The sequence below is a fragment of the Bubalus kerabau genome, chromosome 2 (assembly GCF_029407905.1).
Source record: "Bubalus kerabau isolate K-KA32 ecotype Philippines breed swamp buffalo chromosome 2, PCC_UOA_SB_1v2, whole genome shotgun sequence".
In the NCBI taxonomy this organism is placed as follows: domain Eukaryota; kingdom Metazoa; phylum Chordata; class Mammalia; order Artiodactyla; family Bovidae; genus Bubalus; species Bubalus kerabau.
Window position 1 is genome coordinate 8,140,632 of NC_073625.1, and position 51,337 is coordinate 8,191,968.

General features: G+C 46.7%; 1 protein-coding gene across 1 annotated transcript; it reads right to left on the minus strand.

The window, feature by feature from the left end:
* Nucleotides 1–312: 312 nt before the first annotated feature.
* Nucleotides 313–30,657, minus strand: CHRNB3 (cholinergic receptor nicotinic beta 3 subunit). Its single transcript, XM_055570149.1, has 7 exons — nt 30,495–30,657; nt 28,065–28,248; nt 17,385–17,536; nt 16,166–16,210; nt 4,842–4,951; nt 3,700–4,582; nt 313–654 (listed from the first exon to the last, which is right to left on the minus strand). The coding sequence occupies exons 2-7, from the start codon at nt 28,114–28,116 to the stop codon at nt 520–522; spliced, it is 1,377 nt and encodes a 458-aa protein (XP_055426124.1). The 5' UTR covers nt 28,117–28,248; nt 30,495–30,657; the 3' UTR covers nt 313–519.
* Nucleotides 30,658–51,337: the final 20,680 nt, after the last annotated feature.

Here is a 51,337-nt window from a genome sequence, read left to right on the forward strand (position 1 = left end):
TGAGTCACCAGTCTTCCTGGGGTCTTAGTAATGACAGGTGTGCCGTGCCCGGGGTTGCCCTGGTACCCATGTGATGCCCCAAACAGCTCACCCGCAGGGCAGGCGCATGGCTACAGAAGCAATGGCCACAATGCCAGTGCCAGCTGGCAGCTGGGCAAAACCAGCAAGGACACCAGCCAGTGCTGGAGTCTTCCCTTTCCTGGGGTTCTTGGTGAAACACAGCGACCGTCCTGTGTGTCACAGGCCCGTCATCTCAGGCCCAGACTCACAATTTCTCCTTGAATGTCTGCGGAAGCCAAAGCCGGGGTCTGAGGAGGGTCTGCTTAATTGACACCCAACTCGCTGTCATGGCAACCGAGGTTCAGCCTCGCTGAGGACGACACAAGACACTGTCCACCCTCGGGGCCTCCTGATGAGCACGTGGGTTTGCATGCTGTATACACATGGGGGCTGGATGTCAGCTCTAAGGTGTGATTCTGTCTTTAGGGGCGTGTGTTAGATCGCTCTGGATTCCTGCTCCTAATGGTAACTGTGTAGCCACATCTTCAAAGCAGGGGTGAAAATCAGAACTGAGCCGGTGACAGATGCGATCAGAAAGAGCCACAGGAAGATCCGGTCGAGAACTTGAGCCGCGAACTTCCAGTCTTGCACCACCTGCCGAAGAGAAAAGGACACCTTCCATTCAGAATGCTGCACGGCTGTTCTGAGTTCAGGGACTTCAAAGGAATCCTATTCGGATCACAGCCCTGCAGTTTTCCAAATGCACCTGACACCTCCCCCGAGACATCCACTTCCTGGGACCTCATGGTTGGTGCCCAAGAAAACGGCGTGTAGCTCAAGTTCAGGGGAACGCTTTCATCAACATCGAGGATGTAAAATAGAAACAACAGAATCACTGATGCAGTTGTAAATGGTACTGACTAAAATGGAAAAAGCCTGATTTTTACCCAAATAAAAAGCCAGCATCTCCTACTGCAATGCTTCCTGTTATGACATAGGAAATATAGCACAAATTTATAAATTAAGGATTTGGGGGTCACTTATTTCAGTGGCCTCTTTTCCCCTACTCCACAGCTGGGTAGGGCTATGGGGGACACTCCTGGAGGAGATGACAGGAAGTGGTGAGGGACAGAGGAGACCCAGTCCCTCTGGAGGAAGGGAGGTTGGGAGACTGGTCTGCAGCCTGGGAGGGCCAGGTAAGACCAGGACAAGCTGCAGGCTGGGGAAGTCTCAGAGACCAGGCCAGAGGTCTTTCAAGGGAAAATAAAGGTCCCATTTCTACTACCTGGGGATTTGGTAGACAGTGCTGAGCAGGATGCCTGCTGTTCTAGAAGGAACATAGATGCTGATGTAGAACTTGAAAATATTGTGCACGTAGAGGTTTAGAAATAAAACCTTAGGGAAAACCATGAAGAAGGTGAAAACATTAAGTGTCAAATAACATATGGGAGAAGGCAATGGCTACCCACTCCAGTACTCTTGCCTGGAAAATCCCATGGACAGAGGAGCCTGGTAGGCTGCAGTCCATGGGGTCGCTAAGAGTCGGACACGACTGAGTGACTTCACTTTCACTTTTCACTTTCGTGCATTGGAGAAGGAAATGGCAACCCACTCCAGTGTTCTTGCCTGGAGAATCCAAGGGACGGGGGAGCCTGGTGGGCTGACATCTATGGGGTCGCACAGAGTTGGACACGACTGAAGTGACTTAGCAGCAGCAGCAAATAACATATATTAACGCATATATATGGAATCTAGAAAGATGGTACTGATGAACCTATTTGCAGGGCAGCAATGGAGACATCCCTGGTGGCTCAGCTGGTAAAGAATCTACCTGCAATGCCAGAGACCTGGGTTCAATCCCTGGGTTGGGAAGATCCCCTGGAGATAGGAAAGGCTACCCACTACAGTATTCTGGCCTGGAGAATTTCATGGACTCTATAGTTCATGGGGTCGCAGAGTCAGACACGACTGAGCGACTTTCACTTCACTTTAATGGAGACACAGACATAGAGATCAGACTTGTGGACACAGTAGGGAAGGAGAGGGTGGGATGAGTTGAGAGAGTAGCATTGAGACATATACACTACCATATGTATAATTAGAAAGCCAGTGGAAATTTACTGTATGATGCAGGAGCTCAAATCTGGAGCTCTGTGACAACGTAGAGAGGTGGGATGGGGTGGGAGGTAGGAGGGAGTTTCACATACATATACCTGCAGCTGATTCATGTTGATATATGGCAGAAACCACCACAATATTGTAAAGCAACTATCCTCCAATTAAAAATAAACACATTTAATTTTAAAAAGTGTCAACCTTAAGTGGGGGATTATTAGTGATGTGAATCGTCTTAAATGTTTCATATTTTCCAAATTCCTTATGCCAACAACGTGTTGTTTTTATAATTTTCTAAAAGCTACTTTTGATTTTAAAAATTTTAAAAATATTTTAGTCTTGATGTGACCCATTATTAAAGTCTTTTTGAATTTGTTACGATGTTGCTTTGGTGTTTATTTATATATTTATTTTGGCCACAAGGCACGTGGGATCTTAGCTTTCTGACCAGGGATCAAACCCACATCCCCTGCTTTGGAAAGCTTAACCACTGTATTACCAGGGAAGTCTATAAAAAACCATTTAAATCTTTGTGTTAGAATTTCTAAAAGATGTAAATAAAGAAATAGAAAACCTTAAGAATAGCTGAAATGCTTGTTCCAAAGCAGCATTTCTTTCCCCAGTGCTTTAAAAAAAAATTTTTAAGTGGATTTAAAAAACGACAAATTATAAGAGACAGGAGGTACTAGGCAGTGCACATATAAAATACAGAAGCTGTTTCTTGAAAAACCTATTCTTTCTTAAGTTTGTTTATGGCATTAGGCTGTTGGCACTAATTTTCACTGATTTTAGGGTAAAATAATAGAACTGTATAAACTGGTATAAATATTAACTCTTTTTAAGCAACAGACTACTGTTTGTGCTGAGTATTTACATGTCAAATAATATTTTCCTTCTGCAGGGGAAGGACCATTTAGAGGAGGGAGAGATGGAGAGAAGAAAGGTGAGGATTAACGTTAATTGTCTGCACATCATGAGACCATGTGTGCTGGGCACATAATACATATTTTGTACTTGATGTCTGTAATTCCTCCCTTCGAGGGAGAGTTCAGAAAACAAATTCAGGTTAAGCAGCTTTTCTCAAGCGAGTGGAACATGGGTAGCATCTGCAAGCAGAACTGTTTTGAGTCTTATATCCATATCCTTTCCACATCTTAAAAACTAAATCTGTAAACTAAATACTTGCTGTTATATCATGTTTTGTATTAATATAAAGCTTGACTCTTTCTGTTTTCTGATTTCCAAATATTCTGAATAGAGTTATCCATCATCCCATAAAAAATGAGAGATAAATGACCAGAGACCTGGACAAACAACTTCAATGTAGAATTGAATTATTTAAATAGACTCACATCTAATGAGAAGGAGCTGTGCTTAATCTAGAGTTGCTTCTCTTTTGCTCATTCTGTTTTTGTGAAGGTCTCCCTGAAAATTCATACTGAAGTCCCTATTCTGTGTCAGGGCTTGTGTGAAGTTATATGCATGTCAAGCAGGTAGCTGATAAGGTCACGTTTGAAACAGGGACCCTATTTGTTGCAAATAGACATTAAAAATCTCAGTCGGGGCTCCCAACAGCTCCCTCACCTGGCTGATGAAATGCTCCTTCTTCACGTGGCTGGAAATGTATCTGATGGAATCTGCAGCCTTTTCCAGGAAAGCAACCAGAACTTTTTCTCCATCACTCATCTGCTTTTGTTTCCTTCTTTCGAGGACTTGACCTCTCAGGGCCGGTTTCCTCTCCTCTTTACCCGGGAGAGAGTAGCGATCCACATGGTCCTTCATGCAGAGTAACTTAGGAAGGGTTTGCAGAAAGAGCCGCTTAACCCAGGGGGCCATGGGGTGGTAGGTTGAGGAAGATCTGTGGTGGACGTTGATGACAAACACGGTGACGATGATGGACAGGGTGACGAAGACCATGATGAACAGGAGGTACTCCCCGATGAGCGGGATGACCTTGGAGGAAGACGGGATGATCTCCTCAATCACCAGGAGGAAGACCGTGAGGGAAACCAGGACAGAGGTGGATAAGGAGAGCTTCTCGCCCTCGTCGGAAGGCAAATAGAAGACCAGCACGGTCAGGAAGGACAGCCCCAGACACGGGACGATGAGGAAGAGCGTGTAGAACAGGGGCAGGCGGCGCAGCACGAAGGAGTAGCTGATGAACGGGTACCAGTAGGCGCCGTGCCTCCGGCCCCCGGCCGTGCCCTTGGCGTTCAGGATCTCCCACTCTCCGTTGTCGAAGAAGTCCTTCCGGTCCACGTTCTCGTCTGTGAGGACGAGGTCCACCATGGTCCCGTCGTAAGTCCAGGATCCGAACTTCATGGAGCAGTTCTGCCGGTCGAACGGGAAGAATGTGACGTCCATGGTGCAGGAGCTCTTGTAGCTGGCGGGAGGCGTCCACACCACGGTCCCGTCCGATTTGACCACAGCCTTGGTCATGAGCGAGCCTTCGAACCGGCCGTCGGCGCTGTGGAAAGACGGTTCACTCGCGGTTAGTCTAGGTTAGTCTAGGTTAGTCTAACACAGATTAGCCGTCTCTTCCCCTCCCCCCCCACCACTGTTCTATTTGTATTTTATTCCTTTCCTATCACAGCATCAAACAAGATTCCCGAAAGGAACAATTCTCTCATCAAGGTTGTACCTTTCTCTTAATTATTTTGGCACAATCAGGCTTTTCTATTTCCATGCCTCATCGGACTAGCGGATTTGTCTTCTGCGAGACTTACTTTTCAAAGAGAACTATGTCAGGAAGCCAGAGAGATTCTGACGGAACTTTAATGGAATGAATCCCACCGTATTCATCCGGATTCCAGCGTAACTTGTGGTCTGTCCATTCCTGTGTGGAAATGAATATAAATTAATAAAATTATTTCAGAATAATTTTATTCTGGAAATTCAGTTCGAGTTTGGAATCTTCAAGTTTCTGTTAATTTATGAATCTCTTGTTTTATTTTAAAAGAGAAATACATCTGCTTTAGGCCTATGGCCCTGGTCTGTGACTCAGGGCAGTTGAAGGTATAGCCCGAGCCAGCCTGGTGTTTGATGGTCTAGACTCTCACACCTGTCCAGCCTGGGAATTCCAAAATTGCCATGACTACTTCACAAATGATAGAGGCTCAGCAACAAACTTCACTGATTTGTGACCTATTCGTTTTCAGCCTATTTTTTCTGAAGAAACAAAAGAAAAGCAAAGACAGCTCTAACTCAGTTTATTCTTGAAGAGTTGGTCCATCCAGCGATATTGTTATCTCATGAAAATGGATATAAATGATTCTGAATATCAATCAAGAGTCTTGGACAAAGATCCACACAGTATGCTAATATGAAATATCCAGTATCTGCTGACTACTCTTGAGGACATAAGTTTTATCCAACGGAAAAATATTTTCCAAGAATTTCCTTTTACATTCTAACCTGTTCTTATTCTGTGAAGCACCAAATCTAGTTTTAAATTATATTGCTAAATGTTGTTAGCTTGCATATTTTTCCTCGTAATAGAATTAAATCATTTAGTATGGTTTACAGGGGCTGATGAATCCAGATTAACAAAACCATTAATTGATTGGATTATGAAGGTCGAAAGGATGATGTATGGATGACCCAATTGCAGTAGAAGTGGACTTAAAAAGATTTGGAATCCAGAATGTTATGAAATCTGACCTGAAAGTGAATTATCCCACCATCTGTCATGTGGACAGTTGAGGAATAATGAAGGATAATATTAAATGACATTTCAGAAAGTCAGGAGGGTGTGCCCAGTATGAGGCTCCCTGCAGCCCAGTGATGCCAACTTTGTCATTAAAAAATCAGGAGTCAGCAGATGGATGATTCACTAGATGGTACAATATTGAAATATGCATGATGCCTGGAAAAGGATGGAATGATACACTCCAGATGAGACACTGTCTCTCTTAGACAATATTTGTGAGGCTTGACCCTTGAAAACCAAATTTTAAAAGGTAGGGACTTTAGAAAGCTACACTTAAAGGATTAAAAAAAACTGCATGACTCCTTATGCATATGAAGGCTGGCAGTTTAAGAGCTCAAACTAGTAAAGCATTTACCATGCTTACTCAGTACTCACAGGCTTCCCTCTTCCTTCCTCTTCCTCTGCCCACTTTGAAAAGCAAATACAATTTCCTTCCTATGAATAATTTGTCTCCTGCTAAGGAGACTTGGCAACCCACTCCAGTATTCTTGCCTGGAGAATTCCATAGACGGAGGAGCCTGGCAGGCTGCAGTCCATGGGATCTCAAAGAGTCGAACACGACTGAGCAACTAACACAAGCAGACTTCCATTATCAGCAGCAAGTCTGAATCTCAGAAATGTTGAAGGGAACCCAAAGCAGCATTTTTTATTTGTTTTTCACTTTTACGTTTAAAATATTTACATACAATAAAATTCACTCTTTTGTGTCCGGTTCTATAGTCAAACAGTTGGATAATCATGATCACCAACAAGATACCAGGACAGCTCCCCTGCCCCCAGTTTTCCTTAGGCTGCACTTTATAATCAACGCTCCCACCTCCCTGTCCCTGGCAACCACCGCTCTGTTTTCTGATCCTGTGATGTTGCCTTTCCCAGAATGCCAGAGAATGGAATCACAGTCCATGGCCTTTCCATCCAGACTTCTTTTACCTATTGAAATACATTTTTGGATTCTAGGTAGGTTGTTTATTTTTTATTAGTGAGAAGTATTCCATTGTAGGGATATAACACAATTTTTAAAATCCATTTACCAGGTAAAATATTTGTATTCATTCCAATTCTTAATGACTATAAATAAAGTGACTATAAAAATTTTGTAGGTTTGGGGGTGAAAAACATTTTCTTTTCTCTTGGGTAAATACCTAGGAGTGCATGACAGGGTCATAGGGTAAGTCTGTGTTTAACTTTATATGACACCAGAGTGGCTGGATCATTTTCTGTTCCCATTAGCAATGCATGAGCATTCCAGCTGTCTGGCATCATCTCCAGTTCTGGGTACAGTCACACTGAAATGTTTATAATAGTTGTAAAGTAGTATCTCATTATGGCTTTTGCTATACATTTTCCTAATGATTAAATGACATTGAGCTTTTCTTCATATGCTTATTTGTCATCCATACATTTTCTTAGGTGAAGTGGCTGTTAAGTCCTCTGCTTATTCTTTAATCGGTTGTTTGTTTTCTAATGACTGAGGTTTTAGTTGTTTATATATATGAAAAGTATATTTTAACATATAAAATAGACCTCAAGCAGGGAACAACAGTGGAAACAGTGACAGATTTTATTTTCTTGGGCTCCAAAATCACTGTGGATGGTGATTGCCCCCACAAAATTAAAAGACACTTGCTCCTTGGAAAGAAAGCTATGACAAACCTAGTTCAGTTCAGTCGCTCATTCGTGTCTGACTCTTTGCGACCCCATGAATCGCAGCACGCCAGGCCTCCCTGTCCATCACCATCTCCCGGAGTTCACTGAGACTCATGTCCATCGAGTCAGTGATGCCATCCAGCCATCTCATCCTCTGTCGTCCCCTTCTCCTTCTGCCCCCAATCCCTCCCAGCATCAGGGTCTTTTCCAATGAGTCAACTCTTCGCATGAGGTGGCCAAAGTACTGGAGTTTCAGCTTTAGCATCAGTCCTTCCAAAGAAATCCCAGGGCTGATCTCCTTCAGAATGGACTGGTTGGATCTCCTTGCAGTCCAAGGGACTCTCAAGAGTCTTCTCCAACACCACAGTTCAAAAGCATCAATTCTTCGGTGCTCAGCTTTCTTCACGGTCCAACTCTCACATCCATACATGACTACTGGAAAAACCATAGCCTTGACTAGATGGACCTTTGTTGGCAAAGTAATGTCTCTGCTTTTGAATATGCTATCTAGGTTGGTCATAACTTTCCTTCCAAGGAGTAAGCGTCTTTTAATTTCATGGCTGCAATCACCATCTGCAGTGATTTTGGAGCCCAAAAAAATAAAGTCTGACACTGTTTCCACTATTTCCCCATCTATTTCCATGAAGTGATGGGACCAGATGCCATGATCTTCGTTTTCTGAATGTTGAGCTTTAAGCAAACTTTTTCACTCTCCTCTTTCATTTTCATCAAAACTAGACAGCATATTAAAAAGCAGAGACATCACTTTGCTGGCAAAGGTCTATACAGTCAAAGCTATGGTTTTTCCAGTAATCATGTATGGATGTGAGAGTTGGCCAATAAAGAAGGTTGAGCGCCAAAAATTGATGCTTTCAAATTGTGGTGCTGGAGAAGACTCCTGAAGTCCCTTGGACAGCAAGGAGATCAAACCAGTCAAACCTAAGGGAAATCAACGCTGAATATTCATTGGAACGACTGAAGATGAAGCTGAAGTTTCAATACTTTGGGCACCTGATGTCAAGAGCCGACTCACTGGAAAAGACCCTGAGGCTGGGAAAGATTGAAGGCAAAAGGAGAAGGGGGTGACAGAGGATGAGACGGTTGGATGGTATCACCAACTCAATGGACATGAGTTTGAGCAAACCCGGGGAGGTGGTGAAGGACAGGGAAGCCTGGTGTGCTGCAGTCTATGGGGTCGCAAGGCATCGGACACGACTTCGTGACTGACCAGCAACAGCAAAGGGAGCAAGCAGCAGGCACACAGGGACGAGCCTTGCAGACAGACACGTTTGGGCAGACTGACTAGAACTGGTCTCTTACACTCTGGCTCCTTCTTTAATATCAGTGTTAAGTGAGCACAGCGTTAGTGAGTCCAAACCCACAGTGTCTCCGCTTAGAACCTAAAGATCTCAAAAAAAATCACCTGCTTATGGAATTCAGTCTTCTCTCTTCTACAGGAACTGGTCACCTTTATTGAAGCCCAGCTCTGCAGCCCAGGAAGAAAGTGGGGAGCTCAGATTCCAGGGGCAAACACACAGCAGCTGTGCAGACTGTGCTCAGGGAAATGGGCCAAGCCCCAGGGGAGAGATGGTTCCTGGAAAGATTTGTCTTGCTCATCACACCTCCAGCAGCAGGATGGACAGCTGTGGCCAGAGGGAGTCCAGAGGCTGTGCTTCAGGAGCTTAATATTCGGGGGAAATTAATCCATCCCACAAATATGCAAGGCTTATACCAGCTCTGAGCAGGGCCACCGTGTCCTCCCACCTGGGGCTGCCTCAGACCAGAGCCCATGATAGACCATTCAGTCCTCTTTCTGCCCCCCAGACAGACTCACACTCCTTTCTGTGGGAACTCCTGGTGGGGAGTGTGTGTGTCAACTGTTCAGTTGTGTTGACTCTTTGTGACCCCATGGACTAGAGCCCTGCAAGGCTCCTCTGTCCATGGGATTTTCCAGGCAAGACTGCTGGAGTGGGTTGCTATTCCCTTCTCCAGGGGATCTTCCCAACCCAGGGATCAAACCCAGGTCTTCCACACTGCAGGGAGACTCTTTACCTAACTGAGCCACCAGGGAAGATTCTAGAACCCATGAACTAACAGGCAAACCATCACCCTGTGCTCACTGCCACGAAGGGGGCAGTTTGGGTGAAAAGATGGGGGACACTGAGTGGACAGGGAAGGAGGTTCTGATTGGATGACACTGTAGCTGAGACAGAGGGCAGGAACGGGCAGTGGGTACCATGCAGGAAGGAGCAGGGCTACTGAGGATTCTGTTCCAGGATGAAGAGCAGATGTGAGTGGATGGATGAATGAGGGGCATGTCTGAATCCTTGAGGAGGATATAAAATCAGCTCCAGTGGATTCAGGGTACGTTCTTGAACAGTAAAGAACAGGGGGCAGGTGGGACTCATGGTCAGTGGGACTCTGTTGGGGGTACCCGAGAGAGAGAGAGAGAGAATGCATTGAACATCGAATTAGAGTTCCACCCCTGGACCATCCTTCACTGGCTATGCTCCTTTGTGGGACTGGAGAGACATTCCTTACAACCTCAGTGTCCTTCTGAGGTTAGACCTGGGGAATTAGAGATGCTGTCCCCGCCAACATGCCATCAGAGGGGCTTACCAAATATCCAGCAGGACGTGGTCCACCATGATGCTGGCTGAGGCCCACACCACAGCATCATTGCTCATGCTAAAGTCAGCTGAATCAGGATGAGGATTCAGAGCCCAAATCCTCTGTCCTACTCTCTAAGGGTCTGTGAGGCTTTCTGGTCATTTCCCTTCTCTCTCTGAAACCCTGGGGTTGGAGATTAACCTCCTGTCTCTGCCTTTCTAAAGCAGGAGATTAGAAACAGTATCCAGTGTTCACACAGCATGTCCCAGCCAAGATTCTCAAAGCTCTGTACAAACATCAGCTCCACTTTGCCATAGTCCCGGGCTTGAGAGCTTGTTATTATTATAGGAACAGGGGAGCACAGGGTAGGTCAGGGCCAAATACCAAAGTTAATCTCAGACTGAGAAAAAAAATAGAAAAATACTCCCAGTCTAGCTTTCTTAATTCCAAAAAGTGCAACTTCAAATCCATATCATATATATTCACTTAAAATTTTCTTACATATATTACCTGAAATATCATTCATAAATGTCAAGCTGTAGAACAATCCAGAACCAAATTTCATTTAAACCTAAATCATAAGACTTAAAAAAGAAACTGTCATGACTTTTAAAAATAAATGAAGTCTTCTAATGATTCTTAATAATTAGAAAAATTATTATTATAAACATTAATAATTATTAATCCCAAGACCAAAAGATAGTAAGAAACAAATATTCCCTGCTGGTGCCTTGATCGGCAACCTCTGGGACACCCCTGGGATTTTCAATTACCTCAAAGTCAGGTGTGAAATTCTTAAAACTAAATTAATGTTGGAATTCCCTGGAGAGCCAGTGGGTAGGACTTGACACTTTCACTGCCATGGGCCTGGGTTCGATCCCTGTTTGGGGAACGAAGATCCCTCAAGCCATGTAATATGCCCCCCCCCAAATTAAATTAATGAAATTATTGTTGATTCATTTTAATCTTAAAGATGGCAACATGGCATATTATATGTCTCATATTCCCAATGGGGCATCCCTTGTAGCTCAGTTGGTAAAGAATCTGCCTGCAATGCAGGAGACCCAGGTTCGTCCCTCATAGCTCAGTTGGTAAAGAATCTGCCTGCAATGCAGAAGACCCCTGGGTTGGGAAGATCCCCTGGAGGAGGGCATGGCAACCCACTCCAGTATTCTTGCCTGGAAAATCCCATGGACAGAGGAGCCTGGCAGACTACAGTCCATGGGGTCAAAAGAGTCGGACACGACTTAGCGACTAAACCACCACCATATTCCCATTATATCTGAGTTGTCAAGGCCAAGAAATGGGATTTGTCATTAAAGATGAGAAAGTCTATGAAGAGGGCACCAGGAAATGACATTTATTGAGTTCCCACTACCTGCCAGACCTCAGAGGAGTCACATGCACACACATGATGCCTTTTAACCAGCCAGCGACACTGCAGCTGGGTACTGCCTTATTTCATAAATTAAGAGACAGAGGGTCGGAGAGGAAGTGACCTGCCAAGTTTATACAGCAAGACTCTGGATCCCCGACTCACTTCATTCTTACTCAGGGTCCACATGAATCAGAAGACCATAACGGCAGGGCCTCCTCTGCTCAGGTCAGAGTGAGGCTATGGAAAAGGAAGGAGATAAGATGGTGACAGAGGGTTAAGGTAAATCCCTAGCGTATAGGTGCTGTTGTAGGTTGGGGAAGGTAACTAGGCTCTGGGGAGATGGCCCAGACCTTACAGCAAGGCCAGCCTTTCCTTAGGTTTGTTAAAAAAGAAAACCTTCATGGTTTTCTCCTCCAAAGCCAGCTGCAAGGATCCACCCCATGAGGCCTTCATGTTTCTGAACTTACTGTGATCTAAAACAGGAATTCAGGGACTTCCCTGGTGGTGCAGTGGCTAGGACTCTGCTGTCAATGCAGGGGGCTCAGGTTCAGTCTCTCAACAGGGAGCTAGATCCCACGTGCCACAACTGACACCTGGCATAACCAAATAAATAAATACGTGTTTTAAAATATTAATAATAAAATGCACAGGAACCAGCTGTTGGAGAAACCACATTGGTCCAAGGTGCTGTCCTTGTAAGATTCAGGGAGCTCTGTGTCCCCAGGGTTGCCGTGGCCTGGGACAGCAGCCCACATTCAGTAACACCTGGCCGCTCAGAACCTTCTGGCTCATGGACTTTGCCCCCAGAGTTGAGGCCCAGTGCCCTATATGGCCCTGGCACATGGTAGGTGCTCAGGAAGCGCTAGTTGAGTGAATACACTTGGCATCTGTCTTCAGGGTGATCACTCACAGGGTGACATCCAGGCAAAGGGCCGACCGTCCTGTAGTGAGGAAGGGATGATGGCTTTGTCTTCCATCCCCTTCAGGTGCTTGCGATGCGGTTTTCCTACCCTTGACAAAGATGAAGTGGAATCTGAGTGGCTGGGGCGGTGAAGACCTTGTCACAGAGTTGTAGTGAATCCGTGTTAATAATCTATTTATGAATTGTAGGGTTTTTATTACTCTCTGGAAGTACGAAGACAAGTTTGCAAAATAAAATCAATACCACAAAAATAGCTCTCCATAGAGGACTTTCTCAGGATGTTACTAAATTTGTGCCTGTAAAGGTCTGCAGTTGGGAGGATAGATGAGAAATGTCTAAATATACCAGACAAGATGAAGGAAATAGAAGATAGAGCAGAGGAATTGGGTTAAAAAACAAAACAAAACACCAGTCATCTCACTCAGGTATGCTGCAGGAAACCTGCTTTAGGACCAAGCAGGCAGAATTTTATTCTCTCCATGGACTAAGGAGCATTTTTCAGTGTCTGAGAGGGCAAAGAGAGAAGTTTGGTCATTATTGTCTTTATTTTTACTGAGGTAGACAGAGGTGATTGGAAAGAGTTTCTTATAGCTTTGCTCTGGTGTGAAAGCTTTGGAAAGTCATGTGTTTGGGAAACCTATTCAGGTGGGTGACAATTTCTCCACTTTTATGGATCATGGAACCTCTACTGATCCTGCAAGACCCCACCGAAATGTCTCCTCCCCTTGGAAGACTTCCATGATTTGTCCCCCATTTCATTGTCATAATTATAATGACTCAGTGTCTTATGTATATACGTTACTTATAGTGTCTATCATATTACAGAGATTATTTTTACACAACACCAGATCCTCTCCTTGAAGGCAGGGTTGTGTTTTATGCTCTGTATATCCTGAATCTAGCAGATTGCTTGGCCCTTAGTAGATGCTCAATAAACCCTGTGGAATCAATGGAGTGACTCCCAGCCTCATTTGCTCCTAAATGCCTTTCTAGAACAGCTTCATGAGAACTCCCAGAGGTTAAGGAACCAAAGCCTTAGAAGGCCAGGATTAGGAGCTAGACTTTACAGGGAGAGCCCTGAGAGGACGGCCGGATGTCTCCCAACAGCTCGTCGAGTCTGAGGAAGAAAATGATTTCTTTTTACCAGACTGCCGTTACTAGTGTGTTGCCTAGACAAGTCACTCCAGGCCTCCAATCCTCAGTCTTCTCATCTGCAAAGTGGGAATCATAATAGACCTTGGAAGGTGGCTGTGAAAATTGAATGTATTCATTCCCATGACACGTGTAACAGACTGGGCACTTAACAGATGCTCAATAAACTTTAACATTGTCGTTGAAACTGAGGTCAGTGTAACACACTGTGCTAGTTTTTTTAAATGTCAGTTTTATCTTCTTTTTCCATCTGTTTCCTTTAGTCCTTTCCTTTACTCTTTTACTCTTAAAAAGCTAAAACATAAAAAAGAAAGTATAAAATAACGTCGTGGTGGAGCTCCAATGCCTCCTCTTCCATGCAGCCCTCCTTGCCTGCCACCAGGCCAGAGATTCTCCTATCTTTTTGCTCTCACACTGTTTGTACCATGACATAGCCCTTGTTAGCTAACCCAATCTGTGTGAGTGGGTTCATAGCTTCATCATGTTCTCAGTGCTTTCTCCTACTTTGAATATTCCTCTAATTTAGAGATAGGGCTGGATGTTTTGTGCAGGGCTAGATGTGCAGACAAGGCTCCAGCTGGGGAAAGCTGGTTCTAGCCAGATGAAGCAGACTCTTCTGTCTCTGGTAACAGGCATAATGATACCCACTTTGCTAATTTAGAGAGGTTCAGAAATGTAAATGGATAAGAGCTATGACAACCCATTGCAAATTAATGCAATGAAACCATGTTACCCTGTTACTTCTATGCCATGGGAACCCAAGTTCCCAGCAGGCTTTCCTAAATGTCAGCTAGGCACTCTCTCCCTCCTCCTGTAGATTTCTCTCGCTCCGTTCTGGGATTTTTAGGTGTCGGTTCTGTCTTGACCTGGAGGTGCTCACCAGACCGCGATTCCAGGGGCCTCGCTTTGCTGGAGGTCATTTCCAAAGTACAGCTGAAGCCTGAGGAAGACAGTTTCTTCCCTTCATGCCTAATCTTGTTCTCTTCACCTGAAATGACTTCTTGTTTCCAAAATCTCAGGAAAGTGAAAAGTCCCTATTCCTCAAAAGCCAAGGCTCCTCCACCACTCTGTTATATGTGAGGCTGTAACCTCAAGGGGCAGCTGGAGGAGGTGTGTGTGGAGGAGTGAGAGTCTGTTTTATTTTTGCCAACGTTAAGCTTATTTACACTTCAACAAAGAATTTTTCTTCTCTTCTGTGAAAGTGCAAATACAGGACTTCTTACTGACTTTTATGAACTCAAAATACCCTCAAACTCTACAGCCTCTAAAGTGCAAAAGTAGAATAAGTCCCAAGGAATGTATATTGAAAAATACATTTATTCATTTTATTTTGAAAAAGTATTATTATTTTTACATTAAAAAAAATTTGGCTATCCCAGGCGGCATGTGGGTTGTTAGTTCCTGGCCAAGGATTGAACCCATGACCCCTGCCTCAGAAGTTTGGAATCTTAACCACTGGACAGCCAGGGAAGTCCCTATTTATTTAAATTGTATTTTTATACTGACATTCCCAGCTTATTACTTTCTCCTAAACATTTTTATTTACAAGTAAAATAATATGCAGATCCATTTCATAATATGCTAACATATCTACCAAGTAAAGAATCAGAGAACTAGAAACTAGCAAAATTTATACTAATTACCCAAATCTGATCAAAACCTTTGAGTGGGTGAAATCTGATGACCCCAGATGAGGTCCAGAAAATCTCCTTAGAGTTTTTTATCAATTGTTCCTTATAGACCACTTAGCAGAAAGACCTGCACGAGTGTGCACTAAACTGGAACAGATAACTAACTCATTTCAAAATAAACAAGTGAAGAATGTTATGTACATATGTTAAAATTAAGTGAGATAGCTAACATATCCAGATTTTAAATCTCTGGGAGATTAGGTAATATCTGGACATCTGGTAAAAAAAGAAAAAAAAAAGTAATTGTTAACAAAATCAAAAAAGTAAGTAATTAAATCAACCTTTTCATTTCCTGTCAAAGAAGTACCAATATTTTCTCCTTACACGACATAGGTATTATCTGAAGGGTAACTGTTTCCTGGCAACTCTAGAAAGAGCAGGAGACAGGCTGTGGTCAGGCTGAGAGCTGAACATCATCCCTGTGCTTTTGTGGATTCAGCGTCTTGACCTGGGCTTCACCTCATTCTGAGGTTGATATTGGGGGGCTTTCTAGAAAACAGCATTAGGGGAGGGGCAATATCCTAGGGAGGACGGGGGGTGGGGGAGGAAGGGGAATTAACATCACTGATTTTCTTATCCGGTTGTCTTAGCTTCTGTGGGGTAAGTTGCACTCTGAAACTCGGCCCACCTTTCTCCAAGGAGCCCAGGGACTGGTGACCAGGACTCACAGTCAGGGTCACCTGCCCACCCGCTGGCTCAGAGACCCCCTCCAGGAGCAAGAAGACAGAGCAAGAAGACAGTGCCTACGAGCTTCCAGACTGACCTCCGACTTGTGTGGAAGAAAAGAAAAAAAGAAAAAACCCTTCCCCAAACACTCCCAAATGTCTCCCTGAAGAACTCAATGCACTCTTTAAAATAATTATTTTTCCATGGGAACCTTTCTCAGTGGAAAAGAACGGTGACAATTAGACAGCAGGTAGAGTCCTTGGACTGACAGTTACCTGTTTGAGCCACACGTTTGTCGTCATCAGCTGATTCTTTTCATCCTAAGAAAAGGAAAATTATATTCAAATTAAGTGAAACTGTGTATTGGATTTTTTTTTTTGGTCAGAGAGACTTCTTCAAGTCTTACCTTTGAGGAGTTCAAAGTGAAAAGGATTCTCAACTTAAGAACACTTAAATGGCATTGAGTGAGTGTTAGTCACTCATTTGTGTCCGACTCTTTGCAACCCCCTGGACTGTAGCCTGCCAGGCTCCTCTGCCCGTGCTATATCCCAGCCAATGAATGGAGTGGGTTGCCATTCCCTTCTCCAGGGAATCTTACCACCCAGGCATTGAACCCAGGTCTCCTGCATTACAAGGCAGGTTCTTTACCATCTGAGCCACCAGGGAAGCCCAATGGCATTGGGACCCTACAATATTAGGCATATTTTGTTTAAAATGAAAATAATAATGAGAGCAAGTAGCAGTTGCTTGTGGTGGTATTTGCATAAATTGCATAACCAAAGGCACAGTAAGGGGGTGAAGTTGAATGAAATGCTAGCTAAATGGGAGGTGGGCCTTGTATGCTTTTCTAGAAGGAATCTTGGGCTTTGAATCAGTTGCGGGGTGGTGATGATGAGTGGATATGCCCAATGGGGGAACATTGTTCTGGGACTTTGGGGATTGCAGTAGCATGGTTTTGCAGAATTTGGGTTATCAAAGTTCACAGATTTCCCCAGGAACCTCATGGCAGAAATGTGAACTCAATAGGAAAATTAAGGTACGGGGTGTGTCAGGGAAAGGTCTGGGGTCCCCAGGAGATCCAGGAGGGAATGGGGTCACCCAGGGACTCTCTCCAGGGCTGTCACCGTGGCTCTCTCTGCTCCGACCCCTGCCCGCCCTGGCTTGGCTCAGGGGACACTGAGTCAGCCCCGGGCTCAGCCCCATCTGCTCTTCACCTTGGCAGCTCCAGTAAACCCATCAGAGAGATGCCCTCCTAACCACGGCCCACCTCCCTCCAGCAAGAAGCCTCCCTCCCCCTACAACAGTGTTGCCATGAAAATGACATTCTTTCCTTGGGTCACTTCACTGGCTTTCCGGGGCAGGTTTTCTCTCATGCTGAGTTATTTTTAAAACTGAAATGGCAGACACAGGGAAAGAAAACAAAATCAAATCTTAGCCTTGACAACGGGTGAAGGAATGCATGTTCTTTTCAGCTGAGGCCCGGGGATTACTCACCACATCCACCAGCTGAGAGATTTTCAATCCAAAGTAGACTTTTACAGTGTCGTTGGAGTGTAATACGGGGCGAACCCATTTCTGGTAACCTTGGAATAAGTGTCTGAGCAGCGCATCTTCTTCTTCGGCTATGGACCTGAATCCCGCAGCAGCTGGATGAACAGGAGGGGACCCGAATTAACCGGGGAGGTGGGACAGCTGACCCCACATCCCCGAACCGGACCATCGTGTGTTTCTGGACAGCCTGATTCAGCGAGGCAGGACTAAGGCTCCTGGGCTTCTCAGTCAACATTCTCCTGTTCCACCTCAGCTCCCTCCCCAACCACACGTAAATACTCTCCTTATGTTTCTTTAATGTGGTCCCTGTCTGAGGCCGTGGATGTTCACCAACCATCCTGTGGTCATCCTTCTGTGATGGATGTGAAGTTGAATCAATATGTTGTACATCCTAAATTTACACGAGGCTATATGTTGATTACATCTCAATAAAACTGGAAGAAAAAAATAAATAAAGGTAGGCTCTATACTTTTCCCTGGAGGAGAGCATGGCAAACCACTCCAGTATTCTTGCCTGGAGAATCCCCATAGACAAAGAAGCCTGGTGGGCTACAGTCCATGGGGTCGCAAACGGTTGGACATGACTGAAGTGATTTAGCATGCACACAGACTCTGTACTTAAGCCAGAGCTTTATTTTCTCATAGGACTTTCCCATCATGAGGTCATCACTTGACCCCCGGAGGATCACCCATAGCGCCCGCCTTGTCCTGTCTCACCTCCTGATGATTGCGGTCTCTGCCTGCATGCACTGCCCATCGCCGCACCTGGCCTGGCCTCTCCATGTCCCTTTCACAATCTGTCTGTATTTGTCTTTGTCTGTCCTCCCCTCAGGGTCCACAAGGGCAGGCACACTCCACGTTGTTTGATGATGTTCATCCAGCACATAGCACAGTGCTTGGCCACACCAGGAGCTCACCGTGTATCTGTCTAATGAATGAGCCAATGGAGGGAGTGGCCAGGGCCGTTTCCCATGCATCCAGCCTGTGGTCACAGAACACCCGCCACGTGGCCTGTCTGCTCTGTCCTTTCCTCCCGCGCAAGACTTCCCTTACAACAGCCAGCTTCTGACAACTCTTCTCTGCCCCTAAATGTTCGAAAAGTCCTAATTTCAAGCTTTAACTCTCGAACTGAAGAACTGGTTTAGGAATGTGGTCTCGAGGTCAGTTTTGTTTCTTTTCAGGGCTGTGCTATCCAATTTCAAACCAGGAAGATTTTCATTGTTTTATACATATTTTTTAATTTAAAAGATTTTAAAAATTAATTAATTATGGCTGCACCAGCATGTGCAGGATCTTAGTCCCCTGACCTGGAATCAAACTTGTGCCCCCTGCATTGGAAGCTCAGAGTCTTAACCACTGGACCACCAGGGAAGTCCCTCCTTGTTGTTTTAACTAAGCTCGCCTTCCTCTGTCCAGGATGCTCTTCAATCCTACAGTGACTCATTCCACACCCTCTGCTTTCCCATAGAAAACCTTCTCTTTCCACTGAGAGACACACATATTATGGGCAAGGTCACGTGCAAGACACAGCCCCACATTTGACCAATGAAAACCATGAGATGCTTTGTGGAAAGAAAAGCAAAGTCACACTCATTCCCCACAGATGCGTGGGACCTCCACTTCACTGGGGAGATGATTCTCAGCGTAGTTGGTAACCCCCTCCCGGGGTGAGCAGGGCGTGGATAATGGGTCTGATGCTCTGGGTGCCGCACCCTCTCTCTTCTGCACCAGAAAGCTGATGAAGATGCATCTGAGTGGTGAAGGTGCGGCCTTACATTTGCGCTTACTAACTCAAAGGGCTGGGCTTTCCTGGTGGCTCAGTGGTTAAAAAAAAATCCACCTGCAATGCAGGGGACGTGGGTTTGATCCCTGGGTCAGGAAAAATCCCCTGGAGAAAGAAATGACAACCCACTCCAGTACTCTTGCCTGGGAAATCCCAAGGACATAGGAGCCTGGTGGGCTATAGCCCAAGGGTTTGCAAAGAATCAGACACAGCTGAGCACACCCATAGACATCAAAGGGCCAGCCAGTCTTAAAATTGGATACTTCATCTATTCTTAGCCAGCAGAACTGCACTGAAGAGCAGGTCAGCGAGTGGCGGCCAGGACAGCCCCTGGTACAGGCCCTAAAACCTTCCTGGAAATGTGGGCAGTGGGAGGAATAGAGAATAGAAATTTCCTGAAGCCATCTGAGAGAGGAGGCTGCCCTTCACGAATTCCCTACTGGATATCCGGGCTTAGCTTCCTTCCAAATACCGGGCAGCTCTGACGACTCCCAGCTCCTCTGCGGGTACTGCTCTGACCTCAGGCCCCATCACCTCCCCCAGGGATCCGTGCGCTGCCCGCTAATTGCTGCGCTCACCTCTTCACCGTCCGTTTTCCACCCAGCAGATGGATCATTGCTTAAAAGCTGGGGAGGATTATGTCAGCTTCCTGCTCAAATCCTCCCCGTGGTTTCCCATCAGACTTGGGAAAAAACAGCCCAGTTCTTATCATGGCCTCCCAGGCCCTTCAGAGTGCCTACCCACTCCCACCCGGGCCTTGCCCCTCATCCCCAGGACCTCAGACACACCACACACACCACACACATACATCACATGCACACCACACACACACCACACACCACACACACCACACACACATCATATCCACTACACACACCATACACACACTGTACTCACACCACACACCATACACACCACACACACCACACACAGACCATACACACACCACACACACCACATATACAGCACATATCAAACCCACACCACACACCACACAATACACCTACAGACACCACACACACACCACACACACCACACAAAGACCATACACACACCACACAACACATATACACTATACACACACCACACACACCACATTCACATCATACCACCACACACACCACACATACCACATACACATCATATACATACCACGCACACCATACACACACACACACACACAACACACACCATACACACAACACACAGAGAGCGTACCCAGCACACACACACCACACACATACCCACCACGCACAATACACACACCACACATACCACAAACACCAGGCACCACATACTACACACATACCCACCACACACCCACCATACACAACACACACCACATGCACACCACACACACAACACACACACCAGGCACCACGTACCACACATACCCACCACATCCACACCATACCCACCACAAACACTACACACAACACACACACACCACATCCATCACACACAACACCCACCACAAACACATAACACGCACCACTCATGCGTACCATATGGGCTTCTTAGCTGGAACGGCCTTACGCCATTGTGGTTTGAGATGTGTGAGAAGCATCCTAAGAAGGGCAGAGACTGGGCCGCAGAACTTCCTTCCTGGCAGGATAACCTTACTGTCAGTTTGCAGGCAGTGGGAGCTGCGTGCTGGGAAGGGTCTCCTAAGACTGTGACCTGACCTTCCCCAGCCCCTGCGGCCCCCAAGCCCACCCGCTCTGAGAGGACGGCTGGACCCTGCTCTTCACCAGCTTCCAGAGGGAGGCGAGCAGACGTGCTCTTAGGACTGTGTGGGTTCTGACCCTGTGATCCACGTCAGAAGCCGAGCTGCCATCTGAGTTGAGGAGGAAAAGGTGTAGCTCTGTCCTGGCTCTTACGGGCTGGATGTTTGTCCTGTAAAATCCATATGTTAAAGCCCGAACCCCCAGCATGACTGCATTTGGAGACGTGTGTGCGCCAAGTCGCTTCAGTCATGTCTGACTCATTGTGAACCTACTGGCTGTAGCCCGCCAAGCTCCTCTGCCATGGGATTCTCCAGGCAAGAATACTGGAGGGGGTTGCCATGCTCTCCTCCATGGGACCTTCCCGACCTAGGGATTGAGCCCACATCTCCTGCAGCTCCTGCATTGGCAGGTGGATTCTCTACCGCTGAGCCACCAGGGAAGCCAGCATTTGGAGACAGGACCTAAAAAGAGGTAATTAAGGGTAAATCCGGTTATAGGGGTGGGGCCCTAGTATGACAGGGTTGGGGTCCTCATAAGAAGAGGAGGAGACCCCTGGACTCTCCTCCGGGTAGCACAGAGGGGAGGTCATGTGGGGACACAGCCAGAGGCAGCTGTTTACAAGTCAGGAGGGAGCTCTCACCAAGCTTGCTGGCACCTTGCTCATGGATTTCTAGTCTCCAGGATGGTGAGAAAAGAAATTTCTTTCAAGCACCCAGTCTGTGGTATTTTGTTATGGTGGCCTGAGCTGACTAGTACAAAAGGGTCTTGACCAAAACAGACCTTACCAATAAAGAGAAGACAAAGGCCAAAGGTTGGCTGCTTTCTGCCTAGTATCTTCCCCAAATAGAAACTGAAGTCATTGATGTTATTGAAGCAGATGTAGAGGACAGGCCTGGTTTGTTCTTGTAAAATAGGATGTTATGAGGAAGGGCAAGGACTTCCATGTTGATTCTTCAAGGCTAGGGCCTCAATAAACATGAGCTGATTCTAGGGAATGAGCAAACGAATGAATAAATGCACAGAAGGCTATAATTTTCTTGACGGGTGGGGGCACGGGATCAGCTCGTGGCTCCAGAAGATGTAGAACCACAGATGTTCTCTGGATTTCCAGGACAAGTGGTCTCAAGAAATAAATGGATTCCTTCTAATATACAACACAAACGGACTTATATGAAACAGAGACAGACTCACAGACATAGAGAAGAGCTTGGTGGTTGCCAAGGTGGGGGTCGGGAGGGAAGGACTGGGAAGGTGGGATTAGCAGATGCCAACTGTGATGTATAAGATGGATAGGGACCTCCCTGGCGGTCCAGTGGTTAAGAGTCTGCCTTCCAACGCAGGGGACGTGGGTTTGATCCCTGGTCAGGGAACTTAAGATTCCACATGCTGCAGGGCAACCAAAGCTTCACACAGCAACTACTGAGCCCTCATGCTCTGGAGCCCATGCACCACAACCGAGATAAGCCTGTGTGCCACAGCTAGGGGACCTCACACGGCCCAGTGAAAAATCCCACGTGCAGCAAAAAAGGTCCCCTGGGCCCCAACTAAGACCCAATGCAGCCAAATTAACTAATCAATTAATTTAACAACAGGGTCCCACTGTATAGCACAGGGACCTATATTCACTATCCTATGATAAACCATGGAGAAGAATATGAAAAAGTATAAATGCGCGTATAATTGAACCACTTTGTTATACAGCAGAAATCAGCACAACGCTGTAAATCAGCTGTACTTCCATAAAACTTAAAAAACAAATTAAAAAAAGAAAGAAACAGATTCCTGAGAAGTTGTGTGTAAACCAAATTTTTGTAAATGGACTTATATTTCAAACTCATTAGATAAGACCACTCTTCTAAGACACATCTCAGTGATTCACTGACAAGTCAGAAAACTGCTCTTGGAAGATGAGTGAGCCTCCTCCCTGCTCTGCTGTGGGGGTTTCATTCCCCAAAGTCAGCTTCCTGGGGGGAGGGATGGGAGAGCCTTTCAGCGTTAATTAAAGAGGAGAGAAAGAGGAATAATAACGACATGAAGACAGTAGAGCTGGAAAGGACTTTCAAGACACGTAAGCCCCTCACTTCACAGGTGAAGACCCAGGAGAGCTGGGAGGGGTCACCCACAGAACGGGGGCGCTGTGGTCTTCTGACTCCCAACTTGTCATCCTTTCCACCAGCTCATGAAGTTCTTCGAGGATTGAGGAGGCAAAGACTGTTCCCTCCAGCGTGTCTCCCGGCCACATAAAATCTGCTCCGGCAGTTCACGTCTATGAATGCACACTCAATGTTGCTGCTATTTTTGTTGCTGTGGGGCTATCGCTGTATTTTCCAAACTGTTGTTTCAAATTGTGTATCTTTGGGGAGCATTGTGTCCTGGGTGGTGTTTGTGTGGTCTTGGGGAGACACTCGAGCCTGCTGAGAGTGTTCTGTAGCCTGCCCCCCAGCCTCCTCTGCAGCAGGGGGCATCAGCAGGCTGCTTTGCTGTGGGTTTTGGGGGGCAGGGGTGGCCTTCTTGAATGGGTGCTGCTCTGAGGTCACTCTCTGAGGAAGGGGATGCCCAGCGCTTTACAGTCACAGAACAGAGCCATCCTGCTTCAGACAGGACAAGGGTCTCCCCACGTTTCCCTGTAGCCTCCCCAACATACACATACAACACACACATACACGCCGTCTAATGCACACATACATCTTCAGAGAGTGTGCGCTGCCTGTTAGAAACGCTTTTCACCATCTCTTTTGGTGAAAAAGGAATTTTGCTTCCCCCCTGGAACTTCTTTGTCTCCTTTCTTCTCTGTTTCTTAGTCTTTTTTTTGCCTGCCATGTGGCTTGTGGGGTTTTAGTTCTCTGACCAGGGACTGAAGCCTTGGCCTCAGCTGTGAAAGCACAGTCTTAACCACTGCACCGCCAGGGAACTCCCGTTTCTACTTGACTGTTTGCCCTGGTTTTCTTTGTCAAAATCTTTCCCCCGGGACCAGATGAGCAGCCCCACAGGCAGAGGGCAAAAAAAAAAAAAAAAAGGAAGAACCAGAGCGCACCTGAGAGCAATGTGGAGGACGGGCAGACAGACAGGGCTGCAACGCCCTGCCTGATCCTAGTGACATCCTCTGCTTGAAACTGGGCGGGGGCCGTGCTGCAGGAGGGCTCACCGCCCTCGGCTCAGGCCACCGAGTCTCTTGCCAAAACTCATCACTCAATAGAAAGAACAATCTAATTAATATTTATCCACATGGAGAGGCCCCGAACTCAGAGGTGAGAGTCTGCTCCTGATTCCAGGCCATGAAAACAGTGAAAACAGGGATGTAGATGACGGGGAAGTTCCGGGCACCCACACGCTCTGTGCCTCCAGGGTCTTGACATCCGTGAAACAGCCACAAACGTGACCCCTTATTGACCGTATTTGCTGTTCCCCAAAATACAAAGAGAGCCGGTGTGTAAGCTGCAGCCTTGACTGGAGAACAGGCCTTCACCCCTGGCTGCAGTGGAGAAGGGATCCGGGTAACCGTAACTAAAGCTACCCCACGACCAGGTGCTGCCTGTGAAGAGCTTAGGGATCTCTCCACGCCAGAGAGTGGAATCGATACAGATTTGGATTGGATGCCCAGAACCAGCTTGAGACCAATTTTTCTTTGGAACCTACAACTTGAGGCTCTGCTCTCTATTCCTCAGGACTGTTTCCTCTCCTTTCTTTGGAGGCTCAGACTCTGCGCCCTCCTCACCCCCACATCAATAATCACCTTTATCAAAATTTTGACAAACTCTCTCACACTGAAATATGAATAACTGATAAAACTTAATAGATGATAAAAAGATGACAAAGTAGTGAATATAACTGAAAAGAAGCAGACTCACAGGTAAAAAGAACAAACCAGTGGTTACCAGTGCGGACAGGGGAGGGTAATACGAGGCAGGGGATAAAGATGAACAAGCTATTAGGTATACAGTAAGCTACGAGGACATGTGTACAGCACAGAGAATATAACCAATATTTTAGAGTAACTATGGGCGAAGTGGGGTTTTCCTGGTGGCTCAGTGGTAAAGAAGCCACCTGCCTATGCAGGAGATGTGGATTTTTATCCCTGGATTGGGAAGATCCCCCTGGAGAAGGAAATGGCAACACACTCCAGTATTCCTGCCTGGAGAATCCCATGGACAGGGCTACAGTCCACAGGGTCGCAAAGAGTCAGACATGACTTTGTAACTGAACAGCAACATAAAGGGAGTATCACCTTTAAAAACTGTGAATCAGGGCTTCCCTGGGGGCTCACCCTGATGCTGGGAGGGATTGGGGGCAGGAGAAGGGGACGACAGAGGATGAGATGGCTGGATGGCATCACCGACTCAATGGACATGAGTTTGAGTAGACTCCGGGAGTTGGTGATGGACAGGGAGGCCTGGTGTGCTGTGATTCATGGGGTCACAAAGAGTCGAACACGACTGAGTGACTGAACTGAACTGAACTGGGGCTCAGTGGTGAAGACTCAACCTGCCAAGGTAGGAGAGTTGGGTTCGAGCCCTGATCCAGGAAGATCCCACATGCCTCTAAGCTCGTGCGCCACAACTACTGAGCCTGAGCTCTAGAGCCTGGGAATCCCAACAAGAGAAGCCACCGCAGTGAGGAGCCCGAGCATCATACCGAGGAGGAGGCCCTGCTCGCCGCAACTAGAGAAGAGCCCAGCAATGAAGATCCAGCACAGCCAAAAATAAACAAACAAATAAAATAATTAAAAAATTGAGAGTCACCACATTGTACACCTGTAACATACAATATAAATGAACCCTACTTCAAACTTAATAGGTGAAACTTCCCATGATTATTTATGATTTTACTGAAAATGCCACCCCTGTTTATTCTCAGCTAGGAGAGAAAACAGATAATTGAAGAATTTCAAATCTCAGCAAGTATTGTTGAGAGAGGTATATACTTTGTTTGACACCTTTTGACATATTTTGGTTTTGCCTTTAGTTCATTATCACTACCTCATCAAAAAAAAAAATCTTCCCACAAATAGCCTCTTCTGCCAACATGTATAGCTAGCCCGCAGGATGGACTCAAATAATAAATATCTGATGGCTTTTTGCTAACATGAGAGCTTCTCAGAGCAACTATTTTATTCCTCCATGCATCCCCGACACTGGAACAATTCCTAGAATATGGTAGACCTTCAATAAATATTTTTTCAATGAATAACACACATCTTGTGTTAAGAATGATGGGAAGAGGAATAAGATACTGTCCCTATTTCTGGAGTGGACAAAAGTGTGGCCATAGACAGCAATCCTTCCACCAAGACCAGAAAAACAGAAATGACGGCTTGTGCCTTGTCATTTGAAAAAGGTAGCTTCGTGTGAGAAAGGGAAACTGTTTTCTTTACGATGAGCAGAAAAGTTAAAGAACTTAAGGAAAGGTGGCACAGATCTAGAAATAGAAAGAGACTCTCCAGTGGATCTAGAAATGCTCACAAACTCCAGAGTGACCACAGGCGACTACACGGACTTGTTACAGATCCGTGACAGGTGCATACAGCTAGGCATACATTTCCAGGCTCCCGCAGCACACGTACGAAAGCCAGGGGCCAGGCTCTCGTCCGATTCCAACCGTCTTACGCAGCTGTCACTGCGTGCAGAGAAGCAGGCGTGGGTGAACCTGCTGAGGGTGAGCCTGAGGGTTTATGCTAACCAGCCCTGCTGACCCGGGAGATGGCTTCTCTGCTGAAAGAATGCTGGGAATCAATTCCAGCATAGGAAATAGGATGCTCTAGTAATTAGCAGAGAAACACCAGACATGAATTGCATAGAAGCAGATTATGTTTATGATTAATTGCATGCTAAAAGACACAGAAGTTTATTATTATTTTTATGATTGGCAAGGTGCACTGCAAGTTTAGGATCAGTAGATGCAAACTATTTAGAATGTTTGCAACAACAAGGTCCCAGTGTACTGCACAGGGAACTATATCCAGTCTCTTGGGATTAAAAATAATGGGGAAAAAACACTTTAAAAATGTATACATTTGTATAACCGAGTCCCTTTGCTGGACAGCAGAGACTGACACAGCACTGTAAATCAACTACACGTCAATAAAAAAAGACTTTGAAGAAATCAAATTCAGTGATATTCCAAACCGGATTCAATGCTCTCTGCACTTAGTAATGACTCTGTGTTTTTGAGCCCCAGGTTTGAGCACAGGCTACGTTTTTGAAGATATAATAATGTTCAGGTGTGTGTGTGGGTCACAGGATTTTAAATCTAAGAGTTATTTCAGGACTTGGGCAAGTCGATCTCAGTGCCTCTGGTTCTCCATCTGAAAATGACAATACTCATATGTGGCCAAAACACTAGTGACAGATAAATACAAATTGCTACAGGAACTACACTGTTTTCTCACCATCTGTCTCCTGGCTCTGTATGGAATCTGGTGTCAGGGGAAGGGCTTTCTGTTCGTAAGTTGCAAGAAATGTGAAATGATTCCCACACCCAGAAAGCTGGCACGTGACAGTGCCCACTGTTCCCTAAACTTCCCAGTTATTTTCTCCCACTTTCCTTTCATGCCCTCTGTCTCCTTTATTTGTCCTCATTCTTTAAATGCCTTTATTTTCTGGTGGATGATAGTCACAGAAAACTCACACAGCTTCACGGACATTTGCTTAACTGTGATGTAAAAACATACTAAATATACCTATATGCACAAATTTATGAAAGTATTTCTCTATCTGCACAATAGTTTGGACAATAAGCATCTATGCACAGCTAGAGTGATTGTTAATAAATACGATACTAAAATGTTGACATAATCAATCCCTATGCCAAATATCTTAACAATTTTCTGAGTACCATTCAGTGCACTTGATAACATTTCCCCTGCTTTCATATCTTCCTACCAAGCTCATAGTGATTCCAAAGGAATAACACAGTCAATGGCAAAAGTATAAACATTACGGAATTCATATGATTTCTTTAGCAATATACAGACTTCATGGAATTACTCATCGGAGCTACATTTTTAAAGGTTATCTTAAAGAGTAACCTAAAAATACCTACACATCACATTTTTTAATCCTGACATTATCAGCAGCAGCAACGATCAAGTTTTCATTTGCTTCAGCTTGAGCTTACCTGAGTGGGTGATACCAAGGACGCTGAACACCAGGATAAAGTCTGCAAGCATTATGATGTCGGCTGGAAAGAGAGAATGCCTTCTTCCTCTTTAACAACAGGATATTTCCATCAGAAAAGGGGGGTTTTGAAGAGAAAACGCAGAGCTTCAAAGTCCAGAGTGGAGCCCAGAGGACGCAAACACCTGGAGAGGGGAAACCAGGCTCAACCCGGCTGGTATCAGCCCGAGGTCTCTGAAAGCACACCTCATTGATTCCCAGTCAGCTGTCAGATCCTGTAAGTCTGAGAACTATCTCTGGGTCCTAACTCCTGACTTATTAATTCACTCTCCCGCCAGGAGATGCGGGGCAGTGGAGAGAGGGTGAAGGGTGAAGCCAGACAACAGCGAGTGCTCTGTGCTGTTTTGCTCATGCTTGGAGATCTGTGTAAAAGGGAGAAACCGTGAATGAAGACACGCAACACGAAAGCCAGTGCACGTTTCTCCTACAGTGTTCTCCATCGTCTTTCGTTTTGGACTTGCAGCTTAAGAACAGTGAATAAGAGTCAAAAGCTACAGATCCCAGTTATGAAACAAACCCTGGGGATGTTTGTACGTGGAGACGATGGTTAATAATGCTGCTGTATTCCGTCGCTCAGTCGTGTCCGACTCTTAGCGACCCCGTGGACTGCAGCCCGCCAGGCTCCTCTGTCCATGGGATTTCCCAGGCAAGAATTACTGGAGTAGGTTGCCGTGCCTTCCCCCAGGGGATCCTCCTGACCCAGGGACCGAACCCGCATCTCCTGCATCTCTTGCATCTCTTGCATCACAGACGAATTCTTTACCGCTGAGCCACCGGGGAAGGCCATGTACTGCATATTTGAAAGTTGCTAAGAGAGTAGATCTTAAAAGCTCTCATCATGAGAGAAAAAAAACTTTTTGTAACCGTGTGTACTTATGGGTGTTCACTGGACATGGTGGTGGTCATTTTATGAGGTATACAAATACCCAATCTTTATGTGGTGACCCTGAAACTAACACAGTGTTATATGTCAATTGCCCCTCAGTTTTTAAAAATTTAATTCTATTTGCTGCTGCTGCTGCTAAGTCGCATCAGTCGTGTCCGACTCTGTGCGACCCCATAGATGGCAGCCCACCAGGCTTCCCCAACCCTGGGATTCTCCAGGCAAGAACACTGGAGTGGGTTGCCATTTCCTTCTCCAATGCATGAAAGTGAAAAGTGAAAGTGAAGTCTCTCACTTGTGTCCGACTCTAGCGACCCCATGGACTACAGCCTACCAGGCTCCTCAGTCCATGGGATTTTCCAGGCAAAAGTACTGGAGTGGGGTGCCATTGCCTTCTCCATTTATTGATATTTGGCTGCACTGGGTCCTCACCGCTGCACCCGGGCTTTCTCTAGCTGCAGCGAGCCGAGGCTACTCTGCAGTTGTGTTGCACAACTTCTCATTATGGGGCTTCTCTTGTTGCAGAGCACAGGCTCTAGGGTGTGCGGGCTCAGTCGCTGTGGTTCAAGGGCTTAGTTGCCTCGAAGCATGTGGGATCTTCCCAGACCAGGGATCAAACCTGTGTCCCCCTGCATTGCAAGGCAGATTCTTAATTCCTGAACCACAAGGGAAGTTCCACATCTCAGTTTTTAAAACAAATGACTATGTCCTTCATTGCCCTGGTCTAGGGGTTCTGGCGTGCTTCATGATCAGAGCATCCTCTGGGGTTCCCTGGAGCCCCCAGGGCCTGTGGATAATCCATAAGAGAAAGGACAGTCAGAGTATTGTCTTTTTCTGTATCGCTCCCAGGACTTGGAGGCTGAAATCACCACCTCCTCTTTGGATTCACCTTGTTCACAGTTGGTCTGATTCTCACCTAGCTCAGCGCTGTCCACACACAGAGGGTCCTCAAGGAATGCAAATCTGCTGATTGGGCAAGAGTAAGTGAGAGCTGGAAGGAGAAGAGGGCCTGGTAGGAGCAGAGTCCCCAGATGGGGCCCCAGTGCTGGAGTAGCACCCTCCGGGCACTGCCAACCCACCTGGGGCCACACTGATTTAATCCAATTGAAAATTTCCCTCTACCTCATTAAGGCTCCTCTGAGAGCATTGGTGACTTCCAAACACCCGGTGATGCTCAGCAGGGTACTAGCATGGAGTCCAGACAGCCCTGCCAGGAGAGGCAGGACCACGTCCCCTCCTCCAGCTCCCTCTCCTCTCCACTCCTCCAGAAACCCGCCCCCCGCAGTCTCCATTCCCCAGACCACAGGCTCCTCGGGCCGGGCTGGGTCCTCTTACCCTCTCTCCCCAGCATCCCCAGAGCCCACTGCACGTGAGCGGTTTAGAACGAAGAGGAAGGAAACAATTAGACACGGATCTCCCATCCATCTGAACCACGTTCCAGGCCCGCTGTGAGTTTACAACGGTCTCAGGAATCAATTAGCCACTAACCCAGGGGTGCAGGAAGTGTCGCTTTTCTTCATTTTCAATAAATCAAAGAAAAAGGAGCTTGCCATTCCACTGAGCAGGCAGGAAATACCATCTCTGTCATTTCAGGAGCTCAGGGCAGCAAAAGCCGCGTTTACAGCCCCCAGTCACAAGCAGGCTGTCGCCGCTGGTCCATCTTGACAGCAGCGGAGGGTCGGCGGGCAGCCACGGAGTCCCAGTGGAAGAGGCGGCTCTGTTGCCCTTTCCTGGCTAGGAAGTCCGGGGGACAGGGTCCCCTAGTCGCTGGTCCCCGCTGCTGGAGGGGCCGGCCAGTCTGGGGATTTCTGGGCCATCTCCCTTTAGAAGACTCTCACCTCATCTCCATCCTGCTCTAAAAACATCAAATAAGCCCTTCAGCGAGTTTACACTTGTGCTGAAAGCTGACGTCAAACAGGAAGAGAGGCTGTCTTTAATGGCTTCTGCTTTCAGTCTCTATAAACGTATCAGCCCTAGCTCCTTTCTTGGGAAATGTAGGGGAAAGAAAACGACAGAGAACACAAATTTGTATCAATTCTTGTCTCAAAAAATCATCCTGCACTGAGCCAGCATGTGCTTTTTCCCTCACCTGTTCTTTGCTAAGTCATGTCCGACTCCTATGATCACATGGACTGTAGCCCACCAGGCTCCTCTGTCCATGGAATTCTCCAGGCAAGAATATTGGAGTGGGTTGCCATTTCCTTCTGCAGGGGATCTTCCCGACCCACTGACGGAACCCACATGTCCTGCACCGGGAGGTGGATTCTTTACTGAGTGAGCCACCAGGGAAGCTCAAAAAACACGTGCACGCAGACACACACACCCCTTTGACCAGCTGTTTCTCGGGGGTCTGTCCCAGCAGACAGCCCTCCTCCTGCTCAATCACACTCCTCAGCTACATTGGAACTTTGTGCCACCCCATGGACTATAGCCCGCCAGGCTCCTCTGTCCATGGAATTCTCCATGAGGCTACAATACTGGAGTGGGTAGCCCATCCCTTCTCCAGGGGATCTTCTTGACCCAGGGATCGAAGCTGGGTCTCCTGCATTGCAGGTGGATTCTTTACCAGCTGAGCCGTCAGGGAAGCCCCACCTGTTCTACAACCAGCAATAAACATCGACTGGGATGCGGGGGTGGGTCCACAGAGCAGAACAATCAGAAGGCCTCCATCATCAAGGGGACACGTTTGCATCCTGGGAGCCAAGGAAAACGGCTGCTCATCCGTCACTGACCAAACATGCTCCCTCTGAGGACTGAGTCTACTCCTTCCAGTGACTGGGGAACGCTGGCCAGATCGCTTCCAGGAGCGACGTTGGGAGAGCCACACAACACAGCAGAAGGTGATGGGAAACAGCTGTGCTTTCACTTGAAGGTCTAAAAAGTTATGATTAGTGGACTTCCCTGGTGGTGTAGTGGATAAGAATCTGCCTGCCAATGCAGGGGACATGGACTCCATCTCTGGTCCAGGAAGAACATCATGCCTCGAACAATGAAACCCATGTGCCACAACTACTGAGCCCACATGCTGTAACTACGGAAGTCTGTGCACCTAGAGCCTGTGCTCCAGGACAAGAGAAGCCACCGCAGGGAGAAGCCCGCGCCCCGCCATGAAGAGTAGCCCCCGCTCGCAGAAACTAGAGAAAGTTCTCCCAGCAGCGAACACCCAGTGCAGCCACTAAGGACAAAAAAAAAAGAGTTACACCCAGTGCAGCCACTAAGGACAAAAAAAGTTATGATTAGTTTTTTTTTTTTAATTGTAAAAGTAGTACAATCCTAACAGTACATTGAAAGTAAGATTCACAATCCATCTTCCAGTGTACCTGCTCCTGCATGCTCACACACACACACAGAGTTGTTATCTAGTTTGGATACAACTTTATCCTTCAGTTGAACTGCTACTACTAGGTGAACTGCTACTTGACAAAATTATAAAGGAGAATGTTTTGATATCAACTTTGAAACTAGAGGAAACTCTGATCTCTGTTCTGCAACTTTTTATCCCTATGTGAATAAAACTATCTCTTTACATCAGAGTCTTGAGAGTGGGCTATCATGTACATTTCAGGTTTGTTCTCTGTTACACGTCTTTCTTATTCAAGAGTCTATTCTACAAAATATCGTACAGGGTTTGAAAAAGTAAATTCTATTGAGGCGATCGGTTAATGAGTTGCCTTCCCTTGCAAAGAATGACGGTACAGTTATGCAGTACTGAGTCTGTAGGTTGCTCTGAGAATGGTGTCCAGACTGTCTGGGACACTGTCTTTGTTTAGGGAAATGCATTTTAAGAAAGTTACATGTGTTCATCCAGGGTGGGGTGTGGGGGGAGAGTCAGGAGACCCAGAGTCCAAGAGGAAGGAGTTTAGGTTCAAAAATTAAGTCTGAGGAAGCTGCCTTTCTGCTATGAAATGTTTACACTCGACAGTTAAGTCCTCCATACCAATACCATTTTACAGGCCAGACACAGAGGCCCAGGGAGCAGGAGTCATTGTCCTGGGTCACACGGGTAGAACTGGGCCAGAATCCTGTAAAGAAAGAAAGAAAGAAAGTGAAGTCACCCAGTCGTGTCTGACTATTTGCGACCCCATGGACTGTAGCTTACCAGGCTCCTCTGTCCATGGGATTCTCCAGGCAGGAATACTGGAATGGGTTGCCACTTCCTTCTCCACGGGATCTTCCCGACCCAGGGATCGAACCTGGGTCTCCCACATTGTAGGCAGATGCTTTACAGTGTGAGCCACCAGGGAAGAATAATGGGAGCTGCTATGAACGAGATGTACCAGCTCATAGAGAAACGGGTGTGGAGCGGCCACCCAGCCTGCCTTCTGAAGACCCATCCACACACTCCTTCCCTGGCTGTCCATCAAGGAAGTCCCCGCCCTCTTCTCTGGGCCCTTCCTGTGTCCTCAGGCATTCCTGCAGCCTGTCTGCTGACATCTGGTCACAGTCATTGGAGTTTCAGATGCTCGGCCAGCAGCAGTGGGAAGGACTGGTGATGGGAGTTAGCGCTCATAGGAGTCAGAGGGCTGGAAGCTCAGTGCCTGAAAAATCTCACTGCCCTCCAACATAATCTCCATTGATGGCTACAGTTTCATTCTAAAGAGAATTCCTTTTTTTTTTCTTCCCTAATTTACTCATTTTAATTTTAATTAAATTTTAAATTAATTTAATTTAATTTTAATTCTTAAATTTAAGAATTTCCTAATTTTTCATTCTAAATTCCTAATTTACTTACAACTTATAAATAAACTTTAAATTAACATATTAAACTTAAGTTAATTCTAATTTGGTTTAAACCTTTACTAAAACCAGGACCCTAATAGGTTTTACTAAACTTACTATAAAACCAGACCCTTTTTCTGGTTCTGCACGTGTGTGACATCCTCGCAGTAGTAACATTTCTCATTATGCGTAGCGATTTGAAAATCACGGTTTTAAAATAAGTGTCGAATTCTTCCCTGAGTTCAAAGGATGAAAGCCAAGGGCTGCTGGGGGCCTTTGTGCTCCCTCGGGTCCGCGGAGCAGAGCCCAGACCAGCGGGGACTCAGCGGCGCGCGGTGCAGTGGGCACCGACGCCCCCTGCTGGACTGTGCTCAGACTGCAGGTTAGCGTCAACAGGCCCCTTTCTGAAGGGTGTGTACTTTAGATGTCATTTGTTCCTTAAATTTAAAAAAATAAAATAGCAAAACAAACACAGCCTGCCTGAACTCAAAACTAAGCACTCGAAGACAGTGGGATGTTGGCCCAACAGTTCCAGAGAACCCATTCGGGGCCGAGTTGATGCCCCCACCGCAGGGAGTCAGCCCAGCCCCTGTGCTGGAAGGGTCCGCTCTGCCAGTCCTGGCGTTTGTTCAGAAAGAAGGTTTAAGCAGAGGGAAGAAACCATCTGTAAAGTTATCACCCGTGCCAGCGCTTCCCAGTCATTCTGGGATGCTTTCCCTGGGGCTTCTGCTTCGGTGGGTCTGGAAGGCAGCCTATGTGGCTTATGGACCACAGACCACTGACCAGCATCCTCTTCCAAGTTCGGGTACCGCAAGGACCCAGAGAAAACACTCAATGAGAGGGAACTAACCACATGAAACCACCGAGATGAGGAGGAGCATGAGAGCAGCCAGACCACGAGGACCCAAAGGCCCAGCAGCCCTAGAACCTCTGTGTCCTCGTAACACCGGAGCGGACACCCCTGGCTCGGGCAGCGGGGAGGTGGATTTCTCATTGTTTTTCTGCTAAAAAAAAATTGTTTAAGAAGACAATTCAGATTATACAAATATGTGACCCTCCATGTAGAGGATGGGCTCCCCTTATGGCTCAGCTGGTAAAGAATCCGCCTGCAAGGCAGGAGACCCTGGTTCGATCCCTGGGTTGGGAAGATCCTGGACTGGAGAAGGGAAAGGTTACCCACTCCAAAATTCTGGTCTGGAGAATTCCATGGACTGTATAGTCCATGAGGTTGCATGGATAGATCTCGTTTTGGAAAACTTCAAAATAAGGCAGAAGGCAGGGAGCTTTTATAGGATAAAGAATAAAAAACAAGGGAGAGAAGAATGGAAAATATCCAGTTGGCTGGGGCACCAGGGTGAACCTGATTTGGACAGGAAGCCCAGCCTTGGGTGGTGAGTGGGGTCACGGACTCACTAACTGCATTTACCCCGTGAATCCAGGTCAAGCAGCCTTTAGGGCACACGAGAGTCACCTAAGTTTCTCTTTGCTACGGCGGCACCCCACCCAGGAGCAGCGCCACTGTGGGCCTAGAATTCCCTTCCACACGCCTCATCTCACGCTTCACCTGCTTGTTTGGTTTCCTGTCTGAGGGGTCACCTCCTCCTCTTTGAATGACACGAACTGCCTTCCCTGTTGTCATCATTTTTCAGGGCTCTCTCCCGGTCAGGGTAACAACTGAGCCACTCCTGGTCTGATTTTCCAAGGCTCGCACCATGCCGAGGCATGTTACTTCCTCCTAGGCTCTGCATCCTCAGCAGTGGGGCTTGCTTCGAGCTGCAGGACAAGTGGTCAGACAGCCAGGCTCCCCCTGGCCTGGGGAACAGGATCCTGTGGATTCTGCTTATTCTACAAAGTAGTTCTGTAGTCAAAGAAGCCTCCTTGCCCTCCTGGTGGGGGTGCCTCCAGGTGGGCCCTGGACCCAGGCGAGTGGTCCCAGGCGCGTGGACCCAGGTGCCCACAGCAGATGTGCTGAGGGACCTCCAGAGGCTGAAGGGAAAGAAGGCCAGGGGTGGAGGCCAGATTTGTCATCGGGGCAAAGGGCATTCCTGGGCCAGGGGTAGGGACCGGGTCTGAAATCCTCAGGAGCAGCAGGGAGGGAGGAAAGTTGGAAGGAAGAAGAGAGAGCGTGGGATCTCAGTCGTGGGCACACAGCTGGCCGCTCTGGGACGGCTTTATTGAGGCTCAGAAAGCGGTGTGGGGGCGAGTTGTCCTAGTTACTTGCCCTGGGCCAGGGTTAATTGCAGGTACCTCTTCAGTTATCATCCTCAAAAGAGTTGTGGTGTGTGGGCAGAACCCTGACCTACTCCTAGGGACCCTGTGTTTGCCCCTCATTAATCATGTGATCTTGGATGAATAATCTGTTGTGGTGTCAGATTCTTCCTCTATTGGGTGAAGATGCTGGATTAGGTTAGTTTTTCTCAATGTTCCCTTGGGGAGCTTTTCAAAAACACTGATCCCTGGTGTTGCCCCCAGGCATTTTAGACCAGATTTTAACTGGTTTACTGAGAGGTCCGGGAATCAGATATTTTTTAAGCTCTCCAGGTGATTCTAAGCTATAGTCAGAGTGTTGATCCACAGACCAGAAGAACTCTGTGTCCCCTTTGTGTTTGAAATTCTATGAGTCTGGATGGTAAGGAGGGAAACCAACCACCCCAGTTTGCCCAGGACTCTCCCAGTTTTAAAACTGAAACTCCTTGGCCCCAGCAACCTCCGAGTCTCAGGCCATGGTCTACATCACTCCCCGTCTGACATGGTACAGAAAGAGAGAAGAGAGGCCTGCTCAGAGCTCTCCATGTTGTGCTGTGAGCGTGGGTTTTGTGTGTGACATCACCAGGCCTGTTGGTAAGCAAATATATGACTCGGCCACTCACCTGCCTCATAATTGCCGTGTGTACAGCTAAGTACACATTTGGATAAATCTTACCTCCTGTGGATTTCTAAAGATTATACATCAACCATCCTAGCCTGTTTCCTGTTCTCCAACCTGATGCTTTGAGAAAGCATGCTTTTATTTTTTCTTCCTGACTCTAGTAAAAGGAAGAAAAAGTAAGAGCAGAATAGTTTTAAAAGACATTCATTCATTCAAATCTATTCAGCCTCTGCCTTCTCTGTCCCATGTCCATTCTCCACCAAGTCATATTTTTTCTACCTTCACGACACCTCAAGCATATCCCTTCCAGTTGCCCTACGTCTATCACTCTTGGGCAATAGTTCTCATATTTGAGGGACATTAGAGTCATCTGACAAGCGTGTTGCAGTGATAATTCCAGGGCTGGAGTTTCTGGTTCAGGAGGTCTGGAGTGGAACCGATCTTTCATGGTTCCCATAAGATCCCAGTTTCCAACAAGGTTCCAGGTGTCACCCCCTACATTCAGGGTGATGCGTGGAGATCTGGCAGGTGCGACTCCAGACTTCAGAAGAGGGACATGACCCTTGAGCTGTGGGCTTTAAAAAAACTTGTGGTGAGATACACACAACAGAAGTTTGCCATCGTGACCATTTTTAAGTGTAAGTTTGGTTGTGTTAAGCACATTCCCGCTGCTCTGCAGCTGCCGCTACTGCCTGCCTCCAGAACTCTTAATCTTGCAAAATGGAAACTCTGTTCCCATTAATCTATAACTCCCCACCCCTCACCCCCATCCCAGCCCTGGCAACCACCGTTCCAGTTCTCTCTCTGAGGCAGAATGATAGAGCTTTATTTGTCTTTTTGTGACTGGCTTACTTCTCTTGACACAGTTTTCTCAAGGTCCGTCCATGTTGCAGCCTATATCAGAATTTCCTTCCTTTTAAAGGCCCAATAATATTCCATGTGGAGAAGGAAATGGCAACCCATTCCAGCGTTCTTGCCTGGAAAATCCCATGGATGAAGAAGCCTGGTAGGCTGCAGTCCATGGGGTTGCACAGAGTCGGACACAACTGAAGCGGCTTAGCAGCAGCAGCAGCAATATTCCATATAACTGTATAGACAACATCTTGCCTATTCACTCACCCATCGATGGACATTTGGGTTGTTTCTGCCTTTCGTGAATCATGCTGCTATATACATGCATGTGCAAATGTCTCTCTGAGTCTCTGCTTTCAGTTCTTTTGAGCTGGAAGTGAAACTGCTGGATCATATGGTACTTCTATTTTTACTTTTTTGAGGACCCTCTATACTGGTTTTCATGATGACTGAACCATTTTACACTCCCATCTGCAGTCCACAAGCATTCCAATTTCCCCACATCCTCACCAACACTTGTTATTTTCTGAATTTTTGATAGTAGCCGTGCGGGGCTTTGGCATTTTTAATATACATGATTAAGGAAATTTGAGAAATTGACATCTTAAAAAGTCCTTAATGAGAACTTAACGAAGGAGAGAGCATAAACATATTGGGTTGGCCAAAAAGTTCGTACTAAACCAGTGTGGCCAACCCAATACTTTGGAAAAAAAACCCTGACATGTTTTGCTGAGACTTCTTTCATCCTCTCCCTTTGCCTTCACTCTCTCCCTTCTTCCTTTTTCTCTGCTATTCTGCTCCCATATCTGTGCATTCCTTAGTGACTTCTGTCCAACCCTCCATCTTATAGGACAATCATCTTACCCACAAGGCAAGCCGTGTCCCTCTCAAAGCTACTTGCATCTTTTTTAAGCCAAGAGCAAATTCTGAATCAGGTTTTAAGCAGTGGCTGTTTGGGTGAATCCTCGGGAGCTTCTTAAACCACATCCATCTTTTTCCAAAGTGACAAAACTATTGTACTTTGCATTATAAAAGGATAAAATGGAAGGCTAAGGTATTACTTTTTGTTCTTTGCAACTGCTGACAACAATTTATAATTTCTTGCCATTCAGAGGCACAGGTTTTAGAATTACCTCTCCTTTGCATTAAACAAAAAGGTAAGACATACACATCAGGAAACAAAGATACGTATAGGTGGCTCATAGAAAAGAAAACAGAGATTATCCTTCTTTCTCATGGTCGGTATGCTTTGTTTTATGTTTTTGTGAATTGTAGATTTTGGAGATAATCGGAGGTTCCAGCTGACCACCGAATGGTGAGACTGGAAATGTGGAGTTTCGTCCCTAAAGGGCTGGAAACAAAGACCTCAATAGTGGGAGAAGGGTCTCGGCAGATGAAGCATCTGGCCCACAGAGAGATCCCCCCTCCCCTCCACAACAGAAGCTTCTTTGGCCCCAAGAGTGACATAAAAAACATTCAAATAATTGGAACTTGAAGGTCGTGGAATGAGTTCTCAATTTCCATGTGCCCTCTACTGGACATTATATGCATTTACATTTATTAACTGCTAATAAAATGCTAATATAGGTGTTAAAAAGGTAATACTGTCCAAGGACTATAGACTCTAGCAAGTGGCTGCAGACTGATAGACCCACGACAGGATGGCCTTTTGATGCTTTAAAGATTGTCCTCTTAGACTAACCGGCCTCAGAAGGGCCCTCGCGAGGGGAGGAAGGGCACCATGTCTGGCATGTCCGCTGAGCCACCTCGGAGATGAGCAGGGTGCCCTGCCGCAGACAGCCTGTCCTTACCCAAGAGCACGGGCCCTCCCAGACAAGGTGAAGGCGTGTGCATTTGGGGACAGTGAAGCAGGTCGATTTCTGGCTTAGTCAACCATGTGAAGACTATTGTTTAAAAATTGCCGCTGTTCAGAATAGACTATTCGGTATTAATCAGTAAGTGTCCCGTGGACAGGGGAGCCTGGCAGACTGCAGTTCACCGGCTCACAAAGAGTCGGACACGACGTAGCAACTGAATAGACAAGCACCCTCTTGAAAGCCAGTTGTGAGATTCATGTGTGATAGAGATTGTGGCTGATGGACTTCCCTGGTGGTCCAGTGATCCAGAATCTGCCTGCCAATGCGGCGGACATGGGTTCGATCCCTGGTGGGAAGACTCCACAGGCCTCGGGGCAGCTAAGCCTGTGTGCATCACTACTGAGCCCGTGAGCCTACGCCTGCGCTCTGCCACAAGAGAAGTCACCGCAGTGAGACTTCTACGCGCCACAGCTAGGGAGTAGCCCCTCTTGCCACAACTAGAGAAAAGCCTGCTCACCACAAAGAAGACCCAGCACAGCCAAAATAAATGAATATATAAAAGAAACGGTGACTGATATCAAAAGTGATGAGACAGAGTCCTGTCCTCAATGACATTTCCAGTCTAGAATTGCCAGCCCTTTCTTACTTACAACGGCTTTGACTCCAGCTCACACCTGCTTAGAATAAGATGGTGGGGAGACTTAGCGCAGTGGTCCTGGGGGGTTTGTGGAGCCAAGGGAGGCTCTGTGTACTCAGCAAAGCTGTGATCAGGACTTGCGGCAGCGTGGAGGCCAGGAGCAGGGCTCAAGGTCAGCAGGACGTCCTCTCCCAGGTGATGCTCTGCCCCTCCCCGAGTGGAGACAGATTTCTCCATGTGATGGACAATATGGCACCTGGTAACCTGGCCTCACGTGTGCCTTTCAACAGCCCTGACCCGAGGGGAAGGAGGCTTCTTTCCAGACTCTGAAGATGTCATAAAGGGATTTTGGCTCCAGGTCACTGTGGCCAGGGCCGAGGTGCTACGGTGAACCTGGTCTTGTGTCTCCTCTGTAGCTAAGGAGCCAGGCAGGGTCCTCGACGAGAAGCAGAAAGGGCTTGGTGTCAGATGGAATCGTGGTGGCAAGATGACCCCGGCACAAAGCAGCCCTGGCAGGGGCAGTCTGCCCCGGGGAGGGCCGCCTCCCAGCCCAGGGTGTCTACTCACTGTGGACACACCCACTGGGGCTCTCCACTCACCTGGGCGCTGTAGCCACGTGGGTGATCTGTGAACCCATGAACTGAATCACCAAAAACATTTAACTGGGGAGGCTTCAGGTTCACTTCCTTCTATATCAGAGTGACCACAAAGGAAATGTTACGGCCCTTAGATTTGATTGAGAAAGCTTGATTAAACTCTCCTTGATTTCACAGCTCTGCAATTCTGTGTCAATTCTCCGTGGCTTGACTCCAGGCAGAAGAGGCCCTGGACACCAGCCATTGTCGTGATGTTTTTGTTTTGTTACCATCTTGTATCTGGTCCCCTCTACCCCCACCCCACCCAGTGGCTGTCACAGAGTCGTGGGGTCCACGTCTCACTGATCTCTTCCCAGTGGCTTATCAGTAGGGGGTGTTGGAAGTTTGGGGCAGAGACAAGTGGGAGCCAGTTCTTGGGTTTTGAGTACAGGCTCTCCCGTCTGCTCAGTTTAATCCAGTGCTTCTCAACTGGGGGCCATCTTGGTTGTCATACTGGGACTCCCGACAGGGAGAAACCAGGGATGCTACAAGACACCCCACAGAGTGCAGGGAAACCTGCAGCAAAGACTCGTTCTGCCCCAAACATCAGCGTGCTGAGGGCAGATTCTGCTTCTGAGCCAACATGCAGTAGAAGTCCAGTTCTCTGCAGGGTGAAGGATAGGTGTCCGATAAACTGAGAGACAGTCCTGGATGTGCCGGGAAGTGGCCAAGAGCGGGCATCTGTGGGTCTTCTTCAGCCTGCGGACTTGGGACATCAGTAGTGCTAAAGTGGACAAGCAAGTCCAGAAACACTCCTGTTCTGACTCCTTGCCAAGGGGGCAGGGAGGGATGGAGTGAGAGTTTGGGTTTAGCAGATGCAGACTGTTACATGTAGGGTGGATAAACAACAAGGCCCTTCTCTGCAGCACAGGAAACTCTATTCACTATCCTGTGACCAACCATAACGGAAAAGAATATGAAGAAGAATGTCAGCTCAGTTCAGTTCAGTCGCTCAGTCGTGTCCCACTCTTTGCGACCCCATGAATCGCAGCATGCCAGGCCTCCCTGTCCATCACCAGCTCCCAGAGTTCACTCAAACTCATGTCCATCTAGTCGGTGATGCCATCCAGCCATCTCATCCTCTGTCGTCCCCTTCTCCTCCTGCCGTCAATCTTTCCCAGCATCAGGGTCTTTTCCAATGAGTCAGCTCTTCGCATCCGGTGGCCAAAGGATTGGAGTTTCAGCTTCAACATCAGTCCTTCCAATGAACACCCAGGACTTATCTCCTTTAGGATGGATTGGTTGGATCTCCTAGCAGTCCAAGGGACTCTCAAGAGTCTTCTCCAACACCACAGTTCAAAAGCATCAATTCTTTGGCGCTCAGCTTTATTTATAGTCCAACTCTCACAACTGAATTACTTTGCTGTACAGAAGAAATATGGATACAGCAGAAAAACGGATGGCATCACTGACTCAATGGACATGAGTTTGAGTAAACTCCAGGAGTTGGTGATGGACATGGAGGCCTGGCGTGCTGCAGTCCATGGGGTCGCAAAGAGTCAGACACGACTGAGCGACTGAAGTGAACTGAACTGAGCAGCAAAAATAATGCAACATTGCAAATCAACTATACTTCAATAAGATAAATTAAAAACACAAACAAACCACTTCAGTTCTAACAAACCCTAGAGACACAGCAGCCTTGAATCAAACAATTCCCTTCATGGTCGCAGGCTGAGCTTTCACCAGCCTGGAAGCAGTTCTCAGTCATCCCACCCCCCTCCCTTGGGTGGAAGGACCTTGATTTTCCAGGCTCCCAGGCTGGGGGGTAGGGGGAGGCTGGTTCGAAAGAGAAATTCACCCTTTCTTTACACATGGAGCCTTTGGTGAAAAACCCAAGTATCTATCTATCTGTTTGTATATCTATGTATTATATATATATTATATATATATGTATATAAAATTTCAAACTAACTTTGTTCTTAATGTTGCCAATTCCCATAAGAAGAAAATGTGAGATTAAAAGCCAAGTCTTATCACTGGAAAAATTTCATCATGGGACACAAACCATGAGAACAGGACATATTTCAACCAAGAGGAACCCTGAGAAAAATACCACTTAGATGTAATTATATTTCATCACAGACACAATAGACATGGAGCAGAGAGGATGAGAGAGGCTTTCTCTAATCGTGAAGCCCTGAGGAGGACTTACCACAGAGAAAACACGCATTTAGGAAGGATCATTTTTGTTTTTCTTTTTTTGTTGTTGTTGTGCCAGGCGGCATGTGGGTTCTTAGTTCCCTGACCAGGGATCAAACCCGTGCCCCCTGCATTGGAAGCATGGAGTCTCAACCACTGGACTGCAGGGAAGTCCTAGGAAGGATGGTTAAGCTGTTTTACTGGAGACGTAAGGTTTCATCCATCTGTCCATCCACCACGCATCTTTCGTTCATTCTGATTCCCTACTCTGTTCAGGGTAGCCAGTGCTGAAGGCATGAAGGATAAAATAAAACAAGAATCAGAGGGTGACTCCCACCCTCAGAAGCTGAGAAACTGGATGTGCGCTTTGCCACGAGGAGGTGGTCCTGCATCACCCGCCACATTCTAATTTCTGATCCCTGAATTGAGCCAGGCTGTCCTCACTCACGTGGGAAACAGGCTGAGAAATTCCATTTCACCTGGAATTAAGACGCGGGTCTATCTTGTGCTGTAGGGGGCGCCGTTACCTAGAACACACGTCTGAGGCTCCTGGCTGACGAAGAACATGGCTCTTCTTTTTTTAAAAATATGGTTTAATTAGAGTAGGGCTGCTTTACAACGTTGTATTAGTTTCTGCTGTACAGCAAAGCAAATCCACTTTTTATTTGCACAGATCCCCTCTTTTTTGGGTTTCCTCCCCGTTCAGCTCCCCATGGAGTTCTGAGGAGGGTTTCTGGTGCTGAACAGTAGGTTCTCGTTAGTTACCTGTTTTACACATGGTGGTGTGTGCTTTTCCCCCTGTCAGGTACTTGGGGGGTCAGGGTATCTTAGAGAAGTTTGCTGTCCTGGAGGATTCAGGAGGGAAGGTCCTCTGAGTTTTTTTTTTTTTTAAGTTAAAGTGTAACATACACCAAGGGAAGTGTGTAAGTACTAAAGACAAGACTCAGTGAGTCTTTGCACCGCTGCACACCCAGGTGACCATCTCCCAGATGAAGATAGGGATTATCTCCAAGCCCCTGAAGATTCCTCCTCCGGCTTCCCGGACCACACCCCCTCCGTCAAGGGTTATTCTGATTTTATCACCATGTGTGGCTTTACCTATCTTGAACTTCATAAAAATGGGAACTCTTCCCTGGTGGCTTAGATGGTAAAGCATCTGCCTACAACGCGGGAGACCTGGGTTCAATCCCTGGATCGGGAAGATCTCCTGGAGAAGGAAATGGCAACCCACTCCAGTAGTCTTGCCTGGAAAATCCCATGGACGGAGGAACCTGGTTAGGCTACACAAAGAGTCGGACACGACTGAGCGACTTCACTCTCTCACTCACTCATGCCTATATACCCTTCTTTTTTTTTTTTTGTATCTGCTTCTTTGGTCCACATTCAAGCCTGCGTATCATCCATATTGATGTGTTTGGCACTGGTCTGATCTCTTTATTACCAAGAATTCCACCAGAGGGATGCGCTCAGAGATCTGTACCCATTCTGTCACTGGTGGGCCTTTGGGCTGTTGGCAGCTCAGGCTGCTGTGATAAAGACAGCAAATGGACAGGTCTTTTGGAGCCTGTTACTCTCGCCACACACGGGGAGTAGAATCTGAGCATAGTTTTTCAATTCTAAAAATGTTCCTAGATAAAACATGCTAGTTTTAAGATAAAACACACTAGTTTTTAATCTCTGAATATGCATGTAGATGTTTATTAAAGAGAGGTCTATCTGCAGCCCACAGAAAATACATTTTCAATTGTGACTGGCCCCGGTCTGGAGAAGGAACGCCGCTTTCTTCTAAATTCATACAACCAACCACAGCAGCATTTATGCTGTACAGTGGACACGGGCGATCGCAAGGAAAGCAGTGTCCTTTGTTCCTTAAAGTTAAATGGTTAAAATTAATTGGCTAGAAATGTGTGTGTGTGTGTGTGTGTATACAGTGGCCGGGCTTTGGAAAGAATGTGTGTCTTTTGAAAATGACACCTGGGTGCCAGTGGTTAGAGCCTTGAGGCCCTGCCGATCTGTTATCCTGGAAAATGTGAAGACACCGTGACAGTGGAACCGACAGGCCTGGACGGCCTGTGAGATGGTGCGTGGGAAGGAGGGGGGCAAAGCCAGCCAGAGATTCCCACCTAGAAGACAGGAGGACGGTTATGCTATTAAGAGAAGCAAGAAAACCAAGAGGAAGAGGAGTCGCAACAAAATTGGCTTGCCCTGCTGTGCTGCAATGTAATGAAAACACATCCTCTCATTTCTCCGTAACCAAGCGTGAGATCACACCTTCTGGAAAGTCCAGGAAAGGACACCTTCCATCTTGCCCGAGTGGAGTGTCAGTCTCTCTGGATGATTCACTCTCTTGAGCAAATGCTCACCACACACCCCTCCCAGCTTCATTTCCTCTGAGAGGCATGTAGGTACTAGGTGTTGAAATTGGCTACTCTGCCGGGGATCATGATAAGCTCACAAAGCTTGCTGGTGGTGGTGGTTTAGTCGCTAAGACCTGTCCGACCCTTGTGACCCCATAGACAGTAGCCTGCCAGACTCCTCTGTCTGGCAAGAATTCCCCAGGCAAGAATACTGCAGTAGGTTGCCATTTCCTTCTCCAGGGGATCTTCCTGACCCAGGGACTGAACTCGCATCTCTTGCTTCTCCTGCCCTGCAGAGGGTTCCTTACAGCTGAACCACCAGGGAACCGTCATGAAAGTTAAATTGATTGTAAAGTATATGACCCTAAAAACTATAAAAAGAATGAATAGTTTATTTATTTCTTAGAACATTAAACCAAAAGTAGCCAGGAAGCCCCTGAAAAAGAACAACAAGGAAAACAGGAAAATGTTATAAAACCCTCTCACTGAATCAGACCCAGAAATAGACACACAGACCAAGGAACAGACTAGAAAATGTAGAGAAAGATCCATTTGCATGTGAGACTTAGTTTCTAGTGAAAGAGGCATCTCCAGTCAATGGGAGAAAAATACACGTTTCAGTAGAGGGTTGAAGGATACCTGGACGGCCATGTGGAAAAAGATAAAATTAGATCCCTTCTTCAGATGGTACACTGAGATACGTTCCAAAAGGATCAGAGATTTAAATATGAAGAATCAAGCCCTCCAGCTACTAGAAGAATTCCTCTGTAACTTACGCAATGAGAAAACTTTCCTGGAGCTTAAAAACTGGAGGCAGTGAGAGAAAAGATTAACAAATCTGATTACATGAAAAAAAAGTTTGCGTGGCAAAAGTACCATAAGTAAATTATAATAAGCCTGGAAAAAGTATTATAGACAAAGGGTTATTATCCGTGATATAAAAGTAACATCTAAATTAAAAAAGTTCAACAAATCTATGGAAACATGGACTGGAGAGAAGTCACAGAGGGTAAAATCCAAATGGGCCTTACCGATATGAAAAGATTCTCAACCTTGCCTACAATAAGAAAAATGCCAATTAAAACTCATTGATATCCTATTTCTCACCCAGCAGATTGATGAAAGGCAGAATGTTTGACCACGTAGTCTGTTGGCCAAGCTGTGGGGAAACAGGCTTTCTCATGAGTTGCTGGTGGGAATTTTTTGCAAATTTGTCTTATTCCTGTGGAGGGGAACTTGGGAGTATCTATGAAAATCACACATGCATTTATTCTCTGAACTGGTGTTCCTGCTTTTAGGTATTTGTCCCAAAGATAGGGTGCTGCTGCTGCTGCTAAGTCACTTCAGTCGTGTCCGACTCTGTGCGACCCCATAGATGGTAGCCCACCAGGCTCCCCTGTCCTGGGATTCTCCAGGCAAGAACATTGGAGTGGGTTGCCATTTCCTTCTCCAATGCATGAAAGTGAAAGTGAAGTCACTCAGTCAAGTACGACTCTTCTCGACCCCATGGACTGCAGCCTACCAGGCTCCTCCGTCCATGGGATTTTCCAGGCAAGAGTACTGGAGTGGGTTGCCATTTCCTCCTCCAGGGGATCTTCCAGACCCAAGTATCGAACCAGTGACTCCTGCATCTCTTGCATTGGCAAGCAGATTCTTTACCATCACACCCCCTCGGGGGAAGGTAGGGTACAGATAAACACAACTGATCATAGGCTGACAACTGTTGAAACTGAGTGATGAGAATAGGAAGACTTCTATCTTCTTCTACTTTAGCATGTGTTTGGAATTTTCCATAATATACAATTGTTTTTGAAAGACTCAAAAACTGACTATTATCCTCCTCCCCTGCATTCCTCCCACAACAAGCTGAACCCTCCTGGAGGCAGATGAGTGGTCAGAAACCACACATGAGGGATTATAATGGAGAAAAGCAACTGACATATTTCCAAAATATTATCTCCATTTCAGAGGATTTATTTTTAATGGAAGATGATAAGTTCCATTTTACATGTGTTGAGTTTGAGACTCCCAGTTCTAGAAGGAGTTGAAATGCAAGACTTTAGGCTAGGAGATGTATTAGGGTTGACATCACCAGTCAAAAAAGTGTGGGCAGGGAAGAAAAACAGGAACTTGAGGTAAAGCCTCTTCCTTCCCTCCTTCATTCACTGGTTCATTCAAAAATACACAAGCAAAGTACTTATATCAGAGCCTGGAGATGAAAATACAGAAGGTTGGGGTTCATTGCGGAAGAAAGGCACTTAAGACATGAAAGCAATAAATTTTATCATTAAGAATCCAAGAGGTACAGTAAGGGCACAGAGGATCTTTTAAGTTTGCCTAAAGAAATCAGAGAAATGCTCGTGTTGAGAAGGCCAGAGGAAAAGGGGAAGCTGAGACTAGCAGCCACATCTCAGTCCCAAAACTAATAAATCTATTGGGGGACTTCTGTGAAAATGCTTTTTTCCCTACTAAAAGGAAGGTCCTTTCCTGCTCACTTCCTTCCTTGCTGCTTCCTGCTTTTGAATACAGTGCGAGGCCATGATACTTGGTGCAACTGCAGCCACCTTGTGACTAGTGGCCAACAAGCATGAGGACAGAATATCCATATACTGAGCATATCTAACTGGGCCTCGGTCCTTGATTATGTTGCTGAACTGCTCAACAAGCCCGAAATCAACTGGTCTGGAACAGGTGCAATTCACGTGGACATAATTCACATCTCCTGGGATGTTGTTATTTCTGATAAAATGCTAAAGTGATTTTCTCATTAAACATACAACAAGTAAGCTGTGTTTGAAAGACTAGGCTCCCACTCGGCTGTCAGTCACATATCTAGAGATGTTTAAGCAAACACTCTGACCTTTCTGAGTCTGGCTCAAGTCCATTATTTTAACATTTTGTCATCCAAAAATATACTTCTACCAAAAATGAACCATGTCAGAGAACCTCTCTCTCACAGCAAGATTATAATAAAGCTTTTACGTGTGCATCTTCCTTACAGTCTGAAAAGTTTTTACATACAGACTATATAAATACTGGGTTTCCCTAGTGGTTAAGATGGCAAAAAATCTGCCTGCAATGTGCTAGACCTAGGTTTGATTCCTGGGTTGGGAAGATCCCATGGAGAAGGGACTAGCAACCCACTCCAGTCTTCTTGCCTGGAGAATCCCATGGACAGAGGAGCCTGGTGGGCCACGGTCCATAGGGTCGCAGAGAGTCAGACATGAGTGAGTGACTAACACACACACCACACACACACACACACACACACACACACAAACATTACAGAGTCACTAAACACAAGTTTATGTGATGCAAATAATACAGAAGTATAGATAATAGTAAGGGATAGTCCTCCATGGAATTCTGATTCCCAGAGATAATAACCAGTTCCTGTGTGGTGTGTGTCTTCCAAGCATCTTCTATTCATTCATTCATTCATTCATTCAATATTTATTGATCACCAAACAGTCTCAAGCTGAGGGCAGGGGATACAATTGTGGAAGAGATAAACCTGTTCTTTAGCTTGTGGATCTTACACAAATATAAATACCAACTTTCATATTAATCAGGAAGCTGGCCCCTGTCAGTCTTCCTTTCCCAGCTGCAGATTTCCCGAGAAAGAGTAAAGCCCCTCTTTGCCTGCTCCCATTGGAGGAAAGAAGGATGGGGTGTGCTGGCCGCTCCCCACCTTTCCACTCCACTGCCCCACACCAGCCATCCCCAGACCCACTAGGGGACCAGGGTGGACAGTCCTGGGGATAAGAATGGAGGAGATCAAGGCAGCCCGGTTTGGGGAGGAGGGGGGATGGAAAGCAGAGAAGGGGGTCCCTTGGCCCTGAGAGAAGGGAGGAGGCTTGCGGGCTGTTGGAGGCCACAGTGACAAGCCCTCCTGTGCCCAGGGCTCCATGGGGGCCTGGCCTCAAGATGGATGGGGAGGCAGATACTGGTGTCCACTGGGGGCCTGGTGCAAGGCCTCCCGCCCCAGCCGGAGATCAAAGACTTTGCCTTTGAAATGGACCTTAGAGGTTGGGACCAGGAAATTTAAGGACAGAGCTGCTTCCTGAAATCCTCTGGATGGATCAACACCTCAGGACTCCTGCACGGCCCCAAGGCAATGAAAACAGATCCTGCTCTTCCAGTCGCTCTGGTCAGTGGAGACTGGAGCCGGAGGTAATCTGATTGAGGAACAGAAAACAAAACATTTCCTGCATCCAAGTGGTGCGAAGCAAAGTTAGACACACATGTACCCAAGCTCATGAAATTCCTTAGCTTCGTTTATTAGCTCCCCATTCCACACCAGCATTCCTTTTTACAATACAGAGGCTGCAACTAGACCAGAAGCTTTTTTCCTGCCAGTGACAGAGCTTGTCCCTGTTTTGGCTGGTGCTCTGCACCCTGCAGTAAGGATGCTGAGGTGCTTTACCTGGAAACGAGCTGAGTTCATGCCCTTTACAAAGCCTTCATGGCTGGGCAGTGTTAGGGCGGTGTGGGGCAGCTCGGGTGGTTGACGACCTCCGGAAGATGCAAATTTCCACAGAGCACTCTGGGGTCCTTTAGGAGACCACAGGTCATTAAAGTGGTTGGGGAAGGGATGGAATTGAGGCCCCCCCCCTTCCTCAATTAAAGCAGTTCTGCTTTCAAAATAAACCAAAACAACACAGATAAACTGATGTTGCTGCTGCTGCTGCTACTGCTGCTAAGTCGCTTCAGTCGTGTCCAACTCTGTGCGACCCCATAGATCACAGTCCACCAGGCTCCTCCGTCCCTGGGGCTCTTCAGGCAAGAACACTGGAGTGGGTTTCCATTTAAGTGTGAAGTTCAATGAGTGGTGACAACTAGAAACATCACCCCACAATCCACGTGCAGAGTCATTTTCATTACCCCTGAAGTAGGCCAGCCTCCCTCAGCCACTTTGCAATCAGCCCCCAGCCCCTGCCCCAGGGAAAATCTGATTTCCTTTCTGTCACCATCAACTGGCTTCAGCGTTTCTAAATTTCTGTGTCAGTGGAATCAGGCAGTGTGCACTCTGGCGTCTGGCTTCTTTCACTCAGCAAAATCATTCCGAGGTTCACCCACGGTCAGTGTGTATCAGCGCTGGCTCCTGTTTGTAGCTGAGTGTGTTCCACTGTAGGCATGCACACCAGCTTGCTAGCTTGCTCATCTGTTGCAGGTCACGTGGTGTGTTTCCAGTTTTTGTCAATGACGAATAAAGCAATGTGACTCTGCTCTGGCATGGTTTGTTTTTTTTTTTAATTAATTTATTAGGCTGTGCTAGGTCTGAATTGCAGCTTGTGGGATCTAGTTCCCTGGCCAGGGATTGAACCCAGACCGCTTGCACTGCGAGTCCGGAATCTTAGCCACTGGACCACTAGGGAGGTCTCTGGGATGTTTTATATGCTTGAATTTGTGTGCTGTTTGGTTGGAAAAAGTATTTGGCTTCTAAAAAAAAAAAAAGGAAGGAGTAGAGAGAGGGAAGGAGAAAGGAAGAGAGAGAGGGATGAAAGGGGGGAGGGAAAGAAGGAACCCACAGGTGAAGCAGAGAAAGCTTCACCTTTGAATTCACAGACAGAGCTGAGCTTGGAAGCTGGATTTACTTCTAGCTGCATCAGCCTGAGTAAATGACGGAGCCTTTTAGGAGTAGGGAACCGTCCATTGTATAATTTGTAAGATGAGGACACTACCGCACAGGGTTTCTGAGGGGCTCAACGCCAGGGAGCTGGCATACGGCAAGCACACAGCTGCTGCTTCTGCCGGGAGAGAGCCGCTGGCCGGAAGAGCTCTCTGGTCTGCTCAGCTCCGCAGACCAGACGCAATTCCCAATCGGTGTCCCTTTAGGGCTGCCTGTGCCTTTAGACGATTTAGCCCAAGTGCCTTTTGTCTGCTTGAAAGTCCACAGACTTTCGGTCATTCCTAATCATGCACTAAATAACTCTTTTTGAATTGATGAGCTATTCACAGCCCTCAATTATCCTGAGTTAGCTTTAGCCTCGTAAGGATGTTAGATAAAATGAAGAGCATTTGAATGCTGCTTGGATAGTAAGGGAAAGTTCCCACCAGCTAACTGCTAGGAAGTTTCTAGAAGAAAACAGTCTCATCAGACACTGGGGCCAAGCTGATGCACTTCGCTCAGCTCTGGGAAAGGCAGCAGCTTTGTCTAAGCTTGTGCTGCAGGTTCTGAAGAGCCGTGCTGTCAACTATCTGTGGGAGTCTGAGAAAACGCAGTGCTGAAACACGCCGGCACTTGACAAATAACCACCAGGGAGAATGGAGATTAGAAAGGTCACGTCCAGTCTGATGGGG

Bases quoted from the DNA above. Each gene is read 5' to 3' on its own strand.
- CHRNB3 (XM_055570149.1), bottom strand. From the start codon at position 28,116: ATGCTTGCAGACTTTATCCTGGTGTTCAGCGTCCTTGGTATCACCCAC. The intron at 16,211-17,384 runs GTGAGTAATCCC...TCCTTTTCTTAG, and splicing joins TCTCTCAGCTGGTGGATGTG to GATGAAAAGAATCAGCTGAT. The intron at 4,583-4,841 runs GTAAGTCTCGCA...GTCTTTCCACAG, and splicing joins GACATAGTTCTCTTTGAAAA to CGCCGACGGCCGGTTCGAAG.